The sequence below is a fragment of the Papaver somniferum genome, chromosome 4, assembly GCF_003573695.1.
Source record: "Papaver somniferum cultivar HN1 chromosome 4, ASM357369v1, whole genome shotgun sequence".
Taxonomy (NCBI): domain Eukaryota; kingdom Viridiplantae; phylum Streptophyta; class Magnoliopsida; order Ranunculales; family Papaveraceae; genus Papaver; species Papaver somniferum.
The window spans coordinates 77,192,670-77,264,758 of NC_039361.1; the positions used below are offsets into that span (position 1 = coordinate 77,192,670).

At 36.0% G+C, this 72,089-nt stretch overlaps 3 protein-coding genes across 3 annotated transcripts; 1 reads left to right on the forward strand and 2 right to left on the reverse strand.

Annotated features, from left to right (window-relative positions):
• Positions 1-19,379: 19,379 nt before the first annotated feature.
• LOC113275948 (probable methyltransferase PMT2) lies at positions 19,380-23,275 on the forward strand. The gene is made up of 7 exons (XM_026525534.1): positions 19,380-19,593; positions 20,396-21,053; positions 21,312-21,522; positions 21,757-22,048; positions 22,190-22,579; positions 22,670-22,747; positions 22,831-23,275. The coding sequence occupies exons 2-7, from the start codon at positions 20,403-20,405 to the stop codon at positions 23,063-23,065; spliced, it is 1,857 nt and encodes a 618-aa protein (XP_026381319.1). The 5' UTR covers positions 19,380-19,593; positions 20,396-20,402; the 3' UTR covers positions 23,066-23,275.
• A 3,944-nt stretch (positions 23,276-27,219) lies between these two features.
• On the reverse strand, positions 27,220-32,800 carry LOC113275949 (ATP-dependent 6-phosphofructokinase 5, chloroplastic-like). The gene is made up of 14 exons (XM_026525535.1): positions 32,560-32,800; positions 32,131-32,456; positions 31,954-32,038; positions 31,313-31,386; positions 31,023-31,134; positions 30,731-30,826; positions 30,204-30,305; positions 30,013-30,087; positions 28,896-29,036; positions 28,618-28,734; positions 28,405-28,509; positions 28,057-28,137; positions 27,824-27,952; positions 27,220-27,690 (listed from the first exon to the last, which is right to left on the reverse strand). The coding sequence occupies exons 2-14, from the start codon at positions 32,442-32,444 to the stop codon at positions 27,523-27,525; spliced, it is 1,599 nt and encodes a 532-aa protein (XP_026381320.1). The 5' UTR covers positions 32,445-32,456; positions 32,560-32,800; the 3' UTR covers positions 27,220-27,522.
• A 28,190-nt stretch (positions 32,801-60,990) lies between these two features.
• Positions 60,991-63,159, reverse strand: LOC113272718. Its single transcript, XM_026522517.1, has 3 exons — positions 62,369-63,159; positions 62,091-62,226; positions 60,991-61,233 (listed from the first exon to the last, which is right to left on the reverse strand). The coding sequence occupies exons 1-3, from the start codon at positions 63,157-63,159 to the stop codon at positions 60,991-60,993; spliced, it is 1,170 nt and encodes a 389-aa protein (XP_026378302.1).
• Positions 63,160-72,089: the final 8,930 nt, after the last annotated feature.

Below are 72,089 nucleotides of genomic sequence, written 5' to 3' on the forward strand. Positions count from 1 at the left end.
CCTAGTACTTGTCTTGTTTAAAGGGAAAGGTCTAAGTTATTATTTGAATAATTAGAACCAGATGAGAAAAATAAAGTTAATTCTGATCTTTATTTTGATCTTATCAAACAAGCGATTGTATTTATACAATCGGTTTACCAAAAGAACTAAGGTGCTTAGTCAATTTTGTATTGCTAAACTATTAGGGAAAATTGATTCGGGCAATTGTAACCTTGGTAACATATCAAAACAAAATTACTTTGTAGTTTCGGTTTTGATATTGGTTATCTAAAATGGTGTGTGGAACCCTCGTACTTAACTTTTTATAGGTTTTGCAAGTCTTATAAGATTTGTAAGATCCTTTTGGTTTGTCCTTTATTTGCTCGTAACTTTGTCATTTTGTGACAAAAAGGGGGAGAAATATATGGAGTAAACAAGTGATTTGGTATCATTAAGGAAAGGACAATGGTGCTTAAACGTTATATCTAACGAAAGAGTAAAGCATAGACTAAGGGGGAGTAACATATCATATTGATACTTGTGGTTATCTTAACTACGAAGGGAATAACAAAGACGTGCTGATTGAAAATCTACCTATCTTACCTTTAGGGGGAGTATTAGCTTTATTATTATAATGTCAACAACGGCATTTGTGGATTGAATGTATACATGTTATTGTGTTGTTGAAACTTGGAATCAAGCGTATGTATAATGAATTCTTGTAATTTTTTATCCATATGATGTAAGAGCTTTGTCACTAAAATTGACAAAGGGGGAGATTGTAAGAGTCGCTTGATTATTTACTAGAGTCAACTTCGTATAGGTTAGCCAGAAAGTTACTATGATATGAGACTTAAAAGTATTACGTGAAGACTTGGAGAATGTGAAAAAGTAAGAGCTACAATGACGACATCATCCTTCCTCTTGAGGTTAGTAATATTTGACTTGAACCGTTTCATTCCCTAATGTATCTTTCAAGTCGTGCATATTGAAAACATAATTGCGAAGCATGAATGATTATACTCTAATTAGACATAGTATTAAGGAATACAATACGAAGCATAACGCTTATCATTTGAACTTCGTATATAAGACATCGACATAATCGTATGAATGCTATTGTCATTATGTATGGGTATGGGTGAAGATTTCGTCCTAGAAAACAATGTTTTACATTCTTTTAAAGGAAGTACAATTCATAAACTTGTTTTGTCACTAAAATTGACAAAGGGGGAGATTGTTAGAGCATTGCTCGGTTGAACCCACCAAGCGCTTGTATGTCAAGTTTGGTTGTCATATTTTAGTGAATCAAAAATCTTTCAAAGAGTCGTTTGATTATGTACTAGAGTCAACTTCGTATAGGTTAGCTTGAAATTATTAGGATATGAGACATTACAAGTATTACATGAAGACTTTAAGAAGTGAAGAAGTAAGGAGCTACAACGACGACATCATCCTTCCTCTTGAGGTTAGTAGTATTTGACTTGAACTATTTCATTCCCTAACATATCTTTCAAGTCGTGCATATTGAAAACATAACTGAGAAGCATGAATGATTATATTCTAGTTAGACATAGTATTAAGAAATACAATACGAAGTATAACGATTATCTTTTGAACTTCGTATATAAGACATCGACATAATCATATGAATTCTATTGTGATTATGTATGGGTATGGTATGGGTGAATATTTCGTCCTAGGAAACAATGTTTTACATTCGTTTAACGGAAGTACAATTCATAAACTTGTTTTGTGAATCGAAAGGGAAATCACTAGGCTTATTGGTATTGTTATTCATTGCATATCTTTGGATCACCAATATGTGTGTTTAGTATAACCGCTCATAACTTGTTTATGTATCTTGGTAAAACTATTCACAATGCCTGACTTTTGTATTGGTATGACTTTTATTAGTGAAACCGATCTTTAGTAATCACCTGAGATGGTATGATCGATATTTTGTAATTGGTATGACCAACTCTACACATTGTGCAACCGATCACAAGTAAAATACCATAATTATGTGGTAACCGATCCTAGTACCTAGTCAACCAATTTTTGGAAAGCTAGTGTGACCGATCCTAGTACCCACATGGAGGTAGAACCGAAGCTTTGTGTTTTGGTAGAACCGTGAAACCCATTAATGATGATTTGATAGGATAAGCAATCACATAGTTCTTACAAGTCAGATGAACCAATTCTAAACTCGTTTGAAAATGTGGCAAATCGGTTCCAAGATTGTAAATATGAAAGAGGATTTACAAAGTAAAGATGTCCACATACTTTGAACATGTGCAGTAATTATTATATTTTATTGTTCAAAGATATTCCTTAATAACTAATGGAGAATCCCGGATCGAAATAAATTGAGAATCTTTGAATTAAGGTTTTTAATTTTATATGCTTTTAATTTCCAGCAATTAAATGCATATCTTTAGAAAATAAAAATTGGTAATGTGCATTTACTAATTGGAGATTTTCTACCGAGATTTCAGTCAATATTTGGACAGTGCATTTCCAGGAATTATGAAAACCGTTTTTGGCTTAATTGCATATCTTTGAGAATATTCGGTTTTTGGAAATTCCTTGGTGTCCAAACTTCCTTGGTCTATAAATATTGAAGTTTGCATCTCTAACAAACTAATCCTCAGATCCAACAAAACTACCTTGTTGTGTTGTTACTGGTGGAGCCGTCTATTCGGAGAGGAAAGTACCCTAATTACGGGAAATCTCTTACGACTGCTCGTTTTAAAGACTTCTTTGGGATTGGGAAGCTCTACGAGTACCGTTGGTGGGAAACTAGATAATTGCAGTTATTATTATTTTTTCGATTGATTTGATTGACTAATAGTTGTTCAACTTTGGTTGCACCTAGCTTGTTTATGCTTGATAATCTTCTCTTCTGATATAATATTCACTCAAACTAGATCAAAGTTTCGACGGGGATCTTTAGACTCTTTGTAGATCTAAAGACGTCTTGTGATAATCCATCGTTAACAGACTCCGTTTTGTGTGTGACTGATCACAAGAAATTCAATTTGATTGTGTGCAGGTATTTATTAAAGATCTAAGAACATTTGAAGACAAATAAGATTTCTTTTTTGAGTTCATAATCTTTGGTATGCACAAAACTTGATCGGCTGGGGATCCAACTACAATCGGTTTATCTTTTGATAGATTGGATTGATTAGTTGAGTAGATCGACATCAATACATTTGTTTGTGATTTATAGTATTGATTGCATAGTCTAAACAATTACTTTGGTAGTTGTTAAATAGATTGATTTAAGAACCTGACAAAGGAGTTTATTGGGATAAACGGAAGAGCCTTATATCAAACTTGAAAAAGCGGGGGTCTAACAACACCACCCAATATTTCGCTTAGCAATATGTATGGACAAACTCGAATATACTTTTAAGAGAATCAACAAGACTCAATCAATTAAAATTATATCAACGAGTTTATATCTCTTTCTTGATTTGATTTACTCAAGCAGGAACTACGAGTTCTAATCAAATACAAGGAATAACTTGGAGGGTACCAAAGACCAATATCCAAGGATCAATCAATTACAATCAACAACCAAAGGTTGGATTATTCTAATTGATGATCTAAATGCACAACCTGTATTATTTCAATTATAGACACCAGAAATTTTGTTAACGAGGAAACCGTAACTGCAGAAAACCCCCGGGACTTAGTCCAGATTGAACACACACTGTATTAAGCCGCTACAAACACTAACCTACTCCAAGCTAACTTCGGACTGGACTGTAGTTGAACCCCAATTAGTCTCCCACTGATCCAACGTACAGTTGTACTCCCTACGCCTCTGATCCCAGCAGGATATTGCGCACTTGATTCCCTTAGCTGATCTCACCCACAATTAAGAGTTGCTACGACCCAAAATCGCAGGCTTTGACAATAAACAAATCTGTCTCACATAGACAAGTCTATCAAAGGATCAATCTGTCTCCCACAGATAAACCCTAAAATGTTTTGTTCTGTCTTTTGATAATAATCAAGGTGAACAGGAACCAATTGATAATCCGGTCTTATATTCCCGAAGAACAGCCTAGAGTTATCAATCACCTCACAACAATATTAATCGCATGGTAGCGAAACAAGATGTCGCGGAATCACAAACAATGAGACGAAGATGTTTGTGATTACTTTTTATATATTTCCTATCGGAGATATCAATCTCAATCCAATCAATCTGATTGTACTCGTACGATAGAAGATACAATATCAGATCACACAACTACGATAAAAGTAGTATCGGTCTGGCTTCACAATCCCAATAAAGTCTTTAAGTCTTTAACCTGGTTTTAGAAGAAGAAAACCAAAGTTTAAAGGAGAAACGACTCTAGCACGCAAACTAGTATCACACGTAAGGTGTGGGGATTAGTTTTGCACAATACTAGATGTCTCCTTCATATAATCTTTCAAATCAGGGTTTGCAATTAGGTTACCTTGGTAACAAAGAAATCAATGTCCATTGTTAGAAGCAAACCTGATTTAGATCCAAGATAATATTTCTCAACCGTTAGATCGAAAACTTAGCTTGTTACACACACTTGACAATGCACGCTTCTAGGTTTGTTAACCGTACCCAAACGTATGCACTTGTTGGTTCAACAATAGTTAACCAAAAGGTTAGCCATATGAGCATTCCATATTAACCACGTTCTTCTTCATCATAATTCAAATGACTTCAAATGAACTAGTTAGAGAGTTGTTCAATTGCAAGGAAATCTCATGTACTACACAAGACACAATTGAAGCAAAGATGATTTGATTCACGAGAATCGGTTCATGAACTTTTATAGCCACGGTTTGCAAACTTTATTCCTTAGTCTTTTTAAGTTTAAGTTCAAAAATCATCTTCAGATATATAACCTTCTCAAGTTCGCAGACTAGGTTCGCGGACTTAAGTTACCGGACAGAGTTTACAAACTCCAGCAGAAATTCTTGGGTATGAAAACTTCGCCGGTTCGCGGACTTAGCTTCACGCAAATAGTTTGTCAACTCCAGCAGAAATTCTCGGGTTTGAGAACTTCGGAAGTTCGTGGACTGAGTTCGCATACGTGGTTCACGCCATTCTTCCGGTTCTCTTGATCAACAAAGTTCACAAACTTTGGTTCAAGGAATAGGACTTATACATAAATGTGTTTCCAGAACAATGCTTATGTCCACCATTGGTTATGTAATCTAAACTCTCATTTCAATCATTGAAACATTCTTAGAGGGCGTTATATAGTTGTTACACTTAATCCTGCACAGGAACCGAGCCGGACTGACGGACCGTCCCGGAACCGATGGAACCGTACCTGTTTTTTGTACCGAACCGAGGAAGGGGGTACAGGTACCGGTCCAAAAAATAGGAACCGGCCTCTGGGAGGTACAGATACACGGTCCAATACAAGTCTCGTGTCGTCCCGGACCGACTGCACCGAGTAGTAGTAGCCGTTATATTTAGGGGACAATAAATCAGTATTAGCCGTTATATTAAAGGGGGGTATATAATCGAACATTATAGGGCTAGGGTTTCTCTTCTCATATTTTTTTCCGTCTCCTCTCTCTCTGAGAAGGAGAAGAAGTGAAGAAATCCATTACAGGGACGAGACTTCTGAATCTTCTCTTCTCCATTACTTACCATCTCCCGATCCAGAAGAAGAAGGAGAAATTGTTAACCAAGGGTAAGTGTTGAATCAGTTGATTCAGTTCTCCTATTTTGATTTTGGAACCTAGGGTTTTGAAGTAGTGTTGATTTGTATTCTAATAATTCTACCTTCCTTGATATTGGATCAGATTTGTAATTAAGATATCAAAAACATTTCTTCCTTCTCTACAAGAGTTGATTGATTTGGCTTGGATTGTATTTCCACCAAACTGGTAAGAATCCTACTTTCATAATAGTTTGATTTTTCATTATTTTTTAGTTCATATGAAACCCATACTTTGAATTTGGTTTTAAAATTGTATTTACTGATCATCGTTTTAATTTGTGAATTAAATGAATTTTTTTGTTCTTCAAAAAATTGGGTTTGAGCCTATAGACATATGGTAGAAATTGCTTTGGTGTCTATGTGCTGATTATAAGCTTGAATATGTATGTTGTAGGTGGGCATAAACACTGAATAGTTGGATTAAGCTGAGAAACTTGCACTGATAGTTGATTTTTGATAGCTCTAGTTCTTTTTAGAAGTTTCCTTGGTCTGTATGTGCTGATTTTAGGCTTGCAAATGTATGTTGGGGGTGGAGATAAATACTGATGGTGCTGCAACTTCAAATAAGCACTGATTGAGTTATCCTTTTTGTAATTAAATGTGTAGTAGTATGAGGCTTGTACTTGTGAACGAACACTGGGCTTTTGTGTTTTGAGTTGGTGAATTCTGCTAGTTCTATGCATCTATGTTTCTGTATGTGTGAAGGGATTCAATTTTCTCCATTACTGCACTGTCCTGCTATGAATTCATGTTATGAGTTGATAACCATTACTGCACTGTCCTGCTATGAATTCATATTATGGGTTGATAAGTAGTTACTCTCTTTAGCTGAAATCTGCTTTGCTTTGTATCATTTACTTACTGAAACTTCTGCTTTACTTGTGAAGAAGGTAACAGATATACATATTACATTATTAGTTTATTACTTGTGTTTGGCAGTAATAGACATAGACTAATAGTTACTAACTTCTATTACTTGTTTTTGCAGCATTACTTGGTCCTATCAACATTAATGCCACCACCAGTGCTGCTGCCATGGAATAGAATCAATAGATATTCAAGGATTTGTATTTGCCATTGCCACCAGTGCTACATTTTTACCACCAATGTCCAGTCAGTGACTCAGTGCTACTGCTAGTCTGCTACTTGTTACTTAGACTCTTTTACTACTTCTTATTTCTTACTACTGTAGTATTGTTTAATTGTGTGTGTGAATGTGTGAATGACTGTCAGTCGGTCTTTGACTCTTATGGTACTTGTTACTTTTTCAGTTTCTTAAGACTTGGTATTTGATAGTTTTCTTTACTAGTATTATTAGTATTGTTACTTCTTGTTAGTTGTTAATTGTTAACAAACAACAATACTGTCAATACATGCTTAGTAAAACAAGTCCTTATTAACAGGAAAAATTGCAAAGTCTGGAACCGAGTATAGTACCGGAACCGTACCTGGTATCGTACTGGTCCCGAAAAGTACCAGAACCGAGGTACAGGGTACAGGTACCGGTCCAAAATTTTGGAACCGAGTCTAGGGAGATACAGGTACTCGGTCTTGGCAAGAACCGAGCCGAACCGTGCCGTGTGCACCCTTAGTTACACCATTTCTCGTCAAAGAAATTTTTAAGATGATTGAAACATATCATGACTTTCGTCACATGGTAAAGATAAACTTGGTTATAGCGAAAAGCTTACCAACTCATATTTCGAGATATAGATAGGCGAGGTATAGTCGGCTCGAAATACTAAATGTGTATAATCAAAGTCTATATATATAGCGTACGACTTCTTGTTTCAAAGAGTAGGAGATAAAGTAGATATACTTTTGAGTAATAGATAAGTTCAAGTCTTCACATACCTTTTTGTCGAGAAGTTCCACAGGTTCCTTGAGTAGTTCTTCTACTTGTATGTGAATCTCCATGAAGTCCTTGAGCTCAACTACACTTTCTATCCTAGTCCGAGACTTAGCTATAATAGACTAGAAATCAAGACTTATAGTTTTGATCACTAACATTGACAAACATGCTTGAGATAGCAACGCATGCGAGTTCGACCGAGCAATGCTCTAACAATCTCCCCCTTTGTCAATTTTAGTGACGAAACTATCAATAAATATGGAATACAAAAAATATAAAGAAACTTTAGTAGCTCATGTTCCACATGTCTAATCTTCAACATTCTTCGAAATCCTCGTCACTTCCAAGTACTCCAATGATCCCAAAGGTTGTAAGTTTAGCATCACCGTTGTTGAAGATCCGTAGATATAACAATGAGAAAGCATCGGTCTCGATCATTGTTATACAGTGTCATAGTATTATTACACGGTGTCAACGTCCAATTGTGTCACAACTTCAACAATAATACTATGGTGATATGTCTCACTCCCCCTTAGTCAATACTCCATCTCACATGGAAACCACTCCCCCTAACACAATGATCCGAAAAACCAAATGTATTTGTAGTGTGAACTACATATTAATTCTCCTCCTTTTTGTAAATAAAATTGGAAAAGGTACAAGAACGGGATCATAATGAAATTTCAGAAAGAGACGTTTCATAGACTAAAAGAAGAATACATACCAACTAATTTAGATGCAATCATAAAGACGAAGCTACATGCATTCATCAAGGAGTTTAAAGATACAAGATAACCCCTCTGAAATTCCACGGTCGCATACACCTCAAGATATGACCATTAAGCACAAGTTCAAAAGAACTCTCCCCCATTTGATGTCATTCCCGAAGGAACAACAAGAGCGACCTTAATTTCGAAAGAAAAGAAGGATTTTTTATTGGACATTGAAAACATGATAATAATTTCCTATATCCAAAAACTCAATCAAATTAATCACAAGTAAACCCATGATTAATTTAATCGGAATACGCAATCAAATTAACCACAAAAGTGATCAATTCAATTGATTATGCTCAACATAAGAGAACTTATGGAGACACGAAAATACTCAACTAGATTAATTACAAGTGAAACTATAATTAATCTAATTGGAATACACAACCAAACTAATCACAAAAGTAATCAATTAGTTGTCATTTGTTTTGCTCGACATAAGAAAACTTACGGAGCAATAACTAAATAACCAAACAAGATAATTAATTTAGTTCAATGTGCTCGACATAACATATCTCACGGAACAACAACTAAGCTAACAAATCAACTTGGTTGTATAGTGCTCAACATAAGATACATTACGGAGCCTCACAGTAATACATAAAATATGGATCAGGCATGATCAATACTGCAGAATACACAAGGATTCATTCTATTTTCCACCACTATTTGCATAACGATATTAATAGACATAATACTTGAAAACAAAATATTTTAACCTATCTTCCATCAAATATTTGACAATGTAGGCTTAACTTTTGTATTTGTCAAAAGTCCATTCATTCTTTTATCAATACGTGAATACCGATCACGAACGACTTTACTTTTGACAAAGTATGGGAAAAACATAGTTCACGGTCGTAAACCCCAATATCCCATGACAAGTTGCAATATAACAAATCATAAAGATTAATACTGCAAAAACATCATCTTCCAAATAGTTTTTATAATTTAAACAAATAAATATAAAAACATGAAGATGAAAACGTTGGACATAGCCATGTATAGTCACAATAATTGCTATTCCAAACTCTAGTAATCATTCTCAAAAACAAAAATAAATTCTCATAAGAAGTTTCCTAGGCATCAAGACAAACTCGTAATTCACATATAAGATGATTTGTCCTTAAAGAGTAGAGTCAATATTTTTCGCCCGGATTTATACCAAGAACAGCTACTAAAGGCGTATAAAAATATTTTCAAAGAAGAACATACAAAGTCATTAACGACCATGCACCATAGTTCACATAAAATGATTGTGAACATTCAAGAATCCCATAGTCATGCGTACTACTGCCCATTCTTGAACTTCCTTCTTTGTGATTCACCAACAAAATTCTTCTAAAAGCTACAAATGAGCTTCTAAGACTACTACTCCATGAATCCAAGTGACCAAGTCCAAGAAAAGTGGAACAAGTGCAACGAAACGGAGCAAAACACTCAAAAACGAGAGACATTAAAAATACCAATCTTAACTCATCCAAAATCAATAATTCTCATCTCCATTTTGAAGAGAATTCACAGAGGAAGAGAATGCAAAAAGAATAAGTTCATTCCGAGTTCGGACGAAGAAGTACGGCCAAAACAAGTCGACCGAATATTGACGTCTACAGGAAAATGTGCATAACGGGTTTGCAAACGAATTTTCAAGTCCGCGAACTTAAAACCCTGGATTTTGTTTTTAAAATATGTTATGCATATATGGTAGGTGTACCATGAAGTCAAAACATCCCGAACTACTATTTTTAAACCTAAGTGTTTAAGAACCTTAAACACATATCAAGTTAGGTAGAAATGAACAATAAGCAAGGTACATGGATCATTATAAAAACACAAATCTTTCTCAGGTTTATATACATACCTTTTTAGAAGAATCCAATTGAATTCTACAACCTTACCTAACATAATCTGTGTGCGCCAATCCTCGTGCTTCCTTCATCGTATACATAACATGGCATTCCTTGGTGAGGATGCACTTACAACACAATCAAGTTGTGTTGGGGTGAACAACGTCTTGCTCACCACAAGTGACCTTTGGATTATCATGAAAGAGATCGTTTTTAGAACCTTTCACATCCAATTCCATTTTTCCAAAAAACTTGTTAAGTTCCAACATCATGGATACTGCCTTCTCCATAGTCATGGAATTTTTTGGAAGATCATTCCTTTTCACACTCAAAGCATCATTGGCTTTCTTTGGTACCCACTTCTGAGTGCGTTTAGGAACAACCGGAACCTTCTTCTCATTACTCTCTTCTAGAATTCTCGGAAGAGAATTGGATTGACTATTCTTTTGCAAGTTAGTCTTTCTCCAATTGGGGGCATCGGATCTTGTCTCCGTATTTACGAAGTTATCCTTTTGATAACCATTACGATTGTGAAAAGTATTCGTATGACGTTTTTAGGAAAATCTAGAATTATCACAGCACTGATTCCTTTGCCTAAAGGTTGGACAGTTACAACCTGTAACGTTAAGGGGATTAGTCTTAACATATGACCTTGGTTTCACAACTTCTTGTGATACCCAAACAAGAACATCATGAAGTTTCTCATTCCTTATACGGAAACGACATCTCCTTTCCAGGTGACCTTTATTTCCGCAATAGTGGCAAACATAAGGAATGTTCTTACCTCGATCCGTGTGTGCTGACTTGGGAGGTTGATATACTTTTCTCTTTCAAACTTTAACTGGTGAAGGTATTTCACTTTTTCCATCAGTGAAAACCTTTTGTTGAGAAGAATCACCAGCCTTAACAAATTTTACCTCTTTGCGAATACTTGGAGCATCTATTCCCTTATAGCCCAATCCTCGTGTATCACAATGATTTTTACTTTTTCCTAGCATAGTGGTTAATTTGCTTGAACTAATATTGAACTTTTTCAAGATCTTCCAACATCTTGATTTTATCAAGAGCAGCAGCTAAATCAGCCTCAAGGAGTTTTTCTCGAGTGAGACAAGCACTTTTTCTGTCATCAAAACTAATTTGTTGAGAGTTAAACCTTGCTTCAAATTCTGCAAGTTTCTCTTCCAACACAAAGTACTTTTGATAAAGATTATCACATTCAAGTGACTTCATACGTAGGTTTTCCTCAGAATCCTCGAGGATCGATTCGTTAGAACGATTCGAAAAATAAACACCTGCTTAACATCTTCTCAATTTCTTGTTTTCTCGACAGAGAGGAGTCAGAAGAGGTGTGACACGAGAAGTTGTTATCTTCTTCATTTTCCATGAATCCAAAAACTTAACATACTCTGAGACTTCCTCATCAACATCTCTATCAATATCTGAATCACCTTCATCAGGAAGTTCATCCAACTGTTCTTCTATGAGAGTTTCCTAATCAACAGTTTTTACATCAAGAGAATGTTTAGATATTGACTTAGATGTGACAGTTCTCTCAGGTGAATCCAAGCTTTTAGAATCATCTGGTAATTTCTTAACTGGTACGTTATTAGAGATAGACTCGTCCATAATCAGATCGCTACAAACACAGACTTATAAGGTCTTTAACGTGTTTGCCTGCTCTGATACCAATTGAAAAAGCGGGGGTCTAACAACACCACCCAATATTTCGCTTAGCAATCTGTATGGACAAACTCGAATATACTTTTAAGAGAATCAACAAGACTCGATCAATTAAAAATATATCAACGAGTTTATATCTCTTTCTTGATTTGATTTACTCAAGCAGCAACTGCGAGTTCTAATCAAATACAAGGAATAACTTGGATGGTACCAAAGATTAATATCTAAGGATCAATCAGTGACAATCAACAACCAAAGATTTTATTATTCTAATTGATGATCTAAACGCACAAACTGTATTATTTCAATTATAAAGATAAAACAATATAATGCGGAAATAGAAATAACACAGACACCAAAAATTTTGCTAACTAGGAAACCGCAAATGCAGAAAAATCCCGGGACCTAGTCCAGATTGAACACACACTGTATTAAGCCGCTACAGATACTAGCCCACTCCAAGCTAACTTCGGACTGGACTGTAGTTGAACCCCAATCAGTCTCCCACTGATCCAAGGTACAGTTATACTCCCTACGCCTCTGATCCCAGCAGGATATTGCGCACTTGATTCCCTTAGATAATCTCACACACAACTAAGAGTTTCTACGACCCAAATCGTAGGCTTTGACAATAAACAAATCTGTCTCACACAGACAAGCCTATCAAACGATCAATCTGTCTACCACAGATAAACCCTAAAAGGTTTTGTTCCGTATTTTGATAATAATCAAGGTGAATAGGAACCAATTGATAATCCGGTCTTATATTCCCGAAGAACAGCCTAGAGTTATCAATCACCTCACAACAATCTTAATCGCATGGTAGCGAAACAAGATGTTGTGGAATCATAAACAATGAGACGAAGATGTTTGTGATTACTTTTTATATATTTCCTATCGGAGATATCAATCTCAAGCCAATCAATCTGATTGTACTCGTACGATAGAAGATACAAGATCAGATCACACAACTACGATAAAAGTAGTATCGGTCTGGCTTCACAATCCCAATGAAGTCTTTAAGTCGTTAACCTGGTTTTAGAAGAAGAAAACCAAAGGTTAAAGGAGAAACGACTCTAGCACGCAAACTAGTATCACACGTAAGGTGTGGGGATTAGTTTTGCACAATACTAGATGTCTCCTTCATATAATCTTTCAAATCAGGGTTTGCAATTAGGTTACCTTGCTAACAAAGCAATCAATGTCCATTGTTAGAAGCAAACTTGATTTAGATCCAAGATAATATTTCTCAGCTTGTTACACACACTTGACAATGCACGCTTTTAGGTTTGTTAACCGTACCCAAACGTATGCACTTGTTGGTTCAACAATAGTTAACCAAAAGGTTAGCCATATGAGCATTCCATATTAACCACGTTCTTCTTCACCATAACTAGTTCAAATGACTTCAAATGAACTAGTTAGAGAGTTGTTCAATTGCAAGGAAATCTCATGTACTACACAAGACATAATTCAAGCAAAGATGATTTGATTCACTTGAATCGGTTCATGAACTTTTATAGCCACGGTTTGCAAACTGCATTCCTTAGGCTTTTTAAGTTTAAGTTCAGAAATCATCTTCAGATATATAACCTTCTCAAGTTCGCAGACTAGGTTCGCGGACTTAAGTTACCGGGAAGAGTTTACAAACTCCAGCAGAAATTCTCGGGTATGAGAACTTCGCCGGTTCGCGGACTGAGTTCGCGGACTTAGATTCACGCAAATAGTTTGTCAAATCTAGCAGAAATTCTCGGGTTTGAGAACTTCGGTAGTTTGCGGACTGATTTCAACTTGGCTCACGCCATTCTTCCGATTCTCTTGATCAACAAAGTTCGCAAATTTTGGTTTAAGGAATATGACTTATACATAAATATGTTTCCACAACAATGCTTATGTCCACCATTGATTATGTAATCTAAACTCTCATTTCAATCATTGAAACATTCTTAGAGGGCGTTATACAGTTATTACACCATTTCTCGTCAAAGAAATTTTCAAGATGATTGAAACATATCATGACTTTCGTCATATGGTAAAGATAAACTTGGTTAAAGCGAAAAGCTTACCAACTCATACTTCGAGATATAGATAGGCGAGGTATACTCGACTCGAAATACCAAATATGTATAATCAAAGTCTATATATATATATATCATACGACTTCTTGTCTCAAAGAGTAGGAGATAGAGTAGATAGACTTTTAAGTTATAGATAAGTTCAAGTCTTCACATACCTTTTTGTCGAAAAGTTCCACCGGTTCCTTGAGTAGTTCTTCTACTTGTATGATGAATCGCCATGAAGTCCTTGAGCTCAACTACACTTTCTATCCTAGTCCGAGACTTAGCTATAATAGACTAGAAATCAAGACTTATAGTTTTGATCACTAACATTGACAAACATGCTTGAGATAGCAACGCATGCGAGTTCGACCGAGCAATGCTCTAACAAAACTCATATCACGTTGTTTGAAAAGAGTTGTTACCGAACATATTTTTTGTTCCTTTACTGTTTGGAATACGAACCAAAGGAATTGTTCCAAGTGCGTGACTTATTACAAGTTGGAGGCGCAGGGATATAGACGGAACTAGGTGAACTATAGATTTAGTTGCTTGGTCTCAACTATACGCAGTTGGTTTAGATTTTGTATAGCGGCTTAATCCTGAGAGTATTCAATTCTGGACAAGGTCTCGGGGTTTTTCTGTATTTGAGGTTTCCTCGTTAACAAAATCTTGCTGTGTCTTTTACTTTTCTATTTTCGCAATTATAATAGTTTTTATTATAATTAGAAGTAAAATACACAAACGTTAATTCCTATTTACTTGATAGAAATCCTATTGTGTTTTGTTAAGTCCGAACCTATTATCAAGTAATCATACTTCATTGTCGTATTGTCTCGATCTCGTACCCATAGACGATCACACGAAGTGTGAACTGATTAGTTGTTTTGTCTCGACTCAGTCCATAGACAATCACTTTTGGAGAAAGGACTCATAGGTGGAAAAGTTTTAGATTGAGATATATTTGGGTACCCTCGTCTTTTCAGGGTATTTCTTCTCTCACTATCTTGTCATAATCATCGTGGTCTTGTAATTTGTCTTCCCCACACAAAATAATTAACATATGAACATGAGGCAGACCTCTTTTTTGAAACTTAACAACATGTACATGGGCAGCTACTCTGCCAAATATTGACTTGGTAAAAATATCTACCTTTATCTCTTCAAGCGTTGAATGGAACACCCTTGTAGTCAGATCAGGTCTATCTGTTGCACATAGATTGGACACGATTTTATCCAATGTGGGTTGCAAGTCATTGTAATGAACGAATCAGGCTTCCCATAATTTTGCACCAGTCCCATTGCATCCTGATACTGCTGGTACATGTCACGGGGGATGCCATGTATGAGGAAAGAAGCACTTTCCTTTGACCAAGATTCTCTTTCATGATAAAAGAGAGAACATATTTCAGATGTCAAGGAAGTACATTCCTTTAACTGTTTGTCATTATCTTATAACATTTCCCTGTAAATATCTAAATATAAAGAATAAAATGAATGTATCTAGGCTTGATTGGAACATGGCAAAAAAAATGATTATCTACTAACTTACTTACACTGGTTTCGCCAGGCATTCGTGCATCTTGTAGACCTTGATGCAAATCAGCTCTTATATCGTCTTGATGATCCCATAAACATCTAAGTTTAGACGAATCAATCTTCACCCAGTTATCTACAACATATTGTTGTAGTAGTCTTCCGCCTCGAAGAAAAAGCGAAGCGTCATTACTTCGAATCTGTCAAACAATAGCGGCAACAAATATATAAATTATTTATATTATTTGTGTCAACATAATATGTATAAGTTAACTTATAAAGTGTAGTTTTTAAACATTTATATTTATATTATTATATATATACTTGTAGCATGTATGAGTAGTACTCAAGTCATGTAAACTGTCTACCGTTCTCATCCATACTACTCTGATCCCATCCATAACTCTCATATGGTAGAAAAAGAGGATATTAAATAGGATCATATAACCAGCTATTTCTTGAATAAATAACAACTTTCCTTCCGTTGTTCGGACTACAATGTCTCGAGCTCCAGGTTTTCCAGACCCATCTCCTTCGACTACAATTGTAACGATTTGTGAAGCAGTTGGAAGTGTGTATTGCTTCTCGGTCGCATGTTGTTCTTTGATCACCATCCTACATTTTTGGATGTCTTGTCGTTGTGTAAGTGGCTTGATTACATGCACAAACCTATTATGAGTATCCATAATTTCCTTCAACTTCTCCACCACCTCTCTGTTTAGATCGTCACAACCTTCTTCCATTCTCCAGTTAATCTCGTTATCCGTATCATAAATATACATCTGTATATATCTGAAATATCATAAATTTACATTTGTTTATAATTGAAATATCATAAATATAATTGAAATATCACAAAACTTCTGGTGATTGTGTTATTTCTTTTATGCATTATATTTGTTTATATAATTGAAATATCACAGGTTGTGCGTAGTTCAATCAATTGGTAAATTCGACCTTTGGTTGTTGGATATAAATTGACTGACACTTGGACATTGGTCTTTGGTACCGTCCAAGTTGTTTCTTATATTAATTATGCTCACGGATTCATATCTGTTTGATTTGATGATTACATTAAGAAACAGAGATAAGACTCTTAGATATATCTCTTGATTGAGCTCGCTATTAAGATTGTGCTCTCGGAATTGTATTGGAGTCTAGTCCATACAGATTTCCGAACGAATTATTGGGTGTGGTTGTTATACCCCCGCTTTTTCACAACCTATCTTGGCGATCATAACATTATTGAAAGATTTCATATTCATGGAACCCAAACATGCTAGCTCTTTTGGTTTGCAGATAAAATTCCAAGCTTTCGGATAATAGCCTTTTGGGTTATCAGGGTCCTTTCCCCATAGGAAATCCCTTTGTCGCTTGTTGTTGTCCTGACAAGTTTGCTCAGCAAGTTTGAAGAAGTTCATTTGATATATACATGAGGTTGAGGTGACAGACTGACGAAGGTTATTCTGCTACATGATTGAGATGTGTTGTTTTCCATCCAACCAATCCGTGCTTCACTTTATGCACACAAGGTATGAAAGTGATGGTTTTGCTTATGGCTTTGACCCCAGATATTCATCTCGAGAATCAATCGTTTTAACTTCCATAGTAGTGCTTATATTAATACTCAATTGCTCATCACTAATTTTTCCAAAGAGGATCATTTTAAATAATATATGTGATGTGTTGTTACATGTTGTATTTTTTCATCGTATTGAGTCGTATTCTGCGCGATGTTGCATCACGCGTAATTATTATTGTGCATTGTGCCAATGTGCGGACTGATATGACATACAATACGACACAAGAAACTACCAAGAACCTGTTGGAGAAAAATGAGTTTTTAATTAAAATGTATTTGGTCTTGGTGTGGTTTGATCTTAGGACCTAAGGGTTTTATGGATACTCACTCATTTTCTTTGAGTGAATGAATCTCTTTAGTCCCATATTGGGCGTACTAGAGAAGGATGGCCACTATAAAACCATTCTCTTATATATTGACAAACGAGAGTGGAACGGGCCGGGTGGACCAAAAAATACATGTTCCAACCCATGAATATGCGCGTATACCATGCACCGAGTCCTATGTCTACTCAGATTTCTTTTTGCGAGTTTTACTTTAGGAAACAATTTCCAAAATTAATTTCTCTAAGTGTTTTATTCATGAGAGAATTCATTTTCTTGTTTTAATTGTTTTACGAGAAACAAAACTCACTTTAGCAGAAAACCTAAACCTAACTTGATTTGCAAGTTAATTCTCCTATAAATACAACTCAAAAATCTCTTTTAAAGACACATCAGAAGCGACTACTTTCTAATATTCTTTTCATCATCTTCTTGTTTTGTTTTGCACGATGTGTTCACTTCCAATCCTTGTTGCTAAGTTTAAGAGTGGGTAACTTGCGTTGTGCTAACTCAAGTTATATCGGGCAATCTTATCCTGGACACATCTTCTCACATTCGGCTTTAACATTGCTCATCTTGAGTATCTTCACGAACTAATGTGTTAAGGACAACTTGTTGAACCTATAACTCTGTCCTCGCCAAGTTGTCCGTGGTAGAGTTGTTCAATTCAGTTCTTTATATATTATTTTTGGTACATCTAATGTGTTGTTCATTATTACACGATTCCAACACAGTCCACACACTCTGAGACGAATTTTGTTCCCACACAACCTAAATTCTGCATCCTACATCCTACAGTTTAGCTTGAAAATGCAATCATTTGATGGGTTAGCGGCCGAATTGGATTCCGTTAGGAGAACAAGTTCCCACTTACCGCCTTACTGGAGTGGATAGCTGGATCCAAAACCGCAGCTTAGGCTTCTCTTGCTAGAGCGGTGCTAGTCCCCGGTCGCTTCGTGGTTTTCTTGTTTATGTATTTCGTTCTGACCCCTTTTGTTTTGCCACTGCACTTTCCTCCTCAAGTGGGGAGCTCCCGCTTAGAAGCCAACTGGCAGTGAATGATAGTTAAGAGATTGAGTGAGCAAGATGATTGGTTGGTCGAGAGCGGGACCTAATGACTCCAAGTATAATAATATCACACACAACTAATATCGTAGAATAAGTCTCGTGGAATTCATTAATAGCATTCAACGAGAGAGGAGTTACAAAATCAAAGACTCAGTTCAGTTGCCATTTCTTCCTTCTTCCGAAGACTTTTCACATGTCTTTCTTGGTTGGACAAACCCAACCGGCGATTTCCGACAAATCTTTCTTTTTTAGGGGGCAGCAGAACGGTAAAAAAGTGGTATTCAATGAACAATCAGCTCATAATCTTTGGGAATCCAACTCCTACTGATTTTGATTTTATAAGCAATCGCTCACAGGCAGTGTAAAGCCGAGAAAATGCGGCCACTGATGGATCAATGACAAAGTGCATTCTTAGGTATGCTGTCGGTGGATGAGAAGTACCGACAACAGCGTTATAACCCATCAAGTATATTATCACAAAGTGTATTTTTCAATCACATCCATATTTAATTTCATTATTATTTGATTTGATCTGATCTGATTTGGTTTGAAGAAGATCCAATGTATGTTAGACTCATCATTAATTGTACGAGGACTATACCGCTAACTTATGATTTCTCTGCTGATCCTATACAGTATTCCTACTAATAATCCTTAAATATAATACCACTGCTAATAGTAAACACTATGAGTTGTGACTTTAACAACGAATGTTAATCTATAAACATTACTCAGTTAATCAGGATGTTAATAATCACAGAATCTGGCGGGTAAATAATCCTTGAATATTACTTCCAGATCTATCGGGGAAGTTGTAGGTCCCACCTTTTCGGTATTGTGTCCCATATTTTTTAAACTTCTCCACTAATAATAATGGAGGTACAATAATAACGCGTTGTTGCAGTAAAAAAAATCAAGTCTTTAAAAGCAAGAAGAAGGAAAAGACATAAGTCCTTCTTTCTTTCTCTCTTTCCCGTTTCACTCACTCTCTCTACTCACTGTAGCTTCTTCTCCAGCTAGTATTAGATCTTCTGGAGCAGAAAAAGAAAAATTGAACCTTGAAAACTGATATGAGTTGGTGAACTCAATAGTTTTCTAGGGCTGTGTGTTTGTGTGGGAGAAATAAGATACATCATAAAGTGATATCTTCTGCTTAGACTGGTATGAGATCTGATCTTTTGAACTTGGATCTAGTACTATTGATTCAACTAGTTTATGGAAATGTTCATGTACTTTATTATATTTAGGTTTAACTGTACTTTTTTTGGTTTATTTGGAAATTCATCTTTGAGAGAAATTTGATTCCTTTTTTTTGGCTCAAGGACTATAACTTATTGCTTAATTTAGAAAACTAACAAAATGAGAAGAATTATGAGTTCTGCTTATGTGGGTCTCTACTTCAAATAGATACTTCATTTAGGGACACAGAGCAATTGATTTGAGTTTGGTAGGTAGTTCCAGAAGTAGCTCATTACTAGCTTGTAGTGTAGCTTGATGTTTGTTTGAAGAATTTTTGTTTAGTGGGTGTTTCTAATTTGATACTTTCTTGTGTTTAGAGATTAGGTGAAAATAGTAATTGGGGTAAATTCCTTTATTCTACTTTGGATTTTAGTTGTAAGTGTCTGATTTTTACATCCGTGTTAACGGATCTTGTTGTTAAATTCAAATGTATAATTCAGATCTGGAGGTATCTTTTAGTTTGTTTATGCATTCTAAAGAAGTAACAATCATTTGCATTTTTAACTACTTCGGGTAATAGAGTATGTTGTTACTTTGTTGAAATGTAGATTTGGTTTTAGCGGGATTGTGGAACTGTTTTAGCTGATCTATTGTAGAGAACTAGGGATAGGAGGTTAATAGTAAATTTTAAAGATTTGTTGTTCGTAAGTTGTTTGTTACGACGTTCCATTTATTTCAGTACTTTTTAAAACAAATACTAATATGACTCGGAATATTATTTCAGGTGCATCATGGCAAAAGGGAACCCTAAAGAGAGTAGGATGCGTAGCTCCACATCCATAATTATTGTAATTGGTTTATGTTGTTTCTTCTACGTATTGGGTGCATGGCAAAGGAGTGGTTTCGGGAAGGGAGACAGCATAGCTGAAAAGATTACAAAGCAGACGGACTGCACTGTGGTTCCGAGCCTCAATTTCGAGACTCACCATAGTAGTGATAGCGAAGTAGGGCTAACAGTTGATGAATCTGAAACAAAAGTGAAAGAGATTAAGCCCTGTCCTGCTAAATATACTGATTACACACCCTGCCATGATCAGAAGCGAGCCATGACTTTTCCTAGAGAAGGTATGGTTTACAGAGAAAGACATTGTCCTCCAGAGGAAGAGAAGTTGCATTGCCTTATTCCAGCACCAAAGGGATATGCAACTCCCTTTCCATGGCCAAAGAGTCGTGATTATGTACATTTCGCTAATGCTCCATATAAGAGTTTGACAGTCGAGAAGGCCATTCAGAACTGGGTTCACTATGAGGGTAGTGTGTTCAGATTCCCAGGTGGAGGAACACAGTTTCCTCAGGGAGCAGATGCCTACATTAATCAAATTGCTTCTGTGATTCCAATTAAAAATGGGACAGTTAGAACCATACTGGATACTGGCTGCGGGGTATGTATAATTCGTCAAAATTCTAGTTCAATCTATTTTATCGAACTTGGACCTTCTGCTTTTAATGGATAATTATTGCTTTATTACTTATCTTCTTTATCTATTCAATGCATTTTGCAAGTATATACATTTATTCTTGTTCACATATCATCCACTCTATCGCTGTTTAACTACTTGTGCATTTTCAAAAGCTTTCTATCATAGTGGCCGGATAAAGTATTTGGTTTCCTCATTCTGAAATTTTTGGATTTTGTTTAGGTTGCTAGTTTTGGTGCATATCTTTTAAAAAAGAATGTCATTGCAATGTCTTTTGCGCCACGAGACAACCACGAAGCGCAAGTGCAGTTTGCTTTGGAAAGAGGTGTACCTGCAATTGTTGCTGTGTTCGGAACCATAAAGCTTCCTTACCCAACGAGATCATTTGACATGGCTCACTGTTCACGATGCTTGATTCCATGGGGAGCAAATGGTGATTATTTAGTATTTTACATCTTGATTTAGAGAGTGTTCCTTTTCCATTGATTGAAAGAACAGCACTATTTTTCTACAATGACCGACATTGTACCATATCACTTCATTTTTAAGGCCGTGCTGACATTTCATTTTGTCCTTTTTAAGAGTATCCAGTGCGCTAGTTCCTACACCATGGTGGCACAGTTTAAGCAAGCAGTACTAAATCTCGTTTCTTTCTCTCTCTTGGCAGATGGTATGTACATGATGGAAGTTGATCGTGTTCTCAGACCTGGTGGGTACTGGGTGCTTTCTGGTCCTCCAATCAATTGGAAGAACAATTATATTTCATGGCAGCGTCCTAAGGAGGATCTCCAGGAGGAGCAAAGAAAAATTGAAAAGATCGCTAAACGACTATGCTGGGAAAAGAAGTCTGAGAAGGGTGAAACTGCAATCTGGAGAAAGAGTATAAATGCTGATGCATGTCGTGGAAGAGATGAATCTCAAGAAACTATGTGTGAGGCCACAGACACAACTGATGTTTGGTAAGTTTTCAAGTTCAGACATTAGTCACATTAATTCTAATACAGTTGATGTTGTCATCAATTTTTTCCTCCACTTTCACTTCTCTGATTCTGTTGTTACACAAGTTCACGTTTTCACTTTTCATTTTGACACTATTCTAGGTACAAGAAGATCGAAAAATGCATAACACCTTATCCTGAGGTTAGCAGTCGAAGTGAAGTTGCTGGAGGACAGCTGAAACCTTTTCCAGAAAGACTCCATGCCATCCCTCCCAGAATCGCTAGTGGATCTGTTCCTGGAGTTTCCGTCGAGGATTATCTGGAGGACAACAAACTGTGGAAGAAGCATGTAAACGCCTACAAGAGGATCAATAAGCTCCTTGATTCAGGGAGGTACCGCAACATCATGGATATGAATGCAGGATTGGGAAGTTTTGCTGCAGCAATTGATTCTCCCAAATTGTGGGTCATGAATGTCATGCCAAATATTGCGGAAAAAGATACTCTCGGTGTCATATACGAGCGTGGGTTGATCGGTATATATCATGACTGGTAAGCCTCTCGCGTCTTTTGTCTTTTTGCTCTAAGTGTGTTTTACATCTTTCTTTTACCTAATGTGGTGTCTGATCTTATGGTTAACAGGTGTGAAGCTTTCTCAACATACCCAAGAACGTACGACCTAATTCACGCCAATGGCGTTTTCAGCTTGTACCAGGACAAGTAAGTGCATCTCCCCACTTTCTATGATTCTTGGTATCTTATGTTCATCCTTTTCCGTTACTAATGTAAAAAGTTGAATGTAGATGTAGTGCCGAAGACATTCTTCTGGAGATGGATCGTATTTTGCGACCAGAAGGTACAATAATATTCAGGGACGAGGTTGAAGTTTTAATAAAGGTTAAGAAAATTATCAGTGGGATGAGATGGAACACAAGGATATCTGATCATGAAGATGGCCCTCAAGTCCCTGAGAAGATATTGGTTGTAGTCAAACAATACTGGACAGTAGGTGGAAACAACTCCACATCTTCAGAGTGATACTAAAATGAAAAATGTAGCATTTAGGCCTTAATCTCAGATCCAATGTTCCCAATTAGCTTTTCACAGTTAATTCTGCAGTCTCTTCATTTTTTGGTGTTTTTGCTATTTCAACCTTTCTTGCTGTATAAAATGCACAAGGACTGAATAGATATTTTTGAACTCTTTGAAACTCACTAAAATTAATTTACACTTCATTATTGTAACTAATAATTATTCTCTCTTGATCTTTAATTTAGAGCCAAACACTAAAATCTGATAAAATTGGATCGAATGTAGGTGCAAATTCTCCCAAATATAAAAAAAGTAACCCGTTATAGGGACGGCATGGTTTATTAGAGGGGCGGCGTTCTAATAGGACAAAAGGGTCATTACATGATCATTCAAGATGTTCCTTATTAAAAAATACCGGAAATGACAAATTAACCCTCATAATTGATAACCTAGTTTAGTGATGATAATTAAATTTAGTGTTAATGATTAATTTCACTTATATTAACTCAAAATCAAAATCAGATTTTTAGAGTTAAAAAAAAAAGTTTAGAGGAGAAGGTCAATCTCAATCAATTGAAGAAATTAACCAACAAAATGAACAACCAGGACCTGAAAATGACCGGGTATACTTCTAAATTAGTCTCAACTAGCTTTTTGTTGCTCAAAGTTATCTAAAGTACGTAAAAAATTCAATTTTCTTACATTTTCAGAGCTAATTACGGTTGGAATTGTGCTCATAACCAACCATAAATCGAAGTTACGGTTCGTAAAAGATTAATTACTAACCGTAACTGGTTAAATTTGAAGAAACTCAATCGTAAAACCAGTTACGGTTGGTAACTAAATGTTCGATACGAAACGTAACTCAGTTATGGTTGGTAACCAAATGCTCGATACCAACCGTAACTGAGTTACGGTTCGTAAACTAAAATGGTTACCAACCGTAACTGAAGAAAATTCTCAGATATAAGAACATACGGTTGGTAATTGAACTATTACCAACCGTAACTCACATAAACCCAGAAATTTCAATTTCAATTTTCATCTAAAACCCTAATTTTCGATAGAAATTAAACTTAAATCAAACAAAATAAACCAAATCGTAACTGGGTTTTCAAAACATACTTCATATAAGTCATTACACTACACTTGATTAATTTTCGAATCGTCGATTAATCGAAGACGATGAAATTTTGAGTTTTAATGGAGATTACGATTGATGGGAGGAGGAGAAGAGAAGAAAAAATAAAACAAATTTTCAATTTAGCTTTGATTTAGGTTAAAAAATGGGGAGGATAATCTAGTTAATTTACACCTTCTATAGAACATCCCCTAACCAAGTAGAGGGACATTACTATCACACTGCCACCCCTCTAATAAACCATGCCGCACCTATAACAGGTTAAAAAAAATAGTCGCCAACAATCACTATGAGCACATATCATCTTTTATTCTATCTACAAGTAAATGCAAAAAGATCAGATCATGTGTTTATCCAATTTGGCGGAGGAAGTATGGTTGACATTGCCTTGAGCATAAAGGGCATGCGCAAGTCACTATTATCATCTAAATGAGTGTTAGCCAGAAATGGAGGATAACACAGCTCTTCAAATATCCTGGTTTGGATGTTGAACTCCCACGTGTAGTTCATGCAACCCAGCAAAACGACGTTACGGTTTGTTGGATTGAAACCTAAAAGCTGGATTGTTTCAACGGAATAACATCCGAGATTCTATTGCTGCAAAGATACCGTCCAAATTGATATCCATGTGCAACAATTGCCATTTGTTGCAAACACTCAATGTTGTATGACTTCTTCTAATTCGAGAAAAACAAATCAAGCCTTCTGATTCCCCAAGAATTTGACTTCTGAAGTTCTCCCCGTACCGAATGCAAGGTGAAATAACTCCGGATAATTCTTCGATTGGCAAATTGATTAATTTGATAGACATCAGTTCCGTTGTTGAGATTGCAAACTACTAGCCTATTTCTCATTTCGGTCCAGTATAAAACATCATCATGGAAAAGAAGATGAGTTAAATAAGGGTCCGGATAATCGACAAATTCCGGGCACTGAACATTAACATTTTTCCATTCACCCAGATGAAAGAAAATATTTGGATCTGAAATTCCTTGGAAAGGTTCGGAGGACGCACAACCAGGATAAGCCACCATCGCGATCTCTGTGCTTGAATTGAGAACTACGGGTTTATTCCTACTTGTTTTTTTTTGTGGACTAGTAGGAGATATCAACCACGGCTGTATGGACTTGTTTTCTTTCTTTTTTTTTTAGAAGCTAATCAAGCAAATCTTTCGAATCAAGTAGGCTGTCACACAGAGATTGAATTGCTAGGTGTCTCACTTGTGGCTTTTAAATTCGAATAGACAAACACTCAGTATGATCAAAAACTGTTTACCTATTAATGTGCGTGCAGTTGTGTTAAGTGTAAATATTAGGAAGAACATAACTACGCATTGGTTTTTAGGAAAATAACATATTGACACGTACATATATCTTGCCATAAAAATGTTATATGAGGTTAATTTAGATTAAAGAAAAAAAAGGCAACCAAATTATTTTGCCTTAATTGGGTGAAATTTTATTTCGAATTTGGTTACGGGATCGGATAAATAGGAAGACCGAGGATTGGTATTCCGAACGTTATCGCTAGCAATATAGGTTTCTCCCATTTCTGTTCCTTTTTCTCTGTATTTCTTCCCATTTCTTTTCCTTTCACTCTCAAAAGAAATTTCTAAGGATTTTCGATACAAAATAAGAATGGCAGGTTTATTAGATTTCCGTTCAAGTGCAAGAACTATGATTAAACGAGGAAAAACATACCCTTACAATTAGATTCACGGACTTAGCTAGTGAAGAAGAAGAAGAAGTGTTCAACGGCGAAAAGTTCAAGACCACGAAAGAATTAGACCGGTTTTGAAGAGGTTTCGTCCTGCTAGGGTACAACTACAGGATGATCAGTGTGCCGGTGTGAGACCTGCATTGCAGGTGTGCGCGTTACTTCAAGGCAAAGAAGATGAGAAGTTCTACAACGGTCTTATCTATTTTGTGAGTTCAGTCTTTCATTTGTGAATGAGTTGGTGACTGATCGTTGCTTTATGTTGTTTTTTCTTTTTCTTTTGGCTGTTTTGATTCAGGGTCTTAAGGTTTAACTTCCCACTAATCAATAGATACTAAAAATTTATAATAGTATGAGTTATTGAACACAGTGACTGATATTATGACATGACGTTATCAACAGGTACACCGTAAGCCTCACAAACAAGTAAAAGGAGTACATAATTGTTTTTGTAAATTTGAGGTCCTTTGGACAGACGGTTCAAAGCCACAGGGAGTACTGAAACGATGGGAATTGAGAGAGTGTGCAGACGTCAAAAGGGGTCTCCTTTATTTGATCCCGCCCTCAGAAGTTTCGTGGAGATGTCACGAGCGCATCTTGATTCGTAAATGATAAGAATGCTGGTCAGCAAAGTAAGTAATATTTTTAGACAATGTTCAAATTTGTTAGTAGTGATAATGGAACAATAAATGGATTCGTAGTTTGAGGTTTTTTATGTTTTGGTCAGCGGCAAGGTACAATAAATGGATTCTTAGATTTTTATATAATGTTTTCTAGTAGTGGTAACTAGCACTGCTGGTCGATGATCATCCACTATATTTCCCCTGTGAAAATCTTTTTTTGTTTCACACCCATATGTTTGAATTTTGCTTCGAAAAAAAAATGGTTTGAATTTTTATATAATGTCTGTAATCTGTATATGGTTTGAGGCTGGCTCGCAGTGATTCTGCATTCAGTCAGTCCCTCAAGAGAAGAGAGCCACTACTCACCCTATTAGAGTTCTTACAAAGTTAATGGGGTGTGGTGCTACTGGTAGAAGCTGCATTGTTCCTTTAATTGCTGAAACCCAGTGATAAGGGCTTTGGAAAAGGGCTTAGAGCCTTGCAAGACAATTTGAAACAATCACTATGACTTGGCAAATCTTTCTTTGTTAGAATAACGAGCTGAATCCCAATTCTGACATAAATTCGAATCAAGCCCTCACTCAATCTCCAGTAGGAAAGAGTTGGTTGGCGGCAAAGACTTTAAACATAATAGAATCTGAAAGTTGGTGTAAAAAGAGCATGCATATTCAACTGCAGTAGCAAGATTGAAAGACAAAATGGTATTGAACTTATTTTCAGGATGCTCAGAAATGAAACTGAAGATATCATCCTTACAGGTAAAAATTGATTTCTTAATCTTTTCCCATAATGGCCCAATAGAGGGGTTGTGTGCAGAACGGACAAATTAACATACAGACCTAATTATTAGTAAAAGCCAAAGGAAATTCCAACTGAGGGGCTAGGCATGGCGGTTTGGAAGCTTTTGCACAGTGCCGGTCCTGCAATTCTTTACATCAACTGAAAGTTGAGAAAAGGAATATTATGCTTCTCCTTTTATAAATTATAGAAAGTCAGGCTGGCCGGTGGAGGTTAGACAACGATGCCACATCCGGCTGTTTGGATCTACAAATCTTGGAGATGTGATTACTTCTGGAATTGGAAGGTAAACATAGTGGGTGTTGCATATTCCAACTGTAATACCACTGTAACCCGCAAATGCACCATGGACCTACAAAGTTACAACATTTTTGGGAAGCATGAGTATTAATATCTAAGTAGGAATATTTGTTGCAGAGTCTTAGGACTTGGAGAATCCTAACAGCATCACAAAATAAAAAACCAGGAGTAAGGTGAATCTATACTGCATTCTGGCCAAGAACAGTGCAAAGAATAGCATCAGAGGCATTTGCTCGACATGCTCGGATCATATATGTCGGATCAATGTATTTGACATCTACTGGAACATCTACTCCCTTGAAGTGTTTTTTAATCTGTTGACAACAAGAAGCTTACGGTTACAAACAAATGATAAACACTAGCTTCTGGCAAGCAAAGAAAAATCTGTAGTTGCACAAATGCTATGAGGATATTTAACCTGTTGTTGGATATGAACTCCAATATCTCCTAAAACCACATTCCCTGATGCATCTGTTGCACCTGACTTTTGCAACAAATCCTGAGTTTCACCAATTATGAAATGTCATAAGTACTATTAAAATTGCTATGTCAAGAAGCAACTAATCTCCAGAACATTAACCACACAGATTTTCTTGTGAAAATAGATATATAGTAGTAGGTAAGTTTGCAAGTTCAACAAGTATGCAAATAAAGGGAGTAGATTGGTCATTTTCCTAATTAACTAATGATATATATTTTTTCGTTGAATATGTTAAAGAATTTGCCAAACCTAATCTGCAAGAAGAAAAATACAGGTAACACTTACTTGCCCAGCTCCTTCAGCTACACAAACGACAGCTGAACCTTTTGTCTGTATTAGATGTTCCAAATGACGTAATACGCCATAAGGTCCTTCCAAACTAAAGGATACCTGCAATTCGATTGTGAAGGTGTTCACTCACTGATAATAGTAAGAGAAACAAAATGCTGAAATAATGTACAATAGAGAAGAGTAATTGGACATTATCGAAGTATGCACCTCAGGTATCAAACAGATATCGATCTGGCCACTAGACAGCGATGCATGCATAGCTATGAAACCACTGCTTCTTCCCATTAATTTTACCAAGCCGACACCATGATATGCGCTACGAGCCTAAGTGAGTTTCAAAAAACCAAGTTAGCATGGTAGAACTTAGATGTACATTCCAACATTAAAGTGTGAAAGCCAATCTCGGTTTCTCGTTTGTAGTGTCTATCCAGAACTTCCAAAATAAACTCTCAGTGTATTATGATAACGAAAAAACACGGGCTTACCTCAATATATGCAGAGTTGATTGCTCGCTGAGCCTCTTCTACAGCAGTATCAAATCCAAAGGTTTTATCCATCAGAAGTATATCATTATCAATTGTTTTTGGAACACAAACAACTGAGACCTTGAGTTTTCTCTTGCGGCACTGTGTATAAAGAAAGTATCACAAGTCATTTAAGGACGCCATAATAATAACAAGTAAATGATTTCAACAAGAACAGGTTATCAGAATGGATGGAAAGAAGAGCAAAACAAGTGAAAATATAATCTTAAGTTTGTAAATCTGTATTGCCGATTAAAAGTAGGCCATCAAATTTGTGAAATGTGAACACAAACATTATCAATTGTTTTTGGAACACAAACAACTGAGACCTTGAGTTTTCTCTTGCGGCACTGTGTATAAAGAAAGTATCACAAGTCATTTAAGGACGCCATAATAATAACAAGTAAATGATTTCAACAAGAACAGGTTATCAGAATGGATGGAAAGAAGAGCAAAACAAGTGAAAATATAATCTTAAGTTTGTAAATCTGTATTGACGATTAAAAGTAGGCCATCAAATTTGTGAAATGTGAACCTCTAAGAACAGATCTGAATAAAAGTCAAACAAAGCTAATTAGCTGTACACAGTTATCAATTCATTACCAAAGAACATAGGGAAAAAGCGACAGTGAGAGATGGTGCATGTTAGCAAACTTTAAGTTCATTACCAACAGCTAAAGCCAAAATAACTAGGAAATCAAGAGTCAAAATTTGATGTGAACAGCAACCCCTATTATGCAAATTGACCAGTTAGCGCTAATGAGTTAACTGTAGCGAGTCTTACGGGTGCAGGGTTGTTGGAATCATGTAGTAATAGGAGGAGCAGAGCGTAATTATTGTCTTTGCATCAGCTTTCCCAGGCCGTTTTTGACATGCAAGCAGTGTTTTTGTGGTAAGATTTGTCAGGTGAAAGATTCTGTCTTACACCGATACGAGATTATAGATTAGGGGTTTAGATGAAATTAAACTCTTTAGGTTTTCTAGATAAATCTTTCCCAGTCCTGTAAATTTCTTTGTCAAATAATACTCAAGTTGATAAACTGTGTTTTAGTTTGCATCTGAGTAGTAGATCAAATACCTCTTTGTGTATAGCATTTGCTCCAGCGTGAGTACCGTTCCCGCCGAGTATGAAAATCATATCAATTCTCCTGGCCTGAAATCACTTAGTTAACTACCGAGAAACTACTAGCAAACCATGATACAATCCAGAGAGAGCAATAATACATCAATGACAAAAATTACAAGGGAAGTCAAGCAACTGTTCCTAACCTGTATGCTGTCTACAATGTCACTGGTACTACCACCCCCACGAGAAACACCGAGTAAACTTCCACCAGCAAGATTAATGTTTTGAACCACTTCTCTGGATAGCTGTGAATTGCAATTTACAGTCAATGCTACGCATATGACAGTATCAAAAACATGATCTCATGTATTGTATGCAATGTTTAAAAACGCGAAGCGCTCTCTTGTTGAAGCGCAGAGCGCCGCATTGAAGCGTTGCCTCGCGAATATATAAATAAACACAACTTTAAAATCTACTCCTGTATGAAACTTTGTCAACATAATAAAGTAAACAATTAAACTAACTAGCCTTTTCTTATTTTAGGTTTTAGAATGAAAACATCTGAGACTTTTATTTTTGGGGTTTAAAGCCCCAAAAAACGCTCCTGCTTCAGACATAAATTTGAGGCGCCCGCTTCAGGGCGTTATTCATCTGAAGCGCAAAAAAACGAGCCTCATATCGGTTTTTTAAAGCCATGATTGTATGCTAATAAGCAGGAAATTCTACTAACCGGCATTTCTTGTAAGCCATTATCGAAAAATCCTCGGTAGCCATACGGGATCCCAACAATGTTTTTAACCCCGTAGATTTCAAGGGTAACAACTATCTGCGAAAGATGACTGACATAAGAAATTTGTGGAGATAACAATTTGCCGTTGTTAAGTAAGACAAATCTTATGCTCTGAACTCAGGAGTCAGGAGGAGACAAATTAGAGAGGAAAAGGTTCAATCTGATCAAACATATATTATTTACACTTGACTTACGACCTGTATTTTCTAGTCTGAATAAAAAGCTCACTGACCTGTCTAATAACATCATTGAGACCAGGACACAACCCTCCGCAAGTGACAATTCCAGCCTTTACGCTATCAGGTTGAAAGTATATCTTATCACGTGGCCCGGCACGATGCACCCTACGTAGAAGATCAATATAAAAAGCTCGGCAGATAGTGGAAAAGTCAAACCCAAACCAAGAAACAGAACAGGCATTTGCACAACACCAGATATTGATTCGACTAAATTTATAAGATGCACACATGCTGAACTTTAATTACTTTACGTGGAAGCCAATAGAGAAGAATCTTAAATTACCATTGTTCTATCCAGCTGCAATTAGGATCAATGCATTCAGCTCCAGCAGAAGTTGGCGACGAGTACTTGATAACCTGGTAATTTAATTTTAATATATCATCATACACGATATACTAAATACCCTATGGTACTTCCAAAAGAAATAAGTACGACATAAGCAAACTTGATATCCAATAAATAAAAGGTATTACTCCACTAATCAGAGCCATGATACAGTAATAGAAAAGTACACGATTTCATGCCATAATTCAGAATTGGGTCCAGTTAAGCTGTGTAACATAGTATAGTTATTTTGCTACTCTTGTCATCACAAAGCTCAAGCAAAGAAACTACATGGGAAATCAAAGGCAGAAGACATCTAATTTTGTTAATCCTCTTCTCTGACAATGTTTTAAGTTTAAAAAGAACTAGTGATTGTAATATGGCAGCTCACAACTTATCCTAACAGGCAAAAACTAATCAACTTCATATGATTTTGGAAGCCTGCCTCAATCTAGCGGCTTTAACCCATGATTGACGCAGGTTTGGTTTTGAGCTACATATGTCATCCTTTTCTTATACAGTATATATAAAAAAAAAATGCTAACATTAACACAACATACCTTTATATAAAATTTTTTGCTAACATTAACACAACATACCTTTAAAAGTGCCCTATCATCTTCATTTACATAGCCATTTTTCCTTTCCTCAGGCATACTGGCACCATCGACTAATTTTGGTCCTCTATTAGAACAGCACATTGTAAGAACATAAAGCAATTTGCCAGAACAATAACCATAAAATACGAAATGAAAAAGCACACAAATAACAATCACCTATTTTTCAAAGAAAAAGTAGTTGGAATCGGCTTCATATCAAAAACATCTCTAAGATGCGGCAAATTAAACCTTTCCCCAAACTCATCTTGATATTGTTTAATCCAATTCGGATCAGTAAAATCAATATCACGATTTTCAGAAACAGCTCTAATAACCAAACACCTTTGCTTTGTATTACTCCGCCGCGATTTCCAAATACTTACATTATTCAAGCTGAACAATGAAGCTGGTGTGTTTCCCTTTAAATCCCAACCATGTTGCCCCGAATTTATCTTACTAGTAACATTTGGTGTAGATGAAACTAAGGCCATCACCACAATGGCCTAAAAAAGTTGCATAAACATAAAAATCAGTCTGAATCAATTCTATTAGAGATCTCTGATTAGTTCTAAAATCCAAGAATAAGAATTGAAAGTGTCATATTACCTGGAGAAATCAACAGATTAAGATGATCAAGATTAGATCTTCGAAGAGAGAATAAGTTAATAAGTTGTTTTCTGATTCCAGTAATTTCGGTAAGCTTTAAAAATTATCTTTGGAGCCGGCTAGGAGGACTGCCTGTCTGTCTCTCTGTAAACCTGTCTTCTTATACAGTTCCACTTCTTGAACTGAGAAAGGAAAAACCAACTTCTTTTTCGATATATGACTTTTGGCTTTTACAAAGAGTTTTTTATTTTTTGATAAGGTCAGAAAGTAATGTGGAAATAACCAGGGAATATAGAGATGCGGACTAAAGGTTCGTTATTTTATGTGGTGGAATATAGAAATTGAACTTGGTTATATCATAAAACGACAGATAACGAAGAGCTGCATTTGACGACGGTGAAGCAGTAGAAGTATACTGTCATGTGTTTTGTTCTCTTCGATGGTTGGTATCATCGAACTACAGGAGAAGAAACCTTATGTACGCGTATTCACATTTTTGGCCTTTGACTTTTATTTTATTCGTCTTCTGTTGTATCGGGCACGTGTTACTAACGTTACTTACTGTAGTCTTCTGCTAGGTTCTAGTAGTTGGTTACAAATTCCATGTGAACGGCGTGAATAAGCAAAAAACCGTACAGACAAAGATGAACCCTAATAAACACTAATCCTGTAAATTTCTGGTGGACGGGACTAGGGGTGCACATACCCTACCCATATTCGCCAATCCTATCCTACCCGCCAGTTTTTTAACCTTATCCTACCCTATTCACTATTTGGCGGGTACGCTGGCGGGTAAAGATTTTCTTAACCGCCAGTAAACGGGTAGGGTGGCGGGTATAGGCCATATCCTACCCACCCTACCTAGGTTTGCACATACCCTACCCATACCCGTCAACCTACCCTACCCGCCAGGTTTTTAATCGTATTCTACCCTATCCATTATTTGGCGGGTAGGATGGCGGGTAAAGATTTTCTTAACCGTCAGTAAACGGGTAGGGTGACGGGTATAGGCCATATCCTACCCAGTCTACCCGTTGTGCAGCCCTAGACGAGACCTATTTTATGTGTCTGTACTGTTTTTGGTAGTCCAAAAACGCAATTAGCGACTGTTATTATAGTCTTCTGCTAGGTTCTAGTTAGTATTGAAATAGTAGTGTGTTGCACGTATAGAGACACATGACGCAGTTATGACAATATATGATTATCATAACACGTCAAATCTAAATAAGCGGAATACAAAGACACGTTATATGTATTATATATATATATATATGATTAGAACGAAATTCTACAACAATCTACTCAAGTTTCTCTTTTTTTACTCACCTAATTGCGGATCCATATTTTAAGAGTCGAGCAGGTTCCCGTGTTAGCCTACTGACGAGCATCATGAGAAACCAGTCAAAAAAATCAAGCGGATAGGAGATTGATCGTGTCACAACAAGGTATGACATTTTTACTTTCCTTATCAAATAATTATTCTTATTTTTATATTACTTGGCATCATCAATAAGTATGTGATTTTTTCTATTTTTTTCCTGGTGTTTTTATATTAAAAAATCATGGATACCGCTTAGACACAAACATATTCGAAAGCATAACCCTATTTTTTTCAGAGGGGCGGGCCCGAATTTTATGTGTTTGTGCAGTTATTAGGTGGTTCAAATGGACGGTGTGTTTAGTACGATTCTCTTATATTCTTTTCCATCCAAATATTCTACCAAATAGCATTAGGAATCAACTCTCGTGGCTTTTATTTCTTAGTTTATTTGTTTATGTATTACTATTATAAAGGGAACACCCCTTGTTAGAGCACTGTTCGGTCGATAAGTCTTGATTTATAGTCTACTTATAGCTAAGTCTCGGAGTAGGATAGAAAGTGTAGTTGAGCTCAAGACTCCATGGCGATCATCATACAAAGACGAAGAACTACTCAAGGAACTGGTGGAACTTCATCGACTAAAAGGTATATGAAGATTTGAACTTATCTATCACTCAAAAGTCTATATACTCTATCTCCTATCTTGAGACAAAAGTCGTTTTGCTATATAGACTTTGATTATGCACATTTATCTCGCTTATCTATTTCTCGAAATATGTGTTGGTAAGCTTTCGCTTTGACCAAGTTTATCTTTACTAGTGACGAAAGTCATATTAAGTTTCAATTACTTGAAAATTGCTTTGACGAAAAACAGTGTGTGAACAACAACTATATAACGTCCTCTAAGAATGTTTCAATGATTGAAATGAGAGTTTAGATTATATAACCATGGTTGGATATAAGGATTGTGTGGTAACTCATACATATATTAGTCCTTATTTCTTAAACCAAAGTATGCGTACTTTGCTGCTCAGGAAAACCGGAACTAGAGTTCGCGTACCAAGTCCGCGTACTGTCAGAGGTTCTCTTCCCGAGAATTTCTGCTGGAGTTTGTGAACTGAAAACAAACTTATTCCGGGTACTTAAGTCCGCGTACCAGTCCGCGTACTTAAGTTGGTTATTTTCTAAAAACAATTATTCGTGAACTTAAACTTATATTAACTAAGGAATGCAAGTTTGCAAACCGTGGCTATAAAGTTCATGAATCAATTTGAGTGAATCAAATCGTTTTTGCTTCGATTGTATCTTGTATACTTATATAAGATCTAAGCAATTGAACAACTCTCCAACTAGTTCATTTGAGTCATTTGAACTAGTTATGGTAAAGAAGAATATGGTTGATATGAAAGTACTCATATGACTAACCATTTGGTTAACTACTGTTGAACCAACTAGATGTACATGTTTGGATACGGTTGCACAAACCTAAATAAACGTGCATTTCATTTGTGTGTAACAAGCTAAGTTTCGATCTAACGGTTGAAAGATATTAGCTTGAATCTAATCAGGTTTTCATCTAACGATGAATATTGAATGTTTTGTTACTAAGCTAACATTGATTGCAAAACCTGATTTGAAATACTATATAAGGGAGAACTCTACCAACTGGGAAACCTAATCCCCACACCTCCTGTGTGATACTAGTTGTATTAGCTAGAGTCGATTCTCCTTTAACCTTAGGTTTCTACCGGGACCCTGTAGGTTAACGACTTGAAGACTTCATTGGGATTGTGAAGCCAAACCGATACTACTTTTCTTGTAATTGTGTGATCTGATCTTGTTGTTTCTATCGTACTAAGTACAATCGTAAGATTGGCTTGAGATTGATTTCTCAGATAGGTAAGATATAAAAGTAGTCACAAACGTCTTCGTCTCATCGTTTGTGATTCCACAATATCTTCTTTCTCTAGTCGATTAAGATTATTGTGAGGTGATTGATAATACTGAGATGTTCTTCGGGAAGATAAGTCTGGTTTATCAAAAGACGGAACAAAAACTCGTAGGTATTTTTGTGGGAGACTGATTTATCTATTACCGTAGACTTTTCTGTGTGATACAGATTTGTTTATTAAAGTCTTCGACTTTGGGTCGTAGCAACTCTTAGTTGTGGGTGAGATCAACTAAGGGAATCAAGTGCGTACTATCCTGCTGGGATCAGAGACGTAAGGGGCGCAACTGTACCTTGGATCAGTGTGAGATTGATTGGGGTTCAACTACAGTCCAGACCGAAGTTAGTTTGTAGTAGGCTAGTGTCTGTAGCGGCTTAATACAGTATGTGTTCAATCTGGACTAGGTCCCGAGGTTTTTCTGAATTTTCGGTTTCCTCGTTAACAAAACTTCTGGTGTCTGTGTTATTTATTTTCCACATTATATTTTGTTATATAATTGAAATATCACAGGTTGTGCGTTAAATAAATCAATTGGGAAATCCAACCTTTGGTTGTTGATTGAAATTGATTGACACTTGAACATTGGTCTTTGGTACCGTTCAAGTGATTTCTCTTGTATTCAATTAGACTCGCAGATTTCTATTTGCTTGAGTAAGTATTGAATCGAGAAAGTGAGATATAACTCTTTGATATACTTTTATTAAGATTGAGTCTGACTGTCTAGTTGATTCTCTTAAAAGTATATTGGAGTTAGTCCATACAGATTGCTAAGCGAAATATTAGGTGTGGTTGTTAGATCCCCGCCTTTTCAATTGGTATCATAGCAGGCAAACACGTTTAAAGAGTTTATAAGTCTGTGTTTGTAGCGATCTGACTCTATGGACAGGAATTCTATCTCCATAAATGTACCACCAGTCTTCGATGGCTCAAACTACCTATGGTGGAAAATTGATATGCGTGATTTTCTTCAAGCTCGTGATTTTCAAACATGGGTACATGTTGTTAATGGCTATGATCCTCCGGTTAATACAAAAGGCGATATATCTATATCTAAGGATATTAGTAGATATAGTTCTGAAGAAATCCTTGCTGCAAAGCAAATTTCTGACGGCTTAAATGCTATCATACATGCCATTACCCCAGATCTTCAGCATCATGTGACTATGTGCACTAAGTCTAAAGAATCCTGGGATATCTTAGAAACCGTATTTGAAGGAAATACCAGTGAGAAATAAGCTAGGCTTCAAAACCTAAATTCTGATTGGGAAAACCTTCGTATGGCAAATGAAGAAACATTTGATGAGTTTAATCACAAGGTGTATGAAATTGTTAATGCATCTTTTTCATTCGGTAAGACCATTCCTGAAAAGGACATTGTGATGAAAATTCTCATATTGTTGCCATCTAGATACGATTCTAAGAAGCATGCCATCGTTGAGGGAAAAAACCTTGATACTCTTTCCAGAAATACTCTTGTTGGAAAGTTAAAAATTCTTGATCAAGATTATGTTCGAACATCTGCATTCAATTTTTTTTCCAGCACAAGTGAAGCCTTTAACTTGTCTTGGACCGATGAATGTTATTCCAATATTGTTGGTTTCAATAAATCACTGATAACAGAAAGAATTAGAGAATTTTTAAAAAAAAAACAATAGATGTGATACACATCTTTTGTCAGTTTTTTCTTCAGATGATTCAATAGAAGAAAAATATCTTCAAAGTGTCGACGTCTTAGATACGTCTGATGGATGTAATGAACCCTTAACTCCTGCAGCAGAAACATCCACCTACTCAATTTCTGATTCAGAACTTGAGTCTGATACATATATTTTTGAATTCTTGAATGGAGAGGTTCTTCAAGAAAATCTTCAATTAAAAGCTTCATTGAAGAAACTTGAATCATCAATCCAGGTGAAAAATCTTGAGATAGATTGTCTTAATGATAATCTCACCAGAACCATAGATCTAAAGGATAAAAAGATTAATACTCTTTAGGATGATCTACAGAGATTATCTTGAATATCTGACAAAATTTCAGCAATGCTATTCGGTCAGAAATCCTTTGGAAACACAAATGGTTTAGGATTTAAAGGCAAAACTGCAGGCATAATCAACCTCATTGCTCCTATTGATCATGGAAGAATGAAGGTTGATGGTTTTGATAAACATAAGGCAATTCAACAAGACAAAGAATCTGTATTGGTTTGTTCGTTTTGTGGAAATGCAAATCATGTTCAAAGCACGTGTTGGAGATTCAAAAGGAACAACAAAAGAATTTCCAAACTTCAAAAGAACATGCAAGAGATGAATCTGGATAATCAACGTGGTTTCCCTAAAACCAGTGCTTCCAGAGTCAGAAGAGGTAGAAAATTTGTTTATACAACAAACCTTGATAAAACAGAGGAGCGGTTGGCTCACATCATCACTGTCTAATATCAGTGACGTTCGCATCCTCATATTTAACTTGAGAAAATGAGGTTTGCGCCCATGTGTCTCAAGTGGTGTATTATCTTTGTTAAGAAAATATTTTCCTAGTCTTATAGATATTGGATCATTAAATCACGGAAGACTTGTTCTTCTAGGGTTTGGGCGTTCAAAAGTCTATTTATAATTGTTTGTAGTTTCTTTTTCTCCCTAGAAGATACAGTTTCATGGATCCTGTAATTAGAAGCATCACAAGTAAGGATGCAATTGAAGCAGTTAATGTGTATCTGTGTAAAGGAATCTCTTCCTCAAATGTGAAGAAAGTGAAAGCTACAAATAATGGAGAAGGTTCTTCCTCTAACTACCTCTTATCTGTTTGTCATCTTGATAATAACTTTAGAGGTTTGGTGAATGATTTCATCAACAAAAGAAATGATTTAAAATCTCAAATTGTTTCGTCTTTAGAGGAGATAACTCACTATGAACAAATGTTGTCTCTAACAAAGAAAAACTTGTGTGAGATAAAAAGAGAACTTAGTGAGTTGACTGATATTTCTGAAGATTTAGAGGAATTGAACGATCCCATTATCAATGGGTTTTTCAATAATGAGAAGGAATTCTCTGTAGATGCTCTGAGAAAATTCTACAATGCCTAGTAAATCTTCTTATGAGAATTTTATTCTTGTGTTTTTTTAGGAAGAATAACTAGAGTTTGGAATAGCCATTATTGTGATTATACATATCTATGTCCAACGTTTTCATCTTCATTGTTTTTAGATTTATTTGCTTAAATTCTAAAAAGTTGTTTGGAAGATGATTTTTGCAGTATTAATCTTTATGGTTTTATATATTGCAAACTTATTATGGGATATGTGTGTTTGCGTCCGTGAACTATGATTGTCCCATACCTTGTCAAAAGTTAAGTCTTTCGTATGTCGATATGCATGTATCGATAAAAGAATGAATGAACTTTTGACATTACAAAAGTTTTAAGCCTATTATATGTCATTATGCAAATATTGATGGAAGATAGGATGAACTTTTGTTTAAGAGGATTATGTCTATTGTATGTCATTGTGCAAATGGTGATGGAAAATAGAATGAATCCTTGTCTATTCCGCAGTATTGATCTTCCCTGATCCATATTTTATGTATATACTATGCGGCTCCATAAGTTCTCTTATGTTGAGCATTTCCGATTAAATTAATCATGGGTTTTCTTGTGGTTAATTTAATTGAGTATTTTTGGATTCAAATTCATATTCGTATGTGATTTGTTCTGTCCAAAGAAATCCTTCTTTTTTTATGAAAGTAAGGTCGCTCTTGTTGTTCCTTCAGGAATGACATTTTATGGGGGAGAGTTCTTAATTAAACTTGTGCTTAATTGCTAAATCTTTGTGGGGAGTGCGGCTGTGGAATATCATAGGGGTTATCTTGTATCTTTATAAACTCCTCGATGAATGCATTTAGCTTCGGCTATATGATGGCATCTAAAAAGTTGATATGTGCTTTCTTTTGGTCATGAAATGTATCTATGGAAATTTCATTAGGATCCCACTAGTTTTCGTACCTTTGCCAATTTTATTGACAAAAAGGGGGAGAATTAATGTGTAGTTCACACTACAAATACATATGGTTTTCGGATCATTATGTAAGAGGGAATGCTTTCCATATGAGATGGAGTATTGACTAAGGAGGAGTGATACATATCACCATAGTATTGTTGTCGAAGTTGTGATATAATTGAACTTTGATATTGTGTAATAATACTATGAAATTGTATAACAATGATTGAGAATTCTTGTTTTCTCATTGTTATAGCTACGGATTTTCAACAACGGTGATACTAAACTTATTACAACCTTTGGGGTCATTGGAGTACTTGGAAGTGACGAAGATTTCGAGTAATGTTGAAGAACCAAGAAGATCGGGCATGTGGAAGAAAAGCTACAAAAGTTTATTCATCTATTTTTGTATTCCATATGTATTGATAGTTTTGTCACTAAAATTGACAAAGGGGGATATTGTTAGAGCACTGCTCGGTCGAACTCGCATGTGTTTCTATATCAAGCATGTTTGTCAATGTTAGTGATGAAAACTATAAGTCTTGATTTCTAGTATACTTATAGCTAAGTCTCGGACTAGGATAGAAAGAGTAGTTGAGCTCAAGACTCCATGGTGATCATCATACAAAGAGGAAGAACTACTCAAGGAACTGGTGGAACTTCATCGACTAAAAGGTATGTGGAGACTTGAACTTATCTATAACTCAAAAGTCTATCTACTCTATCTCCTATCTTGAAACAAAAGTCGTTTTGCTATATAGACTTTGATTATGCACATTTGCTATTTCGAGCCGAGTTTATCTCGCTTATCTTTTTCTCGAAATATGTGTTGGTAAGCTTTCGCTTTGGCCAAGTTCATCTTTACTAGTGACGAAAGTCATATTAAGTTTCAATTACTTGAAAATTTCTTTGATGAAAAATAGTGTGTGAACAACAACTATATAACGTCCTCTAAGAATGTTTCAATGATTGAAATGAGAGTTTAGATTATATAACCATGGTTAGATATAAGGATTGTGTGGTAACTCATACATGTATAAGTCCTTATTCCTTGAACCAAAGTATGCGTACTTTCCTGCTCAGGAAAACCAGAACTAGAGTTCGCGTACCAAGTCCGCGTACTGTCGGAGGTTCTCATCCCGCGAATTTCTGCTGGAGTTTGTGAACTGAAAGAAAACTTATTCCGGGTACTTAAGTCCGCGTACCAGTCCGCATACTTAAGTTGGTTATTTTCTAAAAACAATTATTCGTGAACTTAAAGTTATATTAACTAAGGAATGCAAGTTTGCAAACCGTGGCTATAAAGTTCATGAATCGATTTGAGTGAATCAAATCATTTTTGCTTCGATTGTGTCTTGTATACTTCTATAAGATCTAAGAAATTGAACAACTCTCCAACTAATTCATTTGAATCATTTGAACTAGTTATGGTAAAGAAGAATATGGTTGATATGAAAGTACTCGTATGGCTAACCATTTGGTTAACTACTGTTGAACCAACTAGATGTACATGTTTGGGTACGGTTACACAAACCGAAATAAACGTGTATTTCATTCGTGCGTAACAATCTAAGTTTCGGTCTAACGGTTGAAATATATTAGCTTGAATCTAATCAGGTTTTCATCTAACGGTGAATATTGAATGCTTTGTTACTAAGCTAACGTTGATTGCAAACCCTGATTTGAAAGAATATATAAGGGAGAACTCTAGCAACTGGGAAACCTAATCCCCACACCTCCTGTGTGATACTAGTTGTATTAGCTAGAGTCGATTCTCCTTTAAACTTAGGTTTCTACCGAGACCCTGTAGGTTAACAACTTGAAGACTTCACTGGGATTATGAAGCTAGACAGATACTACTTTTCTTGTAGTTGTGTGATCTGATCTTGTTGTTTCTATCGTACCAAGTAAAATCGTAAGATTGGCTTTAGATTGATTTCTCCGATATGCAAGATATAAAAGTAGTCACAAACATCTTCGTCTCATCGTTTGTGATTCCACAATATCTTATTTTGCTAGTCGATTAAGATTATTGTGAGGTGATTGATAATATTGAGCTGTTCTTCGGGAATATAAGTCTGGTTTATCAAATTGTTCCTATTCACCTTGATTTATCAAAAGACGGAACAAAAACTCGTAGGTATTTCTGTGGGAGACTGATTTATCTATTACCATAGACTTTTCTGTGTGATACATATTTGTTTATTAAATTCTTCGACTTTGGGTCGTAGCAACTCTTTGTTGTAGGTGAGATCAGCTAAGGGAATCAAGTGTGTACTATCCTGCTGGGATCAGAGACGTAAGGAGCGCAACTGTACCTTGGATCAGTGTGAGATTGATTGGGTTCAACTACAGTCTAGACCGAAGTTAGTTTGTAGTAGGCTAGTGTCTGTAGCGGCTTAATACAATGTGTGTTCAATCTGGACTAGGTCCCGGGGTTTTTTTGCATTAGCGGTTTCCTCGTTAACAATACTTCTGGTGTATGTGTTATTTCTTTTCCGCATTATATTTTGTTATATAATTGAAATATCATAGGTTGTGCGTTAAATCAATCAATTGGGAAATCCAACCTTTGGTTGTTGATTGAAATTGATTGATACTTGAACATTGGTCTTTGGTACCGTTCAAGTGATTTCTCTTTTATTCAATTGGACTCGCAGATTTCTATTTGCTTGAGTAAGTATTGAATCGAGAAAGTGAGATATAACTCTTTGATATACTTTTATTAAGATTGAGTCTGACTGTCTAGTTGATTCTCTTAAAAGTATATTGGAGTTAGTCCATACAGATTGCTAAGAGACATATTGGGTGTGGTTGTTAGACCCCCGCTTTTTCACCCCTTAGGCACTGTTCATGAACAGTAGATGAAGCTGCAAATTTTCAAAATCCGAACTTTCCCTTGAGGCTAAAAAAGTAAATATGAAAACAAATCAGAACTTATGAAAGTATAGAGAGAAACGGTTACGTATGCAGAGGTCCCATGAAGGGCAAAACGAAAGCATGTGTGAAGCACGTGCAGGCATACTTGTTATTTTCAAAGCAAACTTCTATCAGAATTTTAAAACACCCATTGAACCTATCAGCCTGAATAGTTTTATATTTATCAAGTTAACTCACGGTGAAAGAAAATATAAATTAGATTCAATATTCATATTCCACATAACGTAACCATTTACCACATTGTACTTCTCATATTTTCCAAAGTTGAACAAAGAAATAAATAAATAAACAAATTAAAGGTCTGCATTGGAAAGACTTTGGTAAGCCTATTGTTATAGTATTTTTTAAGGGATAAATAAGGGATTCGTTTCTCGGACTTGAATAGATTTTTAAAACATAAATATATACAAAATTGTCACAGGATCAAGAGTTACTAGGATTCAGGATTCCACCATAATTATTCATATAATTCTTATATTTTTTTCCAAACAGTTATAGTTCAAATAAAAGGACTCTCATTCTTGCCAAGGTAGATTTTAGAAGATTAACTGTAAATCCAAAGCATGGCATATCAAAAGTACTAAGACCACGCATAAACCATCAAAAGAAATGACAATCAATTAAGAAAAATCATAAAACATTTAATAAAAGTGCAAGAAGTCATAAAAGAATTAAATATAATATGCATAAAGTACGGCTTCCTCCATCATCCCAGTGTTGGGGTTTAGCCTCTCATATTAATCATGTTCTCAAAATACAATTTTATAGACCAACAAGTTGATAAAATGATGAGAAAATGCTAAACAGAGATTTCGCAACAGTTATAAGCGTTACAATTGCGCTGTTAACTGTTGCGCTGCATAAACTTAAGTGTAGGAAAGAACGATACATACACAGCGCTGTAAACAACGACACAATAGAACTGCTGCGGGAACTGTTGAAGAACGACGCTTCTGTAGCGTCAGTTCTTCATCTTCTTCCTCTCGCCAGCAGCAGCAGAAACTTGCACTGTGTGATTTTCTTTCGCTTCTCTTTGCTTCCTAGCCTTCCCCAAACTCTCAACCCCTTCTAGTAGACCCAAAGATCATATTTATACTCAAAGACACGCTGAAATCCCTCGCCATAACTCCAAATAATTCGTATTTACTCGGCAGTGAATAACATTATTTTTGAATATTTTCTTACCAGATTTGGAATTTCACACGTAAACTTCCTCCCAGCACGCTCCAAATCGATTTATCACGACCCAAAGTGTTGCTCGAGCCATCAAACATGAGCAGAACACTTACAGAACTCTCCATAATGCGTGATTATCTTATCCATGTGTATGTGTGTCTGTTTTGAGCTCGTGAATTGTCTAGAAAATTGTAGCCAATTCTGGGATAAACGAACACTCACACTAGCTTACTTATGTCATATCACAACTTCCCATCAAATTTCAGCAATTGAATCGCATTAGAACACCTTCATTTTCTCGATCACAAATCTGCCATTTTTGAATATATTTTTCCCGCCAAAAAGCTGCTTTTGAATTTAAAGAGAAGACGGATGCCCCTTAACCAGAGCTTGGGTGCGAATAGCAATTGGGGTGGAAATAGTAATTTTTGGGTGGAAATAGTAATTTTTCTGGGTTCCTCGGGACATTTCTGGGACGTTTCCGGTGCATTTCTGGGTGTGCCTTAGTAATTTCTCCGGGGTGTAAAACCACTTTTGAGCCCATTTCGCCGCAAGGGCTTATTTCTCTAAAAATTCCTACAAAGACACAAAATAACAAATTAGTAAATCGAGTCTAACAATATATAGTATTGAGACAAATAGACACAAATGCGTCTATCAAATACCCCCAAACTTATTATTTGCTAGTCCCGAGCAAAACTAAAAAATAAAACCGAGTTAATCTCGGGTGGGTTTAACAGAGGTGTACCCACAAAAACCATGACTTCTAATTGGTCACAAGTATCCAAAGAGCTATGAGGACATACATATTCTCAACCTATCTCCAAGTAACTAGAATGCCAGAGAAATTAAAGGTGTCAGCTCTAAAGCTGACTGAAGAAAAGGGGAGACACATCGCACGACTGCTAGATAAAGAGATATCCGCTACACAGCTAGATAAACATTGTAAGATGCGTCCGCTGCTTTACAGCTGGATAAGATTAGGAGAGAGATAAAGATGAGAGGGACATCTGCTACACAGCTGGACTAATTACGTGTGATGAGTTAAACCAGTGCTAGAAAGATCTTGTGCCAGATTGAAAGCAGACTAACAAAGCAACCAAAATGCATCTTTCTTCGACTCTCTCACAGTGCTCAGTAGAAATAACGTCTTCTTCGGTCTTCAACTGTTGATGATAAACTCTCGAACCTCATAGAACCTTGACAATTAACTCTTCTCTTCGATTTCTTGCTTGACTTATAAATTTCTTCTTCCCTATGGCCTTATTGAACAAAAAGAACGTAATGATGTTTTTTTTTTTTTTTTTTTTTTTTTTCATTTTTTTTTGTTTTTTTACAAGACAAAAATTTACATGGCCATGAGAGAAGGACTTTAGAACTTGGATCTTCACAACTTGTGATGTCTTGGTATCATGAACTTCAACAACTTATATCATTTGCTCTTGTAACTTCTTGTAACTAAGTCTTCAACTTTGATTTTTGAATTATTCTTTTCTATTGTTGCTTCTAAACCTTAAACGTCTTCAACTTTTTCATAAATTTTGATGTCACTCCGCTTGTTGATGATGATAAGTTTCTACTGAGAGAGAGTCGTAATCCAGTAACTAAGACTACATTGTGAGGTTGCTCTGTCTTTCTGGCATTTCCTTCTGACCTACTTGCCTTTCCATCATGGATGGTTAGGTCCATCACGGTTACCCTCTAAAAGGAACAAGTTCTCTCCTGAATTTCAAGGATCTCAATGTCTTTTTCTCTAATGTCTCAATAGGTTGTTATCTCTAGCATTCCAATTTCTATCTTTTCGGTGAGAAACAGTATGTAAACTTAGCTAACCGGGTACTATGTGACGCTAGAAGTTTCAAAAATGCGACTAAAATGTTTCTCCCATACCCCCAAACTTAAATCTAACATTGTCCTCGATGTTCTAAAGATAAAATTAAAAGCATGAACAAGGAGAAACTGTTACCAATGAAGCAAAAGAGATAAGGAAAGATATTACCATGTCGCATGAATATTGGGTTACCTCCCAAGAAGTGCTAAGTTTAAAGTCTTCAGCCAGACTAAGCAAGGATTAGTCACCACGTAGAATCATATAGTAGTAGCCGGAATAACTGTGGGTCATCTGGATCAAAAAGTGTTACCCACAAGAAGAGGAAACTGCAACAGACCAAGAAGATACCGAACATACCCTTGCTTAAGACAACTACATCTAGTTGTGGTTCAGGTTCAGGCTCTATAAAAGGGTCTAAATAAAAGGTTTTCATCGGTTGGATTTCCTCAAAGCTAAGATCCGGTTCAGGTATTAGAGTCTGGAAAAACTCAACTAAGAACTTATAAGCACATAACAACAACCTGAATAACTGGGGATCCTCTAAGTCAATCAGATTTGACTCACACAGCTGACCACAATGAAAGAGGTGGTCTTCCTTAAGAAAATGTGTCGACCCTAATATCCTAAAGTGATTAGGTTTAGTCTCAAAACTTAATAACCGACACATCTTAAAATCAAAAGTTCCCACAATTGGTAGAAACGTTTTTGGTGGGAAAACAAAGTCAATCTTGGTATTATTGCCTGGGTTAACCACATCATCAACCAGAGGATGGGTTTCTAACAGTTGAGACTCGTGTTGAATATTATTAAGTTCGGGAAAACGAGTACGAAGATAGTCTCGTAAGATGGGTGAGGCATTGATGTCAAGTCCCAAGTGAGGGATATTTTTAAGAGTTAAAGAACATGGAGAATGATAATCACCCCCAAACTTAGAGTTTTCGGCGTCTCTAGGTAGACTGGTCATAATCTCCCTAATTTCTAGGTCATCAGATTCCTGAAAGTGGGCGATTGATTTTTCTAAGTCAGGTTCATCCCCGCTAATCTCTACGAGTTCTTCTAAGACTATTGTTTCTAAATCGTTTGACTCGAAAACAGTACTCTCAAGATAAACTGGTTCCTCTAAACCATCATCGGTTTCGTAATCATCGTCTAAAACGGGGGTATTTCTAGTCAAATCCTCGTCCTTTTGAATAGGTAAATAATTATTAAAATTATTTGGATTTGAACTAGAAATATCATTATAATCATCATCACCATCCTCCTCCTCATCATCATCACAATATAATTTTTGATATTCACGAATTCTCAAGCTTTGTTCCCAACTACATGGTCTATGTTTATAATATTTCTCATAGATCGTTAGAGGTGATTCCTCAATAAAAGTTGGAGTATCCATATATCTCTGCCCACACATATATTCACCAAGAGTCGTTTCCGAAGACGTCTCTTGATAACGAGAATTTCTAGACATATATTCTGGCAACGTCATCGCAGGTGGCGTCTCCTCAAAAGGATTCATCACCGAAGAAATATAAACTACAGAGGGATTTTATACAATCACAAACAAGGCCGACTCGACTCCACCAAAGCAAACCTAAATATTTCTAGCAAACAAAAAGCATGATGGCTCCACTTAGATTGTTTCTAGACGCTTCTATCTCTCGAAGGGGAATTCGTTACAGTTTGAGCAACCCCTCTGGATCAATCCGAGCTAATGTGAGATGAAACTGAGGCGAGGGAAGCTCAATGGAGCTTTGATACCCAAGGCCTCACCGGCGTTACAAGGCGGCTTGTTTCAACTCCCAGAAGTCATCATGAACTTTGAAGTTGCTTAAAAGGTAACCAATATCCTTCGAAATTTTTTCCTAACAAGCTCGATACCCTATAGGTCTCTTTCTAATCAGATTTTAAAGCTTGGGTTCGCGTTAGGTTTTGTTTTCCTAAAACGGGCAAGAAGGGAACGGTGATGAAATTCGAACCCTTATCTTGTTTAGGCCAGGCCTTGCCCTTTACTAGGAAAATAAAGACAGTCCGGTTCGTCCTCAAACAATTATCACCTTAAGGCATACAATAACTCGCTTGCAGGGGATTCGCGAGTGTTTCGATTGGACTTACCTCCCGTACCAGACGGGGGATGAACCGTTGTCGTCGACTCGGGCCACGACTCCTATGCCGTGTACGAACCCGAGGGGCCGATACGATATAGTAATCGTCGTCCTTCCCTGCACACAGTTTATATAATTTTTTTTTTTTTAATAATAATACCCTTCCGTAGGGTTAAAAAAAGAATAAAGTCCAATTTTCCAGAATAAAGTCCAAATAGAAAGTCCAAAAATTATGAAAGATAAAGCCTATTTACAAATCCTAAAAAAAAAAAATTATGTCTTTTTTTTTCTTCTCTTTTAGCTTTTAGCTTTAAGCTTTTTGTTCCCAAGTCCTTAGTATTCCACTTCGAACCTGTAAATCAAAGACACAAAAAGAAACGTAAAAAGGAACAAATAATAGTAAAAAAAATAATAAAAACCTAAAAATTCTACCTAAACACAAATCCGCGTCGGCGGCGCCATTTTGTTATAGTATTTTTTAAGGGATAAATAAGGGATTCGTTTCTCGGACTTGAATAGATTTTTAAAACATAAATATATACAAAATTGTCACAGGATCAAGAGTTACTAGGATTCAGGATTCCACCATAATTATTCATATAATTCTTATATTTTTTTTCCAAACAGTTATAGTTCAAATAAAAGGACTCTCATTCTTGCCAAGGTAGATTTTTAGAAGATTAACTGTAAATCCAAAGCATGGCATATCAAAAGTACTAAGACCAAGCATAAACCATCAAAAGAAATGACAATCAATTAAGAAAAATCATAAAACATTTAATAAAAGTGCAAGAAGTCATAAAAGAATTAAATATAATATGCATAAAGTACGGCTTCCTCCATCATCCCAGTGTTGGGGTTTAGCCTCTCATATTAATCATGTTCTCAAAATACAATTTTATAGACCAACAAGTTGATAAAATGATGAGAAAATGCTAAACAGAGATTTCGCAACAGTTATAAGCGTTACAATTGCGCTGTTAACTGTTGCGCTGCATAAATTTAAGTGTAGGAAAGAACGATACATACACAGCGTTGTAAACAGCGACACAATAGAACTGCTGCGGGAACTGTTGAAGAACGACGCTTCTGTAGCGTCAGTTCTTCATCTTCTTCCTCTCGCCAGCAGCAGCAGAAACTTGCACTGTGTGATTTTCTTTCGCTTCTCTTTGCTTCCTAGCCTTCCCCAAACTCTCAACCCCTTCTAGTAGACCCAAAGATCATATTTATACTCAAAGACACGCTGAAATCCCTCGCCATAACTCCAAATAATTCGTCTTTACTCGGCAGTGAATAACATTATTTTTGAATATTTTCTTACCAGATTTGGAATTTCACACGTAAACTTCCTCCCAGCACGCTCCAAATCGATTTATCACGACCCAAAGTGTTGCTCGAGTCATCAAACATGAGCAGAACACTTCCAGAACTCTCCATAATGCGTGATTATCTTATCCCTGTGTATGTGTGTCTGTTTTGAGCTCGTGAATTGTCTAGAAAATTGTAGCAATTCTGGGATTAACGAACACTCACACTAGCTTACTTATGTCATATCACAACTTCCCACCAAATTTCAGCGATTGAATCGCACTAGAACACCTTCATTTTCTCGATCACAAATCTGCCAGTTTTGAATATATTTTTCCCGCCAAAAAGCTGCTTTTGAATTTAAAGAGAAGACGGATGCCCCTTAACCAGAGCTTGGGTGCGAATAGCAATTGGGGTGGAAATAGTAAATTTTTGGGTGGAAATAGTAATTTTTCTGGGTACCTCCGGGACATTTCTGAGACGCTTCCGGTGCATTTATGGTGTGCCCTTAGTAATTTTCTCCGGGGTGTAAAATACTACTTTTCGAGCCCATTTCGCCGCAAGGGATTATTTCTCTAAAAATTCCTACAAAGACATAAAATAACGAAATTAGTACAAAATCGAGTGCCAACAATATATAGTATTGAGATCAAATTAGACACAAAAATGCGTCTATCACCTATGTCACTGTAGTACAGTGGTAAAATCATTAATTGATGATACTAATCACCTGAGTTGGAGCCTTGTCGACGCCAAATTCATTTATCGATTAAAAACTAATAAAAAAAATAGAGTTTGATGATAAATACTTGATTCTAAATAAACGATTATCCTAATAACCGTGAGTGTTAATAGTGATGAGCAAATTTAGAGAGAGAATATAAACTTCATTAAAATGATAATGGTGAGGTTTATACTTACACTCTTCACAACTGAGAATCTCAAATATCATACTAGAATATATTTTTGACCAAATATAGCCTCCAATTTATTCAACCGAAGTTGTGCTCCTATGTATATTGGATATCGCAAGACCATACACTCTTGATTTTACTAGATAACATCCTTTAAAGATCTAAGGGTTACTTGATAGTCCTTCATGGAGACTAGTGTTACGCCGCCTCCATCAGAAAACCTATTTGATTCCCTTCAGATATGATGATCAAGGTAATGGAGAACTATTTGGGAAATCCAGGTAAAAATTTATCAAAGAAAAACTCAACCATTAGGGTTTAATCTCTTCAAAACTTATAAAGATATCTAATTGATTCTACCTCACATGATTTATCTAGGTTTGAGATGATAAGGTTTTGTGCTCATCCTTTCATAAGAAAACACATATACTTCATTCACTCATGAACAAGACGACCAGGGAGACATACGTCTTCACATTAATCTCAAACTTTGTAGGGTAATTGTTCATTCACTTAAAATATGTTGGTGTCGGGGTTTGTGACACTTATTTTTGCATTGGTAATTTAAAACTATATTGGTAACCTAGTTATTTTATGTTTCCCATTTTGGGACATCTGAAGTCAAAACGCATGGGATACCGAATATACCGAACTTTTTCGTTCGACAACGTGTATAGCAAAACATAATAAAATATCAAGCAGACCAACTTAATGACACTTGACAATATGTATATAGAGTTTATTTCTCAATCTCTACTTAGCCAGTACCTATACAGACAAAGTACGTGAACCTGATTGTTAAGCAAAGTACTTGGACGATCTCAAAAATCAATATCCAAGATCAATCTAGTCGTATCCAAATAATCCAATCGGAATTTCGCCAAGTGGTTGAACTTGTTATCTATCTTTCAAGATACTAATTATACAAGAAACAAGTCTTGTAATTGATTACAATTAAGAGGATTTATCTACCTATATTAAATACGTACTAACCTGTGTAAATCAAATTATAAAGATAAACTATATAATGCAGAAAGGGAAAAACACAAGATACCAGAAATTTTGTTAACGAGAAAACCGCAGTAGCAGAAAAACGCCGGGACCTTGTCCAGATTGAACACCACACTGTATTAAGTCGCTACAGACACTAGCCTACTATCAGACTTCGGAATGGAATGTAGTTGAGACCGAATCCACCCTCCAAACGATTCAGCTGCAGTTGCGTTCCTTATGTCTGCTGAACCTCGCAACGTTCTACACACTTGATTCCCTTAGCTGACGTCATTTATCGCCTAAGAGTTGCTTTAGCCCAAGTGAAGACCTTTGATACCAATCTTCCTCTAACAGATAAGCCTATTTGATTTTCGTTTAGATCAAAGATCAAGGTTTGGAAATCTGTTTGCAATAGACAAAGCTAGCAAACCTCACAAAGTCGGAACTTACGACTCCCGAAGAGCATCCTAGATTCTTAACCACCTCTCAATAACAATCGTCTAAAGATAAACTAAGATCAATCTTTAGATATCTATCTTGAGGAATCACAAAGTCTAAGACAAAGAGAACTTTGTGATTACTATCTATCTTTCCTGAAAGAGATTGACGAAAACCTCGATAACAGAAAAGCAAGATCATGATACATGAACCATCAAGGTAAAGATTGTCGTACCTGGCTTCACGAATCCCCAAAGTGAAGTCTTTTAATTGTATACCTAAATGGTCGATAGAGGACGACTATAGAATTAACTAGGACACAAAGTGTCAGGGATTATTTCCCAGTTAACAAAGAGGCTCCATTTATAGTTTTCAAAGACCAGGGTTAGCTTAGAATTCAAACTAAGATAGCTTGAGAATCAAGTAACCGCTTTTCAGTTTTTGAAACACAATTAAAAAGTATACACGTTCGGTAACCGTGTCGTGCATAATGACTGCTCGGTTTGGCAAGTTAGCCAAAGAGCTAAAAGTTGTTTGATGTTCATTCAAACACTCAAGACTTTAATCATGAACCACACACATAAGTGTTTAAGTGATTAATGAAATCTTGGAACTGTTTAAGAGAATTTAAGCAATGCTAGAAATAAGTCTTTGTGCATCTGCTGAACATTATCGGGACAGTTGGTACAAGGGTTCATGAACCACAAGGCTTGTTCACGAGTCATGGTGCTACGGTTGGTGAACCGAGTACGCAAACCCTACAAGACTCTGCAACTCAGTTGAACTTAGTTCGTGAACTGGGTTCGCCAACTGCTAGCTAATTTATCCAATACACAATTCATTTTACCATGGTTTTGAACTTATGGTTCGCAAACTGAGTTCGCCAACCTTGCCTGTATTTGTATAACTCAGATATCTATGGTCTTAAAAATGGTTCGCTAACTTACCCTGGGACAAAATTCAGTAAGCTCATATTTCTCTCTTATGATGTATTGAAACATTCCCACGTGACGAGTCATTTACATTGGGAAATTTATAATTGATCCACAAATTAATTTATAGAACTAATATTTTTAAAGGACCGTTGAAAATCGAATTGCTAAGTCAAATTTCGAGATTCTTCGCAAGACAAGCTTGACTCGAAATACACTTCTCTATAAATCTACTATAAGTCATACGACATAGTCTCAACAGATAGAATGATGGTATGATGAGTAACATAGAATGGTTCAGTCTTCACATACCTGGATACCAAAAGTTCTCCGAATGTCTTCGTCGATCTTCAGTCTTCAGGGTTGATCTCTGATACTCAACCACAATTCTAACCTAGTCCGAGACTTGATTAGTGGACTAGAAATCAAGATATAGTTTTGATCACTTAAGTTTGACAACAAGCTTAATATGATAAAACTTGTGGGTCCAACCGAGCAGTGCTCTAACATGAAAAATGAAAAAGGAGTTATAACATAATGGAATGATAAAAAAGTACTCTGTTTTGTAGATTTATTGTTGGATTAGTTTCATTGAGCCCGCTGACGTTCGTGGTGCGATTGTGGGTATTACTAGGACACTACAACCCAGTGGATTTTTTGTAGGCAGTAGTTTTATTCCACCTGAGTAAGTACTGTTCTTAAAATTTTGATTCAATAAATATTTTTGTGGATAAAAAATCTCTTAAATAGTTTTTATAAAAATATTCAGTGGCAGTCATTTCCTCATGAATTGTTATTGTTAGGGGATGATCATCTGGCCTATTATCACTTTTCCATGATAAACTGCACCTCGTGAGACATACGCCACTCACTTAGCTCAAGATCATGTGTACAACTAATATATCAAGATCCGGATACACGAGTTATCAAGGAAAGATAACTGGACCTGGCTTCACGAATCATTATGAAGTCTTTGTAGTCGCTAAACCTCTAAAAGGGTTAGGAAGAGGACGACTCTAGTAACAACCAGGACACACCAAAATAGTGTTGGGGTTAAAAGATCCTAGTTTCCTTAAGTTCCCTTTTTATAAACATTCAAAGCATAGGTTGCTTTAGGTTTAAGCTAAGATAGCTTTAGAACCAAACAAAAAGTATTCATCGTTAGATGAACCTTTGAATCTGATTTACATAAATAAGATATACACTCTAGTTAGGTGAAACCGTAACCGAACCGTGTACAAATACTATGTTCAAGGTGGTTAGCTGAAACTAGCCGATTTGAACTTAGAAGCTTAATATTCATTTCCGTGAACATTTAAGACATTAACCTTGAGTCACAATCATGTGATCAAATAAGTCTAATGTTTTTATAGAATTAATCAAATTCTAATTATCTCGTAGATATAATTTAATTGCACTTGAAGATAATCGACGTGGCTAGTAAATGCACAAAGTACAAATACCATAACCATTCGTGAGTCAGGTCAGTCAGAGTACATGTACTGGTTTGTAAACATTTAACTAAACCAAGTTCTGGAGTTAACAAAAATATTTAGGTATTCTTACCGGCTTGGAAACCTTAAGACTATGACCGGTTCCGGATCCCACATAAATATTTTTGTTTGCATACCGGTATGGATATTAAACCGAGTTCGGGAACACATAACTATTTTGGTGTGTGTACCAGTTTGGATACTGATCCCGGTTCCGTGACCACAATTCCGAAATGGTTTGCATGCGAGTATGCGTACCGACCCGGTTCACGAGTTGAACATATTTTTCACATGATATACATAAGAATATGCATAACACAATCTGCAATTAGATATATATCTACTTTGTTACGTGAATGTGTACATGTAATACGGGTTCAGACTTATAACAGTTTTCCCAGTTTGTAAGACTGATAACACGTACTGTCTTGTTAATGAATCTATGGTAGTTCTATATTTCTCTCTAAATCGATTCGAAACATTCCCGAATAACATCAATGTCTGGCTATTTTCGAGCGATAAAACTTGAATCATGGTTTTGATTCCGAAAAATAAATTGTCCTTAACCGAGATTCATCAAGTATGAAAAATGTTCATTAAGCTTAGTCATTATATTTCGAGAACTAATTATCAAGATAAACTTGACTCGAAATTCTTGTTTATGCATAATAATCGAATTTGTTATGCCACACTTTCTCAATGATAGAAAAGGGAATATAACTTGAGAAATAGGTGGTTCAGTCTTCACCTACCTTTTGTTGATGAAATTCTCCAAAATCTTCGGTTGATCTTCGCCTTTAAACGGTAAAACACAATGATGACTGTCATGATCCACTGTTTCTCAACTACATTTCTGTCCTAGTCCGAGACTTAACTAATTGTAGACTAGAAATCAAGATATATTTTTGACAACTAAATTTGACAACAAGCTTGAGATAGCAACACTTGCGAGTTCGACCGAGCAATGCTTTAACAAGTATGATAGTAAGCTAGTATTTGTAACGGATTAATACAATGTGGTGTTCAATCTGGAAGAGGTCCCAGGGTTTTTCTGTTATTGCAATTTTCTTGTTAACAAAATTTCTGGTGTCTTGTGTTTTTCATTTTCCATATTTATTGTTTATCTTTATAATTGGATTTACGCAGGTTTGTTCTTATTCAATCTAAGTAGATACGTCCGCTTAATTGTAATCAATTATGGGACTTGTTTCCTGTAGAATTCGTATCTTGAAAGATAGATATAACAAGTTTAATCACTTGCCATAATTCAAATTGAATTATTTGGATATAACTAGATTGATCTTGGATATTGATTTTTGATATCGTCCAAGTACTCTGCTTAACAATCAGGTTCACGGACCTTATGTCCATATACATACTGATTGAGTAAAGGTTGAGATATTAACTCTATATACATATTGTCAAGGATCATTAAGTTGGTCTACTTGCAATTATATTAAGTTTTATCTATACAGGTTGTCGAGCGAAAAAGTTGGGTGTATTTTGTATCCCCTGCATTTTCAGATTGGTCATTTCTGTTGCGAATCTCTTATTCCAACATCACTAAGAAGTTATATCTGCACTTGATGGCCTTTGGTTGAAACTCCAACAATCACTACTTTTCTATGGTTTAAAAAATAAGATTTCAATCTATTTCCTAGATGGGGTTGATTTCAATAGAGTAAATGAGAAAGACCATGGTATGATGGTGGTTATTTAATTTTCTGACGAGATGTTCCATTTTCAGGTTGGCCAAATAATTATCAGAATACTTTTTCCAAACAGCTTACGTGGCTTATCCTATGCAATGTTCCTAAACAATGTACATAGTTTGAAGACCTCGGGATTCTCACTTCCAGACTCGGGGTATTAGTTGAAATTAAGGATCCATATGGTAATCATCGTCTACAGAAAAATACTAAAGTATGCTAAGAATCTCTGTTCAAAATCCTTTACCAAGTGGTATCCCTCTGGTCACTAACGTAGAACTTAAGCTTTTCTCATTGAGTATAAATATTTGATGGTTCCAAGATCATTCTGTCACTCCTGTTATATCAATGATCATAAAGATGATTTGCACACTAGAGCTAAGAAAAAAAAAGATTGAACCACTAGGAGACTCTAGTCACTCATTTATTCATAAAAATCTACCAACTCGAGTTATTGTTTCTAGGTGGATGTCTCCACAACATGCCATTGATTCTTTAAGTTAAGTGTCTAGTGTAGATTCCACTAACCCTATTGAAGGATATTCAGATATTACCATGAATATTGTAGAGGATACTTCGATATCTAGTAATATTGACAAAGGTAAAGTTGTGGCAGTTGGGTATTCAAACCCATATTCTGATTCAGATTCTCTCCGTAGACAAATCAACATGGGACCGTTTACAAGTAAATATCCAATCTTGAGGATCTATGATGTTGGGCCTGTTCACACACACTCTGCAATAATTCTAGACAAAGGTCTCCCGGTTATCTCGAGATCGATTCAAGCTCATAATATATCTACCCCTAAATCGGTCAGTGAAATCCAATGTTCTCAATCTGCCTATATGAAGAAATTTATATCAGCTATTACCCCTGAACCCTGAATCCTCCTCCCTTATCTAGAGAAGAAATTAGTTCTATAGCGGCTAAACATGATGTTCTTGTTAATCTTAAGAGGAAAATCAGTCCTAGTGCAGATGCTAGGAAGTGTATCAGGGTGCTAAGTCTGCTTTAGCCAGTGTCATTGTGGTTCCACCTTCAGCTGAGGATGGGTGTGAGCCTAATTACACCAATCTTTGTCCACCAATTACCCATCTTGGAAACCTTCCTCCCATTTTAAATACAAACCATATTGAGCTTTTAAATTTCCTGATCAATCTCTATGAGCAAGTTCTTAAACCATCTTATCACCCTCCGACTAGTCATGGTGTCTGCCCTCCGGCTAGTCATGGTGCCTGCAATAATTATTCTCATGAGTCCGTATCTCTAGATCTCAACTATACTCATGGAAATTATTGGAGTAGTGAATCGTGAAGTTCTCAACTTGATAACAATGATGGATCTGCTAAATCTGATATTATCACTCATGATTCTGTTGATACCTTCTACTTCTTTTCCTGTCAATAATGTGAACATGATCTGTTAGAATGTGAGGATCTCAGGGGAAAAAGCTGATAATAAGGAACTTAGCATCCTTTTAGAAACGTCAATCCATATATTGTTTTTCTATCTGAAACAAAAATGAAGAATGACACTGCAACCATGAAACTGAAAAAAATATGGGATTCCCTTGTGCGTTTAATGCTTCGTGTATCGGTAAAAGTGATGGTTTGGTTTTGGTCTAGAAAATATGAACTTGATCTCAATATTATGTCGTATATCTCTAGAGGCATCTATGTTACTACTAATGACATTATACACTTCAAACTCTTTCACATTCACTTTGTACATGGAGAATCCAACTAGAACCTTAGAGATATTTTTTTCCTAGCCAATGTGAAATCCCACAGATCCCTCATAATGGCCCAACCTTTTTTGTTGATGATTTTAATTCTCTCCTAGGTACTTAATATAAGAATGGTGGTTTAGAAGTTGATGATGTTGATTTTGAAAATCTTAGGAATTTCTGCCATGTGTTTGACTTACATGATCTAGGTTTTTCAGGACTAAGATTCACTTGGTCTAATATGCGAACTTGTGCTGGTTTGATTCTTGAAAGACTTATTAGATGCCTTATAAACCAACCTATTGAGATGCTCTTTCCCAAACTTTGTGTCAGCAATCTTTCTAGTGACTCCTCTGACCATTGTCCGCATACTGGCTTCAATTTTAAGGTGAATGCATGTCTAAACCTTTTCACTTTATGTCTATGTATATTGAGGATCCAAATTGTAAAGATATTATTTCCAACACATGGTCCGTTAATGTGATAGGTTCACCTGCCTATAAGCTTAAAACCATATTACTAAACATAAAAAAGGGCTCAGAGAATAGAATATAACTTTTTTTGGTAATATTCAAACTAATATATCTACCATTATAAATGATATCTCTGAAATACAGACTAGTGACTCCACTAACTCCTTCTCTTTTTTAGACTTAAAGCTAGATTGGGTTTCTTATATTCTTTTGAGGAGTTGTATTGGAAAGATAAGTCTAGAAAAATTTGGCTTTTGGAAGGTGATAGGAATACACCTTAGTTTTATATAATTATCCTCTTCAAGAGAAAGAGAAATGGTATTAGTTGGATTAAGGATGCTTCTGGTGCTACTCTAAACGATAGAGATAGAATAAGAACTTCCTTTATTGATTATTTTAAAACCATACTCTTCTAGTCCCCAATTCTTCCAAGAAGAAATTTTGTCTGGCCTTCCCACCAAATTCTCTTCAGATGACAATAATTACCTCAATACCCCATTAATCTTGAGTTGCTTTCCAAATTTGGAGGGCGAGGGTAAGAAAGCACCCGACCCTGATGGTTTCACAGGTTTGTTTTATCAAAATCACTGAGATATTATAAGAAGGTTCATGGCTAGTTTCTTAACCACACTAATATAACTCTCATACCCAATAAACCTATTGGTTTGTATAATTTTTCTTTATGATCCTCTTTAAAATCTTATCTAATAGATTAATGGTCTCATTTCCCAAAATCATAGTGCTTCTAGAAGGAGTAAATCTGATAACATACTCCTTGACAATAAAGTTGTTTTTACTATTAACCATTATGAGGGAAAGAAATGTTTAGCCGTTACAAAGTTGATATGTCCAAAGCCTAATACAATGTCTTTCCATTGTTTCCTATTATGTCCTCGTTAATGGTGTATTAACTGGCTTGAATAAAACCGAATCTTGGAAAATGAGATACTTTATATCTTGTACTCCGAAGCTATATCCTCTTATATTGATAAGATAACTAGGTTGGATCTTGTTAAATGGATCAAAATTTGAGGGATTGCTCCAACTATAACCCACCCGCTTTTTGCTGATGATTGCTTGTTTTTTTCTAAAGCTATTCGTGCATGATTTTCAAACCACTAAGGAATATCTTCATAAATATTGTCTTGCTTCTTGTCAGGAAATAAACTTTGATAAATCTGGAATTCTGTTTAGTAAAGGCATGCTCAATACTTTGACTAGTCAACTGTCTAACATCTTGAATATTCTTTCCCTTGACCTTGGATAAAATATTTGGGTACCTCATTAATTTTCAGAAATCCAAAATCCAAACTCATATGACCTCTTACAGTCCGTGGATGCTTGAGCATCCACTTGGTATCATAAACTTTTACCTCAAGCTTCATGTACTTCTCTGTTTAAACATGTTGGGCAGGTCATCCATATCTATCAAGTGGCTGCCTTTTTGATCCCTAAAGTCCCATGTCGAAATATGGATTCATATCTTTGTAAATTTTAGTGGAGAGAAGCCTTAGACCCCAAGGACAGAAAACTACATCTCTTAAGTTGGGAAATTCTTTGTGGCCCTAAAAGTGAAGGGAGGTTGGGTTTTAGGAAAGCTGAATTGAATAATCTTGTTATGATGGATAGAAATGCCTAAAGCTTGTAGAGACCCCTAACTCTCTTTTAAGCACCACTCTTAAAGCCATATATTTCCTTAACTCTGATTTACTTAATGCTAAGTGTTCTTCCACCTATTCTCGGATTTATTGACCCATGGTGTGGTAACTAGATCCCAACTATGGGTTCTCTAAGCCTAATTCTTTGGTCCCTTAAAACCCTAGTCTAAAGGTTTTTTATTTCATTGACCGGAATATCAGATTCTGGAATGTGTTCACATTAAACATTCATTTCGATAATGTTTATGTCGAGAAGATTGTCACTATTCACTTAAGCCACTTGTGCACTCTTGACAAGAGAGCTTGGGAGCTTTCAAAGAATGACTAATTTAGTTCTATATTTGCCTACTTGGGTTTTTGAGGTCTCGGACCTTCCCCAAGTACATATCTTTGGAAGTATATATGGAAAATTAAGGTCCCACACCGTATACAGTTATTTTTCTAGAGAGCATCCAAAAATGCTCTGCCTGCTAAAACTATTCTGTAGATCAGAATGCTTATTAGTTCTGTGATTTTCCATAGATGTTAGTCTTCTAATGAATCTGTTATGCATGTTTTGGTTTTGTGTCCCTTTGCTAGTGATGTTTGGCACTCCTCTGCTCTGTGTCTTCCAGACAACAACTTTTATAACTCTACGTTTTTGGATTGGTTATTTCATTGGATGGTTAATATTTATGGTGCTTTTTCCTATGAATCCAAGTGCCTGTTTGTTTCTATTATGTGGTATATTTGGAGTAGCAGGAATAACTTCATTTTAAGAGATAAAAAGGAAAATCCATGTGTTGTTACCGTTAGAGCTAGGTCTATGATAGTTTATAGGAAACCCTCTTGTATTCCTAAAACCCCTTTGAGCGTTGTTAGTTCTGTAAAATTGATGCGCCCCCCTGGTGGATGGATTAAATGTAATATTGATAGATCTTTTGACTTAGTGTCAATGGAAAATGGTGCAGGCTATGTAATGAGAAACTCTGCAAATAAAGCTACCTTTTGTGTTGCTATCACTTTTGAAATTTTTTCTCCTGAAGAAGCCGAAACTAGAGCAATTTGGGATGTCCTCAAGAAGGCAGTGGAGTTGCAGCTCCCCGGTGTCATTGTGGAAAGAGATGCAAATGAGTTTTTTTTTTTTGAAAGAAAAACACAAAGATTTTCATCGAAAGCCAACTGGAAGAATAGAGTTACATGACAGTATTTTCAATCTCAATTTTAGCCATAACATTGTCTGGAAGATTCACATTCCATCTTATACTACAATTGTTAATCCTAGCATAGCTGGCCAGAAGATTAGCCACTTGATTATATTTTCTATTTCTAAAACACACCACAACAGAATCTAAAAACTTAACTAGATGCTGACATTCCCTGATAATATTACCATCTTCCCAAGGAGAGATATTATACAGACCGTTGATGTTATCCATCACCTTGTTGTTATCACCTTCAACCATGACATTCTGAAGTTGCAATTGAGAGATCCATTAGAGGGCTTTGAGGGCTGCAATTGCTTCAGCCTGGGGGAGATCTCTAACTCTCTCTATCATGGTCCATGCTTCCACCAGTTGACCTGTAAAATCTCTGATAATTAGTGCAATTCCAGCAAAATGACTTTCAAGTAAAACAGAGGCATCAATGTTGATTTTCAGCATTCCTCTATGAGGAGGATTGCAGTTGTTAGTGTTAGAATTAGTTCCTCTAACAGTTATGTTGCTGTGACATAACACCTGCATCTGATTCAAATATATGTTAGTTTGAATTTTATTTTCTGTGCAGAACTGGAGAATTCCGATCTTCATGTTGTTGATGGAGCATCTCTTGTTTTCAAATGAAAATCACACTTTGACCAAATCACACCTTGACTTCCATATAAACCACATTGTTATAACAATCAGGTTTATATTGCCCTGAGTTACAAAATTTATTCTTGAATCCTTGTTTTCCCAAGACTTTATCCACTGTTGAATGTCTTGTATATTACTTATTTCTTGAGCAATGTCTGGAGATATGGCACTCCAAACTCTTATATCAAAAGTGCACTGAGCAAGCCCGTGAGTGGTGGTTTCAGGTTCATTTTGGCATCTTCTGCAGCTACTGTCTTGCATCTGGCCATATCTATTGAATTTGTGATTTACAGGGAGAATATCCTGAGCCACTTTCCATATGAACAACTGACATTTGTGTGGTATTTTTAAGTGCCATAACCCTAGCCAGAATTTATCTTCCTCTTCTTTGCTGAGAAGACTTTGATTGTAATGACAAAGAATAGCTTTGTGGGTAGAGCTAACAGTGAACATTCCATTGCTTGTGAGAGACCATTGGATTGTATCTTCATGCTGAATGGAAGGCTTTATGTTGAGAATTTTTCCTATCTGATCTTGAGTGAAGTAAATTTGTAGGAGACTAATATTCCAGTTTCTTGTGTTTTTATCAATAAAATCAGCCACCTTCATGTGATAAGGAATGACTTCATTCTCACCAAATTTTATTGAAGTTGTTGAGCTGTGTAACCTTGAATCCAATTGTCTTTGAAAGAATAGAAAGTTTTACCATCTCCAATTAACCAGATATGAAACTTTCTTACCCATTCAATGCCTTTAACTATGCTTTTCCAAATTTCAGTGCCTTTGTCTGAGAAGTCTTCTTGAAGAATATTTTCTTGTTTGAAGTACCTAGCTTCTAGAATAAGATCCCAATTCTTTCCTTTCTCCTGAACTAGCCTCCAAGCCAACTTAGTGATCAAAGCTTCATTGAAGATTTTTATTTTTTTTAAAACCTAGGCCCCCCCATCTTTTAGGAATTGAAACAACACTCCAAGATCTGAAATAAATGCCTTTGCCAATATTCTTGTTCTACCAATACCTTCTTTGAGTTGCTTCTAATTGGTTTATGGTCTGTTGAGGAAGGATAAAACACCTCATCTGAAATTGAGCCATATAGTCTGTAACTGATTGGATTTGTGAGCTTCTCCCTAATTGATTAACCATCCCAGCTTGCCATTGTTGAATTCTTTTTTGCATCTTTTCTTGAATGTTGCTGAAGCATTTTGTTGTTTTCCTGCCTATGAAGAGGTTTATTCCCAAGTACTTCTCATCTAAAGGCATAATGTTCATCCCCATAGTATCACAAACATATTTCTTGGCTTCTTCACTAAGTCTCTTACTGAAGTGCAGACTTGATTTGCCGAGGTTCACCATTTGGACAGAGACTTTGCAAAAGCTATGAATGACTCTTTGAAGATTATCTATGGAGGATTTTTTGGCTGTAGAAAACAAGATGCAGTCATCTGCAAAAAATAAACGTGAAACTGGAGGGCCAGTTCTAGCTAGATATATAGGAATGATGTTCTTTTTCTCCACTTCTGTTTGGATCATTCTGCTGAAGCTTTCCATGCATATGACGAAACGATATGGAGATAAAATGTCTCCTTGTCTAAGACCTCTTGTTGGAATCATTGTTTCAATTGGAGAACCACTGAGCAATATAGATATGGAAGCAGTTGAGATGCATTGGTCCACCAGCTGACACCATTTTTCACTAAAACCAAATCTTTGCAGAATTTTTGTGATGAAGCTCCATTCCATCTTGTCAAATGCTTTTGACATGTCCAATTTAACAGCAACATCACCATGGATAGCTCTGGTTTTCTTCATATAGTGCAAAATTTCATGTGGAATGATTGTATTATCCATAATATTCCTTCCAGGGACATAGGCGGCTTGCCAGGGAGAGATAATTTTGTGGAGAATAGGTTTTAATATATTTGTCATAATCTTTGAGATGATTTTGTATGAAATATTGCATAGACTTATTGCTCTAAAGTCAGATGGGGTTTGTATGCAGTTTTTCTTTGGTATGAGGGTTTGGAAGGTGTGATTTAGTTCTTTTAAAATTTTACCATTTTTGAAGAATTCCTGCACCATCTTGATAACATCACTTCCTACAATCTCCCAGTTTTGCTGATAGAACCCTGCTTGAAAGCCATCTGGCCCTGGAGATGACAAAGACTTAATCTGAAAGACATTCTTCTTGATCTCTTGTGAGTTTCAGATTTTCATGTGCTTGAGGTTTTTTTTCTTCTGAGATGCATGGTGTAATGAGGTTCATTATTTCTTCATTTCCATCAGGGTTAGAGGTAGTAGTTATCTCTTGAAAATGATCCAGCAAATTTTTTGAGATGTCTTCTCTTGTGTTCTTCTATTCTCCATTAGCATATTTTAAATAATGAATTTGATTGCATCTTCTTCTATAATTGGCTTGATCATGGAGGATTTTTGAGTTTCTGTCTTGATACTTTATTACATTCTTTCTTGACTGTTGGAAAGCAGTTTTGTTTTTTATTTCATAAATATTTTTCAGCTGTTGTTGGCATTTGTTATGTTCATGCATGTTTACTTGAGGTTGATTAATGATTTGTTGAAGCTGAGCTTGAGTTTCCTTAATCTTTCTGCCAGTGTCTCCATATTCCTTAACCCTCCAAACTTTTATTCCTCTCTTTGCTTCTCTTAGCCTATTTGTGAATTTGAAAGCTTCACTTCCCTTCCTGTTGCAGTTCCAACTTCTTTTGATCTCCTCTTTGCAGGTGCTTTCTGAGAGCCAGTGTTCATAAAAACTGAAAGGCTTGTTGAGATTTTCATTTTGAGGGTTGGTGTTTAAAAGAATGGAAGCATGATCAGAGCCACATGGGATAAGGTTATTTAGAATAGCATTAGTAAAGATAGTCATCCAAGTTGAGAGGCATAAAGCTCTGTCTAGTCTGGTTTTTAATTGTTAAATATGATCTCTTTCTCTTTGATTTGACAAATTGAATGGACAACCTGTGAATGGTATGTCTATGAGACCCAAATCAGTAATAATGTTGATGATAATTGGATGTGATTGGGTTGGATGGATTGAGTAGCTCTGTCTTTCATAGATGTACAAAGTTGAATTAAAGTCCCCTATGATTACCCAAGGTAGGTTCATGTTTTCACCCATTTCATGAATAAACCTCCATTGAACCTGTCTTTCATTGTCATAAGAAGAGCTATACAAACATGTGAGAAACCATTCAACATTAGTTTCATTATTCTTTATTATGAGATTGACCATGTATTTTGAACTGTGTATAAACTCAAGATTAATGCCATCTTTCCATAAAAGAGCTAGGCCTCCTACTCTGATTCTATCCTCATTGCACCATAAGTTAGGATATTTCATTTGCTTCAGTAAAAAAAGTGGCTTTTTTGATAGAAGACTTAGTTTCAGATAGAAAGATGATGTCTGGGTTGTAGTTGAATATACAGTTCTTTAAATGGTCTCTAATTAGTTTGCTACCTAGACCTTGGAGGTTCCAACTAAGGATTTTCATGTTTCTATTATCTAATCTTTGATTCTTGAGGCTAGTAGTGAGCTTTATATAATGAAAAAAGGAAATAGAATGAGGTTTATGAAAATTTACCATGGAATTTCCTTGTCCTGCTTGTGAGCTTTGATAGTTAGCAATGTGTTTGTCCCAGTCACCAGCACCTTGCATATTTGGCTATTGAGAGTTATCAATCTGTTGCTCATTCTCTTCCTCCTCTTCAATGGGTTCAGTTACCTCATTTGAGCTTGCTCTGGAGCTTTCTGCTTCTCTAGTTCTTTTGAACCTCCTAATGCCACCCCTTCTGCTACTTTTTCCTCTTTCTTGAACTGAAAAAGCAATAGAGTTATTGTCATCCTGAGCTTGTTCTGGGTACACAGAATTGCAGTATTGGCCATCTTCTGGTATGACAAAAAACACCATGTTTGCTCTTTTGCTTTTGTTATTCCTCTTTGGAGAGATTCTTGTTGTGACAACCCGGATTTTCGGACTTCCAGCGGACACGGATTCGACCTTGTGGGTCGGGTCCGATCCAGCTAGCAAGTCCAAATTTCCGGACCGCCACTCGTGTAGGACCAGATTTTTTTTGTTTTAAAAGATTTTAATAAAATACAAAACTCTACTCAAACGAAATTTGTACAATGAAATACAATATTACTTTTAAAATTTCAAAACTGTAAAATAATAATTACAAAATTAAAGTATGTTAAAACAAACCAACACACTGGTTTAATTCAAAGTACGCAAAGCCCAAATCCCCAGGATAAATAATAATTTCTTTTACGGCTAGTCTTTCTTCATTCTCTGTGGAAAGGGAGGAAAAAGGGGTGAGAAAACCACAGCTCAGTAGGAAGTTTCAAAAAATAATAGAGTGCATCTAAAAACAAACAAATGCAGTAGATACAACAATAAAATTCATGCACAAAAATCCAACAATATTTACGCCAATCTCAACCATGAATACTTAACATTTCTTACTCAAAATCTTCAACCTCAAATTCTAGATCATTAATCTAGTTGTCATAGTTATTCCGGTAAACAAACCACAATTATTCACGAAAAATCTTATTTTTCTTTCTTCATATGATTCTTAATATAGTTGTCAGAGTTATTCCAGTAAACAAACCAATATTGTTCCCCGAACAGTCTTCCAGGGTAGCCACCAGTGGTGGGACATTTCAGCAGCAAAGAGATTGTATATTCATTATTCATTTCTAAACATTAGACCCGCGTACAAGCACCAAAACATTTTCAATAACTAATAATCTAATTCTATAAATTCACATTCACAAATCAAAACTCAATTAATATACATTAATATAATTTCCTTAATAAATAGAGAAAAACATTACTACCTAGATCAATTTTTAAAATAAAAATCTAGAATAATCTAATAATAATGGTTAATAATCAATATACAAAATTTCATAAATAAATCATTTTATACGAAGAAAACAACTTAATAAATTTAAAACAACCATCATGATTATTATCATAAAAATGAAAAAAAATCAATATAATTATAATGCTAAAATAGGTTTTGATTTTTGTATTAGGTAGAAACCCCCTACCTTTTTAGAGCAACCACAGTGGACGATCAAATCTATAATTATGGTCCAGAGACGAGACACAGCGGGACGGACTAAAGACTAAAATGCAGACCAAGACCAAATTCCAGACTATATTTAGTCGGGGACCCAGACCAAAATTATATATAGTCGAGCGGACGTATAATGTTCGTTTGTCACCGGGCGTATATATAATGTGATCCTGTTGATGGGGCGGGAATATAATGTGATCCTGGTGATGGGCGGACATATAATGTGATCCGGAGTGAGGCGTACATATAAAGTTCGCCTGACGGCTGATGGCGCGTGCATATAATGTGATCCTGTGATGGGGCGGGCATATAATGTGATCCTGGTGATGAGGCGGGCATATAATGTGATCCTGGTGTTAAATTTGGTTGTTGTTTTTTTGTCTTTGATCTATGGTTTTGATCGCACCATTGCAGTTGTTCTTAGCAAATCCCAAACTCTTGAATCAACCCAAATCCAAACAAGACATGCACAAATTCCAAGAATAAGAAGGATTAATAGCTTAGATTTTCTTTTACTTTTTTTTTTTTTTATTATCTAAAAAGAAGTAAAGAGAAATAAAGTAAAGGAAAGAGAGATGAAAGTGATGGGTAAAAGTGATTTTGGTTTTTTTGTTAGGAGACAAAAGAGAAGAAAAGTTGGAGAAGATGAAAGTAACACCTCCTTTTGATTTTTCTTTTTTCTTTTGCTATACACGGTTTTGGTAAACAAAACCCTAGTCAATTATTATTTACCACTCAAGTATTGATAAGGGTCACCCCACTATTAAACACACCCCAGTATTAAAGTACATGCACCTCAAACACATAAATAATAGTGACATAAAATTTAACAAAGATATATATACCTCACAATGCACACATTCACCCCAATTAAAAATCATCTTTATTATTTTATTTTGTTTTGGGCAACCATAAATATACTGAAAACTAAATATTTATCTTCACAAATTAAGTTTTAGATTAAAAACCCGAATAGAATAATATGGATGGGTTTTAGGCACGAAAATCATAGTAATAAAATTACGGGGTTTTACACTTGTTGGAGCTTCATTGATATTCCAATATTCATTTGTTGTCATACTGTAAGGAATTTTGTCAAGGAACCTGAAAAGATTTTGAGATAAATCCCTTACATCCTTGTTCTTGCAATCATCATTATCATGATCAATTATGAAACATGAAGGGAATAACTGATGTGGCTACTTTTGGTAGTATAATGGAATCCACTGAGTACAGTCTGTTGTATTTTGGCTTGATACTCCCCTGATGAGTGACATAATAATGTCTATTTCAATGAGTGCTCCAACATCATTTGTATCCACTGGGTTGGCGTCCTCTGGATCCATTTCCAAGAGTCAATCTCATTTCTATAGCAACATACACATTGAGGAATTCCTGAAGAAGATCTTTGAAGATGACCCAAAATTGTAACTTGTCGAATGTGATATCTCTGTAGTTTTGAGTTGGATTTCATGGTTTAATGACCCACGGGAAACCATCCAAACACCATGGCGCCTCAGAAAGAACCCACTTCCATTCTTCCTTAGATTCAAAACTGACTGTGAATAAGTTTCTGCTTTTCTTCCTCAGTTCAAAGTTGCTAATATTGTTTCCCCAAATTAGTCTTGCATATCTTTCAGCTTGACCTTTGCTCATAGTGTAACTTGTGATAACTTTGCCTATTATGATGTGTTCCTGACCTTGGAGACATAGCCTTGGATTGATTTGTGCTATATTAAAAACCTCCCTGATGTCATCAGATGATTCTATTGAAGCAGAATCAAACTAATTAGAAAGATTATTAATGAAAATGCGGGGGTCTAACAACCACACCGAACAATTCGTATGGAAATCTGAGAGGACTTACTCCAATATACTTTCTAGAGAATCAACTAGACAGTCAGACACAATCTAAAGAAAAGTATATCAAAGAGTTTATATCTCTAACTCTTAATTCAATCCGCAATCAGCAACTAGAAATCTGCGAGCCCGATTGAATATAAAAGAAGTAAACTTGAACGGTACCAAAGACCAATGTTCAAGGATCAATCAATCTCAATCAACAACCAAAGGTTGGATTTCCTAATTGATCGATACAAAACCTGTGATATTTCAATTATATAACAAAATATAATGTGAAAAAGAAATAACACAGACACCAGAATTTTGTTAACGAAGAAATCGCTAATGCAGAAAACCCCCGGGACTTAGTCCAGTTTGAACACCACATTGTATTAAGCCGCTACAGACACTAGCCTACTGCCAATGAACTTCAGACTGGACTGTAGTTGAACCCTTATCAATCTGACACTGATTCAAGGTATAGTTGCACTCTTTATGTCTCTGATCCAAGCAGGATACTACGCACTTGATTCCCTTAGTTGATCTCACCCACAACCAAGAGTTGCTATGACCCAAAGTCGAAGACTTGATAAACAAATCTGTCTCACACAGAAAAGTCTATAGGATTGAATAAATATGTCTCCCACAGAAATACCCAAGAGTTTTTGTTCCGTCTTTTGATAAATCAAGGTGAACAGGAACCAATTGATAAACCAGACTTATATTCCCGAAGAACATCTCAGTATTATAAATCACCTCACAATAAGCTAAATCGTATGATGGCGAAACTAGATATTGTGGAATCACAAACGATGAGACGAAGATGTTTGTGATCACGTTTTATCTTGCCTATCGGAGAAATTAATCTTGAGCAAATCTTAGAGAAGATAGTACTCAAACGATAGAATCGGGAAAGATCAGAACACGCAACTACAAGAGAAAGAACGCACGATTGGGGGATATAGAAACTAATTGAGGGATATAAATTACTTCCCCCAACCAATAATGTTTGCTAAGGGGTGTTTTCTGGGGGCAAAAATACTAAAATACCATTCCCTCAAAATAAAAATATAAAAACTTAAAATCAAAAAACTTAAAATCATATCCCCCATTTCCATATTCATTTCTTATTAATCTCTTTGAGGTTAGGGTTTTGAAACCCAAATATTCCCCATTCACTTTCAAATTTTAAATTTTCCCCACTCCCTTTCAAATTCTTTTCTCCTTCTCTGCCGGCTCCTCACTTTGAAAACGATTTCTTTCTTTGTTTTTACATCTAGAAGTGATGAAGACCATGTCGGTAGTGATGAAGACCATGCCGGTAGTGATGAAGACCATGCCGGTAGTGATGAAGACATGCCGGAAGTGATGAAGACCATGCCGGTAGTGATGAAGACAATGACGGAGGTGATGAAGACCATGCCGGTAGTGATGAAGACCATGTCGAAGTATTTGTTTTTTTACATCACCGTAAGTGATGAAGATCATGCCGGAAAACGGTGCCGGCATGCTTGGTAACTAACATTCAATGCCGTAACTAAATGCCAGCATACTCGATAGAAATCTATCAATGCCGGTAGTCAAGTGAAAAAAATTTAAGTTTCCTGGATACTTTACATCATGTGCCGGCAAAGAAATTTAAGCAACATATTATGCCGGTAGCAGTACGGGCATGCTCGAGAATTAATTAACTGTGCCGGCATAGTTTTTTGATTGAATACTATGCCGGCTTGAATTTAAAAATGGGGGATAATCTCGGTGCCGGCATGGACGTGGTATGAATACCATGCCGGTACGGCTGCTTCCGGCATTGTACTAATACCATGTCCATGCAGGCACCGAGCTTTTTCAGTTCTGCAAAAATGGTGGATTCAAAGAAAAAAATCAAATTTTCAACCTCTTAGCAGCAATTTTATCTTCATAATCATCCTCCATTTTCACCAAAAAAAGTTCAATTTCAAATACTTTTTCCCTCCTTCTACTCTCACCTCACTCACCCAAATACAAATAAATATACACATTAATCATTTAACAAATACTTAAGATTTTTCCTAATTATAATTAATCACTAAACCTGATTAGTAAGGGGTAGATTAGGTATTAGGTAAAATACTTAGATAAGGGGTGACCCTGATTTGATATTCGGATCCCATTTTTGTCATTCTCCTCTATCCCCCAATTAATTTCAATATCCCCCAATCGCGCATTCAAGAGAAATAGTTGGGTCTGGCTTCACAATCTCAATGAAGTCTTTCAAGTCGTTAACCAACAAGGTTTAGCAAAACCTAAGATTAAAGGAGAATCGACTCTAGCTTATGCAACTAGTAACACACAGAAGCGTGGGGATTAGGTTTCCCAGTTGCTAGAGTTCTCCTTTATATAGTTTTCAAATCAGGGTTTGCAATCCAAGTTACCTTGGTAACAAAGCATTCAATATTCACCGTTAGATGAAAAACCTGATTCAACCAAGCTAATATCTTTCAACCGTTAGATCGAACTTAGCTTGTTACACACAAATGAAATGTACCCTCATTTAGGTTTATGTAACCGTACCCAAATGTGTACACCTATGTTGGCTCAACCATGGTCAACCGAAGTTAGCCATATGATAACTCTCGTATCAACCATATTCATCTTATCCACAACTAGTTCAAATGACTCAAATGAAACTAGTTAAAGAGTCGTTCAATTGCTATATTCTCATAGAATTATACAAGAACACAAACGAAACAAAATCGGTTTGATTCACTTGAATAAATTCATAAACGTTAATGCCACGGTTTGCAGAGATTGCATTCCTTATTATATAAATGTTTATGTTCATGTACGCAACCGATTTTAGAAAGTAACTCACTCAAGTACGCAAACGGGTACGCATACTTGAGTAGCCGGACTTGAGTTTGGTTACGCCGGTACGCGTACGGGGGCGCATACTTCAACACATTCCAAACTCCAGCAGATTTCACGGACGTGAACTTTCTGCCGGTATGCGTACAGGTACGCATACTTACCCGGACATCCGTAACCACCAGTACGCGTACGGGTATGCATACTTCAGGCTCCCGGTTTTGGACTTGTACACTAATGTGATTAACACACTATGTTTATATCCAAACATGGTTACATGATTCTAAACTCTTTATTTCAATCATTGAAACTTTCTTAGAGGACGTTATATAGTTGTTGTTCACAAACTATTTTTCGTCAAAGCGATTTTCAATTTATTGAAATTATTATAATGAAACATTCCAAGACAACACCAAATGATTGTATCACACAAACCATGTAAGATGTAACTCGGAAATTTTCATATGATCTTATTCGGACTTTCGTCACGAACGTAAGATGAATTCGGCCGAAGCGAAAGCTTGTCAACACATATTCCGAGAAATATATAAGCGAGATAAACTCAACTCGAAATCTCAAATGTGTATAATAGAAAACTATATCGTAACACGACTTATGTCTCAATATAGGAGATAGAATAGAAATAGACTTTCCAAGTGATAGATAAGTTTTAGTCTCCATATACCTTTTGTCGATGAAGTTCCACAAGCTCCCCTTAGTAGTTCTTCGTCTTCAAGAGATGAACATCGTGAAGTCTAAAGCTCCACTACACAAAATATGTTCTATTCCGAGACATCTAAATAGGATAGAAATCAAGACTCATAGTTTTGATCATTAACATTGACAAACATGTTGTAGATAGCAACGTATGCGAGTTCGACCGAGCAATGCTCTAACAACCTCCCCCTTTGTCAATTTTAGTGACAAAACTATCAATACATATGGATTAC

Bases quoted from the DNA above. Each gene is read 5' to 3' on its own strand.
- LOC113272718 (XM_026522517.1), bottom strand. From the start codon at position 63,159: ATGAAGAAAACCAGAGCTATCCATGGTGATGTTGCTGTTAAATTGGAC. The intron at 62,227-62,368 runs GTATTGGTAGAA...GTTGGCTTGGAG, and splicing joins TTAGAAGCAACTCAAAGAAG to GCTAGTTCAGGAGAAAGGAA. The intron at 61,234-62,090 runs GTAAGAAAGTTT...AATCAGATGCAG, and splicing joins TAGTTAAAGGCATTGAATGG to GTGTTATGTCACAGCAACAT.
- LOC113275949 (XM_026525535.1), bottom strand. From the start codon at position 32,444: ATGGCCTTAGTTTCATCTACACCAAATGTTACTAGTAAGATAAATTCG. The intron at 30,827-31,022 runs GTCAGTGAGCTT...CATCTTTCGCAG, and splicing joins TCAATGATGTTATTAGACAG to ATAGTTGTTACCCTTGAAAT. The intron at 27,691-27,823 runs GTATAGATTCAC...GTAACTTTGTAG, and splicing joins CTGTTCTTGGCCAGAATGCA to GTCCATGGTGCATTTGCGGG.
- LOC113275948 (XM_026525534.1), top strand. From the start codon at position 20,403: ATGGCAAAAGGGAACCCTAAAGAGAGTAGGATGCGTAGCTCCACATCC. The intron at 22,580-22,669 runs GTAAGCCTCTCG...TATGGTTAACAG, and splicing joins ATCGGTATATATCATGACTG to GTGTGAAGCTTTCTCAACAT. The intron at 22,748-22,830 runs GTAAGTGCATCT...AGTTGAATGTAG, and splicing joins TTCAGCTTGTACCAGGACAA to ATGTAGTGCCGAAGACATTC.